This window comes from Rhinolophus hipposideros (assembly GCF_964194185.1).
Source record: "Rhinolophus hipposideros genome assembly, chromosome: 5".
Taxonomy (NCBI): domain Eukaryota; kingdom Metazoa; phylum Chordata; class Mammalia; order Chiroptera; family Rhinolophidae; genus Rhinolophus; species Rhinolophus hipposideros.
The window spans coordinates 17,630,999-17,703,087 of NC_138051.1; the positions used below are offsets into that span (position 1 = coordinate 17,630,999).

Consider the following 72,089-nt stretch of genomic DNA (forward strand, 5'->3'; position numbering starts at 1 on the left):
CAGGACTTTCTAAGACTATTCCCTAAGCTTTGTTCTCAAAAAGCCCAAACGCATTTCTTATGACTGGTTTGGATTTCAGTCTGTGTTCTCCTAATGCTTTGTTTTTAGAGGGGGCAAGGTTTCAATGAACAACTTCAACTTAAATACAAGGTAACCTTTTGAAAGCTATATTGTAGATTCCTCCTCACTTTCCCCCCAAAATAAACCTTGATGGATAATTTATGAGAGACCTGTGCAAGAAAAGAATAGCCATGATTAGGGGAATTACATCCTGGAAAGTCTTAAAATAATGATAAAATGTCTAACTCTGATATTTCCACATAGAAATGTACTGACTGCTGTTCTGGAAGCAATCAGTGGCAGTTCCATTTTTCCATATAGTATATAGGGAGAGGTGACAATCTTGTGTGCCTTTTGGGCAGATGGTAAGCAGGGCCAGGAAACTGTACCTATACAAGGTAGTAAAAATAAACTTTCTAGATCAGAGGCTGGAGGGAGTTTATAGAGATTGCTGGAGGAGAGATGAAGCCCTCCCATTGTGCCTCACTTTTGTGCTGTCCTTGGAAACAATGTAAGCCAGAAGAAGTGGAGCAACATCTTTAAAATATTACAAGAAAAAAATACTGTCAACCTATAATTCTACACCTAATGAAAATATCTTTAAAAAATAAAGATTAAAGACATTTTCAGATGTGCAAAAGCTGAAAGAATTCATCACCATCAGACCTGAACTACAAAAAAATGTTTAAAAGAAATTCTTCAGACAAAAGAAAAATAACAGCAAATGGAAATATGGAACTACTGAAGAGCAGCAGTTGCTTCAGACTGATTTTGTCCCCCCAAATTCATATGTTGAAGCCCTAACCCTCAAAGTGACTATATCTGGAAATAAGGTATTTAGTTGGAAATTATGTAAAATATGTCAAATGAGGTCAAAAGGGTGGGGTCCTACTCCAATGGGACTGTGGCCTTATAAGAAGAGGAAGAGAGAGAGAGCTTTCTCCATTATGTGAGGAAACCATGAGAAGTCACCATACACAGCCAGGAAGAATCTTTGCCTGAAACTGAACCTTGTGGGACCTTGATCTTGGGCTTTCCAGCTTCCAGAACTGTGAGAAAATAAAATTCTGTTGTTTAAGCTAACAGTTTATAGTATTTTATTATGGCAGCCCAAGAAGACGAATAATACAAGAGCTTATGGGGGTACTTAATAGGGGTACCTATACTACTGGGGTAGTGGGGAATTTATGCCATTCACCTAAATCAACAACACAGAATAAGAGGCAAGTTGGGGCAGGCTTATGAGTGTGGATTGGAATATGTTATGTTTGGTGGACAGTCACATGAGGATATAAACAACTAGAAATATAGGTCTGAGGCTCTGGAGAGAGGTTCACGAGAGGTACCTATTGGAACCATCAGCAATAGGAGGCAGTTGAAGCTATAGAGATGGGTTATACAGTGGAGGAGGAAAGTCTTCCAAGAATGGAGAAGAAATGGCCAGAGACAGGGAGGAGAATGTGACTGAGTGGTGGCTCTGAAACCAATGAGGGAATTTTAAGAAGTATCAAATGCTGCACCACACTGCGCACATGTCTAGGGACATGTCTAAGTGTTTGGCATGGCCCTTAAAATCAAGGACCCTACACTGGAGCTGAGAAGAGAGTACAAGTACATATGAAACAATTAGGAAATCATTCAATTAGGGTGACTTGTCTTACTATTGTAACAGAAGGGCAATAAAGATTCATCAATTTATTCCATATATTGAGCTCCTACTGTGTGTCAGACATTTAGTTTTTGGAAAAGGCAACTGGGCTTTTTTAAAAGAAGGGTGTGATTTGGTTATAGGGGTGAGAATAATGATATTCTGTCTAAGTGGAAAAGAACAAAAGCAAAGTAATTTAGGCATGTGGGGAGGGGAGTGGAGAGGATTCAGTCTTGACAAGAATGCAAGGAAGGAGAATAATTGGGGAGAAAGCCTGGCTGAGTGTGTTAGTGCCGGAGATTAGATGGCTGGAGGCCACCAGCCCTAGTGTAGCTAGTCCCAGAAGTATTCTTGATCCAGTATTTCCTAGGCACCATGCACCTATTGCTGCAACAGTAAGCAGAGCCCCCTTGCATCAAGCAAGTAGAGCCATGGCTTTCTGCAGGCTTTGGACATGAAGAAAGTTCAAGCTACTTCACTAGCCACCAAGATATATGTTTAATTGCCATCATATATGGAGAGGAAATTCTCATAATGAGATTCCAAGGCCAAGCATAATTAGAGGAGGGCTTTAGGTATCACAGCAGCTATCATGGCCCTGATCTACACATTGGCTTTTTCAAAAAGCACTCAGCCCTAAGGAAAGAATGAAATCTTGCCATCTGCAACAATATGGATAGAGCTAGAGAGTGTTATGCTAAATGAAATAAGTCTGACTGAGAAAGACAAATACCATATGATCTCACTTATGTGTGGAATCTAAAGAACAGAATAAAGAACAAACAAAACAGAAATAGACTCATAGATACAGAGAACAAACTGATGGTTGCTAGATGGGAGGGGGTTGGGAGGGTGGGTGAGAAAGGTGAAGGGATTAGGAAGCACAAACTGGTAGTCACAAAATAGTCACGGGGATGTGAAATACAGTATGGGTAATATAGTCTATAATATTGTAAAAACTGTATAGTGTCAGATGGGTACTAGACTTGTGGGGGGATTACTTCATAAATTATATAAATTCCTAATCACTAAGCTGTACACCTGAAACTAATATAAAATAATATTGAATGTCGACAATAATTTTTAAAAATATATAGTCATGGAATGTAAAGTACAGCATGGGGAATGTAGTCACTGGTATTGTAATAGCTATGTACAGTGTCAGATGGGTAGTAGACTTGTTGGGGTTATCACATTGTGAGGGGTGTAAATGTCTAATCACTATGTCGTTTTGTACACCTGAAACTAGGTAATAATAAAAAAAAAAGCTAAAAAGAGAAAAAGAAAAGCAGGTGCGGGAGTCGATCATAACCTATATTGCAGTGGCTTTGAGTGGACCAATTGGAAGGCGAAAATATGGTCGGGTGGATAATATGGTGAATAGTTGTTAGGTGGGCACATTCGTGGCGTATTAACCATTACCCATCTTGCCAGGAGGACCTATTAACAAAGCTTCCCAGGACCGTCCTGAGGGTGCAGTTCTCCAGGTGGCCGGAAGAGGGCGTTGCGGATCGCTTTGGTCTGCAACTGTCAGACAGACCCCGAGTCCAGGAAGGCGAAGGGAAAGCCAGCTTTGGTCTCGTCCCGGAAACCCAGAGCCGCGAGATCTCCCAGAATGTGCCCGCGGTTGGCACCGCGGTTGCCTGAAACTTTGCCCCCGCCAGGTGGGAGGTTGGAGAGGAGGAAAGGAACGGAGGAAGAAACCTTAGCGCTGCTGGCGACTCCGCGGTAAATGCGAACACTCAAGTCCATGGGCGCACACATCTGGAGCTGTGGTTTGATGGGAGATGGACGGTAGAAAGAGCTGCAGGTTTCCGCCATCTAAAGCTGAATGTGGTTGTACATGTCCTGGGATGAAACAGCCTTGCCGCCACAAGGATCCTTCCTAAATCTGTCATTTCGATCTCAAGCGGTGGCTGCAAAACTTTCCCCTGAGCTGCAGGCTCCCCAAAGCGTCTCCGCGGATGTCCCGCTCCTTAGAATGGGGGCTTCCCATCTGTCCAGAGTATGGTGGAATCACCAATATCCATTCTCTCACACGCTTGGAGGCTCCCAAGTTAAACAGTAACGAAGAGCTGGGAGGAAGTAGAAGCCGATTCGCTGTGTGGCTCTGGCTCAGCTCGTGCACCTGTCCCCTGCGGTGCCGCTTCGTCCTCTGTGGGTCTCTGAGCAGCTGCAGGCCCGCGTCCCCCACTTCCCAACCCTGTCTTAGTTTATCCGCATTTCAAAGGATGCTGTTAAGCACCGAGTTCCCCGTTTTTTCTGCTTTGTAACCTAGTCTCCAAATTCGCTCCTACCCCAGACCCCTTGCCGCCAGGGGGCGCCCCTGGAGTTCGTGGAGCTGGTAGGACTCTGTACCTTGGGACAAGTTGAATCTAGGCTTGAAGTGTGTGACATGGAAATAGGCCGGTTTCGAGACCACAGGTGTCAACCTCTTGGAGGGCTTGACCTGACACAGGACAAGATTCTTCAACCCTAAAGGCACGAGAGCTGGACTCTCCTCCTGGAGGACTCTGGCCTTCAATGTACCACCTCGCCTCGCATTCCAACCCCGGAGGGCGCCAGTGCAGGGAGAGGGCGGCACAGGAGGCCTCGGATGTCCTCGCGTCGCCCCCTCCTCCAGTCCTCCCCAGAGGCAACGGCTTGAGGAGAGCGTCCCCAAAGGGAAGGTCACCCTCAAAAACCCTAGAGAGTCAATCCGAGACGGGGAACACAAGGAGCGCGCTTTAGCGCGGATCTCCGAATAGCTCTTCCTCCGCTCGCGAAAGCCGCCCTACTGCACAGCCCCAGGCTTCACGCAGAGCCTTGAGAGCTTGATTCTGGTGCCTGGGAAAAGGGCCACCGTGGTTCTGTGAGATCCGGAGGAGGAAGACGCCCTCCAGAGGGGGTTCCAGATCCTCTTTCTGTTCCTTGGATCTCGGATTTGGAGAGCAGCGACCCCAGAGCAGGGCTGCGTTCCTGCTCTCCGCTCGCTGGGCGGGCGGGCACAGATGGCGCCTAGGAGCCCGGCTAAGCCTGGCTCTGGAGCCTGCAACTGGCTGAGGGAGACTCACCCACCGCGGGCCTGGGCGCGGGCCGGAGGAGGGACCCTGAGAGCTTCATGCAGAGTTAGAGGCCTGGATTCACAGTTTCTATAAACCCAATTTGCAGAACCAGAAGTAATAACCCCTTCCGTTTGCTAGTGATTTTTTGATTTACAAACTCACGCACGTGACCTCATCATTAAGTACTTGGATCCTTAGCACAACCTAGGAGGTACACAAGGCAGGCTGTGACCATATTTTGCAGCTCAGTAAACAGGTGCTAAGAGGCTTTATTTCTCAATTCAACATTTCTTAAGGCACTGGAGGATTGAAGGATAAATAAAACGGGGGCTTGTCCTCGAGGAAGGGGCAGAATACAACATCCCATTTCACTCTGGCTGTGATGGGAGTGGCTCCCGGGTGTGGTGGGAGTCCACCAGAGCTATGCCACAGAGTTGAAAAGCGGCGGAGCGAGCTCGAATTCCAGGACTTCTGACTTCTACTCAAGTTCTCTGCCCACCACCACTGAGCGCTTGAAGATCCGAAATGGTGCAGGAACTCATACACAAACCTTCATTACATCAGTCTGTCTCGGTTGGACCCCGGAGTAACGTTTATCACCAAACACCTACACATGATCTGGGTGATTTACTATAAATATGTAAGCTGCTTGTGAGTAGGAGCCGCATCTAGTTTGTTAAAGGCTGAATTTTCAGGCCTACCACAGAACCTGGTACAGAGCCACGGGCACTCAATAATTATTTGTTGAATGAATCACGAATTGCGATAAAACTCGGAACAAAATAACGCCACCAGGAAACGTGGTCGCTCACCTCCCTAGAGGAGGTGTGAAGGACCATGAAGGGCATTAGAAAAATGGAGGCGGGAGAACAGGCGTGCCCTATTCCTCCCCAACTCGGTTTGAGCTACACACCTTGATTTAGCCTTCTGTGTGAGCCCTGTATTCTAAGTTCTCAAGGAAGTGACCCAAGGAGGGAGAGAAGGGCGTGTCCTGTGGACCACGCGGGTGGTGGGCAAAGAGGGATGGCAATTCCAAGCGTCCTTCCCCGGGCCTGGGCCTGGGCCTGCGCCTGCGCCTGCGCCTCCGGGGCCTCTAGATTCTGGGCCGCTCGGCAGCCAGCAAAGCAGAGGGTGGCAGGGATTGAGGCGGGCCTGTGCGGCCGCTCTAGGGAAAGCTCCTTGAGAGGCCAGAGCGGGGACAGGCCCTGCCACTGTCGCACCGCACTCGCCCCGCCTGGGAACGAGTTAGTTGGATACAGGAAGACGTGTAGGCCCTACCAGGTGGACACTGGGTTCCCAAGCATCTCCTGCAGCCAGGGAGATATGACGGGTTTCATTGGGTCCGCCCTATTAAAGAGGAGCCCGGGAAGCGGCTGAAAGAAAGACCACTCTGGTCTGGCCTGAGGTGTTGGGGCCTGGAGAGGGACTCTCAAGGCCTTTGCTTGGACAAGCTCGGAGATAAAGATGTCCGCTTTCCCCCCCCACAAGACGCCTTAGTTTGCGAGCTTATTCTTGGCAGTGCAGCGCCTGTGGGAAAGAGTGCGGAGTCGTGTGTGTGTGTGTGTGTGTGTGTGTGTGTGTGTGTACGCGCGCGCGCGGGCGCGTCCCCGTTTGTGTGAAGGGACAGAGCAAGGAGAGGTGCGGGGGCTGGTGCCGCAAGTCGCCGCAAAGGCCCAGGCGAAGTCCAGACCAGGGCTGGTGCTGGTGCGCGCCGGCCGGAGGAGGTTGCAGCACAAACTTGGTTGTAGGGAGAGGGTGGAGCAGGAGCCGTGGCCTGCCTGGCCCCTCCCTCGAGCTCCGGCTCCAGCTCAGCGCCGGGACCCATCGCTTGCTGCGTGGCCCCCGGTCCCGGTCCGCTCTTCAAGCCTGGGGTGGGGGTGTAGACGGGGAGCTGAAAGCCACGTGCGCCCAGGCCTGAGGCGGAACTGGAACTCCGCGGAGGGACGAAGACCGACGAGGCAAGCTCAGGGACTGTGAAAGATACACCCAACTCTTCCCTTAACTCAGATTCGGTGCTTTAAGGGGTCGGGGGAAGGGGATATTAATGATAACAGTACAGAGATCTCCAGCGCAGGCACTGAACTTAAAAATTCCGAAAGCTTCCGAGGCACGTTTATGTACCTAGTCTTCCTTGAATCTCGCAAGAACCTTCTGAAGAATTGTCTCCTTTTCTAAATGGCATTGAGATTGGGAGAAACGTAGGTCCTACACTTGGTGTTTCTTACACTTACAAACAACAGGATATATCGGGGAGGGAGAGAGAAAAAGAAGACGGGTAACTGGGAAACCCACCCCGCCTTGGCATGAAGACCTCACTTGAGACGCAGGCCTGGGGTTGGGTCCTTCATGCAGACAAGATCTGTATTCAGTTTTGTCCGCTCTCCTCCAACTGTTCACTTGAGCCCGACATCATCGTTCCTCCTTGCTCCCTAAGCTTAGACATGACATTGACCAAAAGCACTGTTGATGGGGTCGTTCCTGAGAGCGCCCCCCAGAGAAGCTCCTTGGAAGGAAAGGCAAGGAGCCGGCTTGGTGCGTGTCTTCGCAGCACAACCCACCCGCGCTTCTCCGCTCCCAGATGCAGGTTTGCCTGCCCCAAAGCCGCCAAGGGGGACGCGCAGAAACGTGGGCCCACGCTTAGGGGTGATACCCCGAGCTTTCTCTCTACTAGTAAGGGACGTAGGTGGTGAGGAAAGCGAATGTTAATATAGGAGTTGGCTTTATTTTGAGGGAATGCAGAGCACTCCCCAAAGAGAGGATTGAAATAAAAAGCCAATAAACAAAACAACTTCCCTACTACAATGGCTATTAATGGAAAAAGGAGCCTAACCTGATGAAATGCATCGTTCAAAGTGTCTGTTCATCACTGGGAATTCCTTCTTTATAAGTAGGGGAAAGAAAATGTAAAAAACAAAGCCAAATTCGAGAAGCCTCCTTAACTGGCCCCCTCAGCGTCTTAGAGGCCCTTGCTTGGCCAGGGAGCGCTCCGCCCTCCCAGTCCCTAGAGCGGAGAGGAGACTAAAACAGCCACAGTATAAACGACAACAAAAGGTTTAAAATCCAAGGGGAGAAGTCGGGGTGGGTCTCAGGATCTGCGCCGCGCAGGGCTCTCTCGGCTCTGTAGTCCACTCCGCTGGAGGCTCAGGCCTGGCTGGAGCAGCAACGCAGATGCCTTGGCCCCGGTGGAGAGCGCAGCCCACAGCTCCCCCTCTCCAGGCGCCCAAGGACCCTCAAGGCGCGGGGCTCACACTTGAAGCCTGGGAACGCGCAGACAGGAAACCCACTTCCTCCTAAGCAGTTTCTTGCTCGCCGGATGAGAGGCGTCCAATTGAAGCAGAATGATCCTCATCTACTAATATCCAGCGTGGCCACAAAGCGACTGGCCATTTACGCCGCCACTTTAAACAAAGATATTTGGTTATTCCCGGGGAAGCAAGTGCACTTTTGCATGGCTGAGCTCCGGGCGGAGGCAAGCCTCAGCCCAGCCTCCCGCCCGCAGGGCTGCTCGCGCCTCGGGCTTCGCCCCCTCCCGGCTAGCTGGGCCCGCCAGGGTTCAGGCTAAGTTCCGCCAGGCAACAGGCAGGCGGACACTCACGACGCTCTCTGCCCGCACCCTTCCTGAAGCATCAGAGGGGAAATCAGCGTGGCCCTGGGCTCGGTGCTGGGGCTGTGATGTCCTTGGAAAGTCAGCTCCAGTTCCAGAACCCCGAGCGTCCAGGCAATGGGCGAGGGTCGGGGACACCAGGTTTGTTAGAGGTGGGGCAATTTAAGTGATGCCCTCTCGCGTTAATTCGCCCCCCCCCCCCAGTCTCCCAGCTCCAACGGCCAGTGGTGTGCTTGCCTTGACCCGGGTGAGGGTGGGGAAAGAGAGCTCCCTGAGGGGTGAGAGGGGCGTGATGCGAGGCGGGGGGCCTGGTCCGCGGAGTAGACCCTGAGCTAGGGGGAGGGGAACGCGGGGCTCTGGGACAGCCTCTCCGCGGCAGCCGATCCGCTGCTCAGCGCCCCCTCCGCCCGCTGGGATTCTCTCTGGGGCAGGGGGAAAAGGGGGCGGGGAACAGAGGTGTCCCTCTGACGGCGGCAGAAGAGGCAGACAGACTGACGGACACGCAGCCAACAGTGCGGCCCCAGGGTTCGTCCCCAGACTCGCGAGCTCATTTGGTGGCGACTGGGCTCGGCGCCGCGAAGTCCGATGTGGTCCGGAGACAGTGGGAAGGCGCGGGGCTGGGAGGCCGCGGCGGGAGGGAGGAGCAGCCCCAGCAGGCTCAGGTGAAACCCCCAGCCCGTCCCTTGGCCCCCTCCCTCTAAACACCTGTCTCTGCCCGGGGAACCCGGACAGAACTGGAAAGCGGTTCACTTTGTAACTCGGCAAGTTGGTTGCAAAGCAGCATTCACCTTCCTTCCTCACCATCATCACTCCTCCTCGGCTACTCTCCACCTCTTGCCCTCCCCTCCCTCGGTTCCCTCCTCCTTCCCCTCCTCCCCCTGAGCGCCGCCCGCACCCCACAATATGGGGGTGAGGGTGTCGGGGGAGGGGGAAAGAAATGCTTTGGGTTCTCTCTCTCTCTCTTTCTCTCTCTCTCTCTCTCTCCCTCTCTCTCTCCCTCCCTCCCTCCCTCCCTCCCTCTCTCTTTGAGACCTAAAAATCCTGACAAGTGAAACTTAAAGGTGTTTACCTTGTCATCAGCATGTAAGCTAATTATCTCGGGCAAGATGTAGGCTTCTATTGTCTTGTTGCTTTAGCGCTTATGCCCCGCCTCTGGTGGCTGCCTAAAACCTGGCGCCGGGCTAAAACAAACGCGAGGCAGCCCCCGAGCCTCCACTCAAGCCAATTAAGGCGGACTCGGTCCACTCGGTTACGTGTACATCCAACAAGATCGGCGTTAAGGTAACACCAGAATATTTGGCAAAGGGAGGAAAAAAAAAAGCAGCGAGACTTCGCCTTCCCCCTCTCCCTTTTTTTTCCTCCTCTTCCTTCCTCCTCCAGCCGCCGCCGAATCATGTCGATGAGTCCAAAGCACACGACTCCGTTCTCAGTGTCTGACATCTTGAGTCCCCTGGAGGAAAGCTACAAGAAAGTGGGCATGGAGGGCGGCGGCCTCGGGGCTCCGCTGGCGGCTTACAGGCAAGGCCAGGCGGCACCACCGGCCGCGGCCATGCAGCAGCACGCCGTGGGGCACCACGGCGCCGTCACCGCCGCCTACCACATGACGGCGGCGGGGGTGCCCCAGCTCTCGCATTCCGCCGTGGGGGGCTACTGCAACGGCAACCTGGGCAACATGAGCGAGCTGCCGCCGTACCAGGACACCATGCGGAACACCGCCTCGGGCCCCGGATGGTACGGCGCCAACCCAGACCCGCGCTTCCCCGCCAGTAAGTGAGGCCGTCCCACCGCGGGGCCGCGGGCTGAGCGCGGGAGGCGCGGGGAGAGCCGCGGGCTGTGCGCTGGGCATCCGGGTGGGCCGCCTGGCAGCGGCGCCGGGGAGTCGGGTGCGGGAGCTGGGGATTCTTCCCGGTGCTGGGCTGAGGGGTCCAAGAAGAGACACTTAGTAGCGCCGGGCTCCTGCGGGCCCGTGCTGGTACTCGGCGTCTCCCAGTTGCGGCCAACTGGCCGGTCTGCTCGGCGCCGGAGATCTCGGAGTGCAGACCGAGGCCCCCCCGTAACTTAGGGAGTTTCGGCAAGCGGGGCGCCAAGAGGCGCGGCCTGGCCGGGCCGGAGGCTGGCGTGCTGGGGCTACTCTCCAGTCCAGGCAGGTGGGAGGGCGCGCGGCTCTGCCGGGGGGTCGAATGGCCTGAGCAAGAGCCCGCGCAGGGCCGACAGGAGAGAGCGGCCAAGAGGCGAACCGTCTGAGGGCTCCAGCTTTTGGAACACTTCCCTGTCCCAAGCTCCCGAAGCTGGGGTGTACCATCGGACCCCAGATCCCGGCCAGGCCCCAGTTTGCCGCCGGTGGCACGTTCACCCCGCGACTCCCGCCGTGGCGGTGCGGGTGCTGGTTAGGCGCGGAGGGAACTGGAGCGGCCTTTCTCCGCGGTGCTGTTTGGGTGGAGCCGTGAGACCGAGGGAGGTAGCTGGGGCTGAGGCGGGCGCGCTCCGGGCAACCCCTCGACGGCGCAGCCGGGGGCAGGCGCTGGCGCTCCCCGCGGTTGGGCCTCGCAGGGCGGAGGCGGCCGAGGTGAGGAGGGCGCCGTCGGGGCCGGGCCTGGCGGGCCATCGTGCCCAAGGCGGAGGTGGCCCGGCCCGGCCCGGCCCCGGCCGACGCTGTGCGTTTGTCGCTTGCAGTCTCCCGCTTCATGGGCCCGGCGAGCGGCATGAACATGAGCGGCATGGGCGGCCTTGGCTCTCTGGGGGACGTGAGCAAGAACATGGCCCCGCTGCCAAGCGCACCGCGCCGGAAGCGCCGGGTGCTCTTCTCGCAGGCGCAGGTGTACGAACTGGAGCGACGCTTCAAACAGCAGAAGTACCTGTCGGCGCCCGAGCGCGAGCACCTGGCCAGCATGATCCACCTGACCCCCACGCAGGTCAAGATCTGGTTCCAGAACCACCGCTACAAGATGAAGCGCCAAGCCAAGGACAAGGCGGCACAGCAGCAACTGCAGCAGGACAGCGGCGGCGGGGGCGGGGGCGCCGGGTGCCCGCAGCAGCAGCCAGCGCAGCAACAGTCGCCGCGCCGCGTGGCGGTGCCGGTCCTGGTGAAAGACGGCAAACCGTGCCAGGCGGGCGCCCCCGCGACGGGAGCCGCCAGCCTGCAAGGCCACGCTCAACAGCAGGCGCAGCAGCAAGCGCAGGCCGCTCAGGCGGCGGCGGCGGCGATTTCAGTGGGCAGCGGCGGCCCCGGCCTCGGGGCACACCCGGGCCACCAACCGGGCAGCGCGGGCCAGTCGCCGGACCTGGCACACCACGCCGCCAGCCCTGCGGCGCTGCAGGGCCAGGTCTCCAGCCTGTCCCACCTGAACTCCTCGGGCTCGGACTACGGCACCATGTCCTGCTCCACCTTGCTATACGGTCGGACCTGGTGAGAGGCCGCTGGGCCGTGCCTAGCCCAGCACGCAGCCTCATCGCTCCCCCTTCTGCCCGCCACCCGCTCCAACCACCTGCCGCTCCATGCGCTTCGACTTTTCTTAAGAACCCGTCCGGTGTAGACCGAGGGGAAAAAAAAACACAAAGGCCAACCTGCTGGACGTCTTTCTTTCTTTTCTAAAATTTGTGGGATTTTTTTAAAAAAGAGAAAATAAAAACAACCACACGAATCCAATTCTTTAAAGGAGCCTTTCTTTAAACAGAGGACACCACAAGAACAACTTTGGGGATGTCGTTTAGGTGATTCAAAGGAGTTTCCCACGCTCGGGAGGGGTACAGTTCCGAGAGAGCTCTATGCTGCCACGGCTCCGGACTCTCAAGATCGCACACTTCACTCTGGGTACACTGTGCCAGTAAAGTGGACTCGCTTGTAAATACTAGGATTTCTTTCGAAGGGGAGCCGCGGTCTGGGGAGAGGAAAGACTCTTCGACGGAACCCACTCGTCACTGACACAAAGAAAAAGCCCCCCTCCCAGCAACCTCCGGCTGCCCAGGCTCAGCCTGACTGCTCTGGCTAAAACTGTTTTATGTTTGATGTGAACTTGTAGCTGTACACGCTGTCAAAGTTGGACTAAACGCCTAGTTTTTAGTAATCTGTACATTTTGTTGTAAAAAAAAAAACAAAAACAAAAAAACAAACAAACAAAAAAAAACCCCAAACCCAGTCCCGGTCCCCAGCCCATCATATTTTTTATGGGCACTGACAAATCTGTGTATATTATTTGGCAGTTTGGTATTTGCAGCGTCAGTCTTTTTCTGTTGTAACTTATGTAGATATCTGGCTTAAATATAGTTCCTAAGAAGCTTCTAATAAATTATACAAATTAAAAAGATTCCTTTTCTGATTAAAAACCTACCTTTTGTTTGGTTTTGATTTGGCTTTCTTTAAATAGCATTTGTTTTTGGTCGGTGTGGGGGGCAGCTCATCATTCTCCTGATGGGATTGGAATTGTTTGGGGGCTCAAAGGATCCTGAACCAGCTAAGGAGGCCTGACCCCAGAGTCCTTGCCCCACGGAAAGAGGGAGTTTTGTTCTGCCTCCAAATTAGGAGAACCAAACGTCGAGCAGTGCTGGGACTCGGCAATAGAGAGGAGAAAAACTAAACAACTTCCACCAGGAGGGAAAGGGAGACAGGAAGAAAATAGACCCACGGACGAATTTTCAGAGCCAGGCTTCTGTTGTTTGAAACCTCAGAAGTATCTACTGTGGTCTTATACGTCTAAGCTACCGTTGTAAAACAGTCCGCCAGGACATCTGTTTTAAATAACCCTGAATGAGCGATCATTTTTACTGAACGTATCTCCCCTGTAGATTTCAACATCAATCTTATATTTTTAATCCGCAGTCGAGGCTTGTTGGAATTAGAATTTGATGGGAGGCTGTTTTCGAAAGTGGGGAAGTCGTTCCCGGGTTTCGTTTCTACTCTAAAACGGCTGTCCCCGCGCAGAGTTGGCCTCGGATCTTGGCTTCTCATGGCTTCTCTGTCCTCGGGAGGTGTCCGACGGGGCTGCTGGCCTGGGAACACCCCGCACCCCACCGCAGGACTTTGGGAGCTGGGCTTTCATTCTTTGTTCCATCGGTTTCCATCTCTGGGCTCCTAAATCTCTGTAGTAAGGAATCTTTCTCCTGTTCCCAACTCCCCACCTCTCCCCGACCTCCTCCCACCGCAAAGGAAAAAAAATCATCTTTGACCTTTCTTCCTACCTCTTATTTTCTGGTCTCTTTGGTGCCCAGCTGTGGCTGTTGGGATCTCTTAGAGTTGCCCTGGGGAGGGGAGGAGGAAGGAATGGTTGTGGACGGAGAGAAATCGTAATCCCTAGGTGGGCTGTTGCCCTTCTGAGTCACACACCCTGATAAGCCCAGGAGGAAACTTGGCCAAGTGGGCTGCGGACAGATGCCCCTCCCAGCACTTTTCTCTAGGCCTGTTTGATTGTGGGGGATTGATTCATATTTATCATGTACTCACTTCTCACCTAGAATTTCCACTTTTTCCATTCTTGCCTCTCCCCATCTTTTCTTCCTCTTCATTTCACTCTGTCCCCACCTCTCTCTTCCTGACCTCCACCCTCATCCCCCAGGAATTCGTAAGGGGAGTCGCCTGGCCCAGGGCCTTGTCGTGGGGCACTAGCAATCCTCTTTGTTGACTTCTGGGGTGCTTCTCTCCGTGGTGCCCTCCGACTAAGGACCAGGGCGGGCTTCCTCCCATGAATTCTGGCTTCTGAGATACAGTTTCCAACATCCAGAAGACACTTTGAGGATGGGTCTAAAGAGTGTGCTAATTGGAGGAACTGTATCAGCAGGCCTCACATTTTGGAAAAAAAGCAAAAATCCAGAAAGTCTGAACACTTGTGTTGGAATGGGCAGCAGTGGTCCTAGGACAGGGTGTGTAGGTAGGTGGTCACGACAGCTCAGGCCGGGGACATGTTTGACTCTAAGGTCCAAATTCCGTGGGGTGAGAGCTTCCGCTCACACACCCTGTGCCCAGCACGCCCTGTACCCAGCACAAGTCTGAGCTGGGTCAAGGCGGGCGGTGCGGGACAAATGGCCCAGAGGGTTGTCACCACTCCCCTCCCCCCATCCTAGCCTTGAGCGGGTTCCTGAGAGTCACAATTTTAGTGGGCTGTATGGTGCTCTTGGCTTTATAATCCTTGCAGTGGATGGAGTTTCTATCAAATTCATTCTTCTCCCCGCCGTCTAGACCCAGCTTAGTTTGAAGTCTATTTACTTGTGCCGGGGGAGCGGTGAGGGGAAAGGTGAATTCAGCCCGTCTACGAATGGGACCAAGACAAACAGGGCCTTGGCCGCTTCTCTCCATCCATCACGCAGAATCCACCAGCTCCTGCTCCTGGCCGGGAGATGGTTGTGGCTGCAGGAGCGGAGCTGGAACGCAAACCTAAGCGTCTTGAGAGGGAAATAGGTGCACTCGTGGCGCAGCGAAAGACCGCAGCCTGGGGATACCCGCCCCCCCACATCCCAGTCAGCCTCTGCAGAGCCTTCTCCTGGAGTGGACCTCCCAGAGGTCTCCAGTGTCTCTGGACTGGGTCAGTTCTGGCCTCCCCTGAGGGAGAAATCAGCCCTCTCTGAGGACGCCCCTGGTGCTGAAGTACAGAAGAGCCGGAAGCTTCCCCACGTGTGGGGGCAGCGCAGTTCTTCCCGAGATCCCAGCGAAGCCCCCGCCTAAGCACCCCACCCATCCCTAGGCCCAGACGGCTGCGGGGAATGGGGGATATTTTGCACACACCATCCCCCCCTTCTTCTTTCCCCCAACCCCCCACCCCGCCATGTAAACACGAGGACTTTCTGGAGAGCCCTGGAGAGCGGCTCTAGTGGCTTCGGGGCCTGAAACCCCAGGCTTGGCTTGTTTGATGTTTAGCATCCCAAAGCGGCTCCCCACCCCCGCCCCAGCCTGGGAACCTGGAGCTGTGGGCCGGAGAGGCTGGAAAGCAGCCCTCACAGCTGGCGGGGCCCGGAACTGGGCCGGGTTCGGGGGAGGCGAGAATAGCAGGGCAGAGATGCTCTGAGCGGGAAGAAGGGAGCCCAGGCGGTGGCCACCCCCAACAGAGGCACGAGCGGGTACAGCTGGAGTCCTCAAGGCCCGAAGGCAGGTGGGGGCAGGGAATGCCTCAGCAGCCGGGGCAGCGGCTCTGGGAGAGGGCCTGGCCTGGGGGGAAGTAGCTTGGGGCCCCCGAATGAAATCAGAGCCAGGCCGCGGGCGACTCCGCGAGAAACGCTCAGGGTCCTTACTACTCCTGGAGGCGGGGGAGGCCCGCGCGCTCCAGTCCAAAGGCCTTGCAGAAAGAAGGCGGCTCCTTTTCCCACTGCCAGGGATTGATTGACCTTTCACAGAGGAAGACTTGTACGGGAACCTTCCAAGAGATTTCAAATTCTCCTGAGGGCTGGGCTAGGCCTAAGTCTGGCAGCGAAGTCTCGGATGTTGAGATCCTAGAGAAGAATCCTCAGACTTTAGAGGCCACACACTCTTCCAGAGCGCTCCCCGGCGTGTGGGAGTTGGTGAGGAGCTCCATCTCCAGGAGCAAGTGCACAAAAGGTAGCGCGAGTCCCTTCTCAGGCGACCCGAGATAAGAGGAAATGAGAGCGGGGTTTTCTGATTTCCAACTCATTAGGGACCAGGTAAGGTCAATGCTTTCTCTATTATGTCTTTATCTTAAAAGCGGGTCAATTTTAGATAAGGAAAAAAAGAAGTCCAGGTTCTGTGTGAACTATGCTGATAAAGACTGACCCCTTCCCAGAACCAAAAGCAAGCCAGGCAGGCATTCATTTTCTATAAACAAGAGAATTGTGAGAAGCTGCCTTGAATTCTGATCGAACGTCTCCAGTCTCTCTAGACATCGCTCCTCTCCCCGCCTCCCCAGTTATTAGAACTGGGAGCAGAGTGAGCAGGAATATTATTTGTAGAGAACTAGAAAGCCTGTTGGGAAATGTGAATCTGAGATGACATGGCTCTTAGACATGGTTTGCTGACTTGTTTGTTTCAAATGCGGCTTTCTTTTATAATGGAAGGAAAGTGACAGATATGAGTATTGGGAAGGCTGAGGCTAAATGTTTTCCTTGTTCAGCCAGGTCCCCATTAAGAGATGCCGGGCACCACCTTCCTCTGGCCCTCCCTGCCTTCTTGGCTGGTGTGTTTGTGGGTTGTGCCGTTGTATTCTTGCAGCTTCAGGCCACCCTCTGTGGGGCCCAATTTGGGCTTCTGCCCAACTTGGACAGAAAGTTTTCTGGTGCCTCTTTGGCCAGTAACTTCTGGAAGGAGTGTCTTATTACCCCAGTCACCCTGTGCGGTGAGCTTGTCCACCCAAGTAGCTGGAAGAATTAGCTATGGGTGGGAGTCAAGGAAAGACTGTGTTTTATTGAAGTAGAGGGCCAAGGTCTGCTTGCCTCTCCCCCCATGTAGTTGTGTTTCTGAACTTTTCCTGATGATTCTCCAAGGAACGGAGGAGTAGCAGGCTCAGCAACTTGACAACACTGCTTCTGCCTCATCTGAAGCCATAGCTGAAGTGGCTGGCTGCATTTCTCTGTCAGAAGCCTAATGCCCTTCTCGGAGGGCATCTAGGAATGACCCCAGGCTCCTCATTTGATGATGTTTCCCATTTGGTCTCTGCGTTGTAAACATGTATTGTCTTTGTTATTATGAATTGTAATAAGTTTTGGAAAAGGTGAGGTTCAGATCTACTTTTCTGCTTTATTTCCTTTTTAGTTATTTGTAGGACACCACAATATACTCGATCACTATTAGTACTCTGCTTGAAATGGAAATAAACATTTAAAAAATTGCAGGCAATAGGCCTTGTTAAAGGAGGGCTCTTTCCTTCAACACAATTGTAACATCTGATTCTGCCCACTCTGTATGTAGGAATAAGTGGTTGCATACACACACCTGTCCGTGTATGTATTAATATTATTGAAGTACATATACACATGTATCTATCTTATATGTCTATTTTATAATATATTTAAAAATTAAAAATTTAATATAGGATTCTCTAGGCAGGGGATCTTAGAGAACCTGCTAGATGCAAGAATATTGAGTGCATTCATGACCTCAATTAAGATGTCACATGAAACTGCGTTTCTCTTAAAAACTCAAGTAAACAAAAACTTTCTTTAGTTTTTCCAACTTTAAATTGGGATATTAATTTATCTTCAACTGAAACTAGAGAACTAATTATGTTTTGGGGAAATATTAAAGTTTATTCTTGAAGAAAATGAATTTGTTGCCTGAGACACGTAGCTGTAGATGAGATTTCTTGAAACGATCCGTAACAAAACTTCTTGTGATTTGCCGCACCTACATTATTCACTAATGAAAATCGTTAGCATGAATCATTTGTCACTGTTGCCAGTTAACGAAATTAGGTGGAAATGTTTCTGCCCCTTATTTGTAGCAAACACTGCCCCCTATTCTGGCCTTCGCAGAGTAGTGGAAATAAGAGGGCTGGTCTGAGTGGAGTCCTACAACAAACAACAAGAAAAAGACAAACTTTTTCTCCTCCCTTCCCCCATTTTATACATCACTGGGACTTCTGCCTTTGCCTGCTAGATAGAATTGTCAGTTAACACCAGGGTGTTGGTGCAGTGTTAAACATTGCATTTCTAGGACATTTGGTGATTGTTGATAGTGTCATTTCTACAGAATCAAAGATCTCAGGCCATGAACAGTGTCCTTGGATAGCTTCCCTCGTCGCCATGCCCTGGAGCCATTCTGTGGAAAATCACAGAGAAAGGCAGGATCTCTACCCTAGCATCTTTCTCTCAACACTTCTGCTTGAAGGTGTCCAAAGCTCTAGGAAAACAAGGATTTATTTGGTGCGCGTGCTACCGATTTATCTGATCTCCCCGGAACACACAGGGCCGAGTGCGCGCGCGCAGATGTAAACCTGGGAATTACCGTAATGACACGAAGAGGACTGAGAACTGCTACCTGAGCGCTAGCTTCTCGCTCTGTTCTAACCTAGGAAACCAGGTCAATGGTTTAACACATCTGGTTCTGCCTGTGTATAGAGCGACCCCGGCACAGTTGGAGTCTCTTCAGTTGCCTCCAGAGCACTAGGTTTCTAAACAGACTTGGAGCAACACGCTGTTTCGGAGGAGACTGAACCCTCAGAGGATTAAAACCCCCTCCCCATCTGGCCACTCGACGGTGCCTGGAGGTCTGCAAGGCACAATTTTCCGGGTGAGGACTAAGGGAGGAGGAGTGAGCTGGGCATGACGGCTTCTTCCTTCCCTTCTGAGTGTGCTTCAGAAAGAATTGCAACCCTTACACCACAGGCATGCAACAGAGCACACATCTACGCCTCTAGCGAAGGCTAGAAGTTGTAACTAGTTCATTACTACTCATCATCCTGCCATATTAACTGAAATGTTGATTACTACTCCCTGGCAGGGCTGCTGAGGCCTTGGGTGTGGTGAACTTTGGAAGGGCTGCAGTGTATCATACTCACAACTCACAAAGGTGAGGCTCGGATATCTTTATGCCTGTCATATTGACTTCATACTGATATCAAACAGGAGAACCTTTGGAAATATTTAACAAAAAGTCAACCCACACACAGACATAATCTAGCACTGGATGGGGTAAAGAGAAAATCTTTGAGACCTGTGCTAGTATACAAGCACTTTCATGCACCCCTAACAGTTGACATTAACTTTCCTGTGTAAACTGTTTTCTAACAACTTCAGTTCCACACCAACCCCAAATTAGTTGTTGTATATTCTTGACATAACTAAATACTTAGATTTTATTGGTTGGGTGTCTGTGTGTATGTGGTTCTGCTGGTAGGTAAGACAGAAGAGAGAGAAGGGGGGGGGGCCTGGAGAGGAGAGGAGGGAGGAGGAGGACCAGCTGTGCCTGCTGAAAGTGTGTAGGATTCTGCTGGTGTTTGTGACTGCTGAGTCGGGCTGGTTATAGCTGGTCTTCGGGTCAAAATGTTGTGGCGGAGTGGACGAAAATGTGTAGTGTGTGTGGTGTTTCAGGAGTGATGCTAGTGGGGGGAGGGTGGGGCAGGGGAGCCTGCTGGGAGGCAGTGTGTGTACCAAGTCTTTGCGCTGGGCCGATAACACAATGGCAGCGTAATTATCTAGCTGAAACATGCTCAAATGGCAAAAAGTTGTAAAATAGATCGACCTCCCTGAGAAGAGAGGGAGCTGGTTACGGAGGTCTGCAGCCATCATCCTTTTTTCAATACATTTTAAACAAGAGGATCTAGGGAGTGATTCCGATTCAATACACATAATCAGTTTGCAAGTCTTATTTCCATTTGAAAACAGGGCCATTTGCAATCATAAGAGCCGGACACGCTGAAAGATACAGAGCGCTTTCCGAGCAGATGATGGGTGACAGAATCTGCAGGCAAGCACTAAATATTTTCTTCAAGCCTCAGACCTTTTGCATCCGTCTCTAGTCCTGATGTATTTTGAATCGAATATTCCTGTTGAATATATAACTTAATTGCTTAGAAAATCGAGACTCTATGGTTGGAGGGAGGTGGCAAACGACAAGAAAGATGAGAGACAAACCGTGTTTGTTCTTCTCCCCGGAGCTGGTTAACTGTCGTTCAGTGAAGAGTACACGGGTACAAGATTGGATGGAAAATTAAAACATTTTTAAAGGAAGGGACTCCAGAAGCGTTGTTCGGGGCTAACATTCGCGGGTTGGAGCCACGAAGCCCTGCCCGGGTGTGGAGGGGGCCAGCAGGGCTTCTGCGCACAGGGGCGCAGAGCTGCGACCCAAGGCCAGGCGCCGGCTCAGAGGCCTCGCAGCAGCACTGCCACAGACAGGAGGGCCCCTCGCCGCCCCGCGGCTTCAAGTTGGTTGTCGGGGGTCTCAGCGAGGAGTATGGGCATTGAAAATCTTGAGCTATTTTCTGGTCTCCGCAGAAACTTTTGGTTTCCAAGACCAAGAGAAGCAGCTGTCCGCTACTCACTTTTCCCGCGGCCTCGGCACTCCCCACCGCCCTCGGTCTCCCCTCCTAACCCGGTGCAAGGCTTCACTACCTGCTCCTACCTAGCCTCCCCCCACACCCGCCACACACCCAGGCCAGCGGGTTCTTCATCCGGTTCTTCTCTCGGAACCACCTCGGCCACGTACCGCCTGCCGACCGGACCCCAGCACCTTTTGGAGACCACACCAAAAAGTTTGGTGTGCAGATGAGTAGAAATTTCCCGCGAATTTCGACCCCAGATATATAGATATTAGTTCACTGGGTCACGACGGTGATCCAAACCTTAACCTGAAGGAATTTTAAAAAACGATCTTAAAACAAAAATCTTTTTTTTGGAAAAGATAAACAAAATCAAACAAACGAACTGCTGCTGTGTCCCTGATGAGTTTTCCTAAGGAGAAGAGAGACTTTTGTTTCTGTCCAGATACCAAAACCTAACGAACTTTTTAGTAGGCTGAAAGTCAATCTAATAATAGTGTATGCTTAATGCCCATTCCACTTTTATTTCTAAAGGGGATAATTTATTAACCTCAAGTTGGCGCCTCTTAGGAAGCCATTGTGTTTTTAGACGTTCTTGCAAAACGTTTTCGCCTCTGGGAAGATCTCAAGAGAACCGAAAGATGGAGGAGTCGGGTGTAAGGGGACAGCAGGCGTTCCTCTGCACAGGTCCTGCCTGCATGCTCAGTTTTCTGCAAAAAGTCATCCTAAAAGCCCTGGTATGCTCTTTAAATAGATGTCAAATTATACAGACCACAAAGATCTAAAAACACTTCTCTCTCTCTCTCTCTCTCTCTCTCTCTCTCTCTCTCTCTCTCTCACACACACACACACACACCAGCTGTAAACTGTCTAGATTTTTTTCCTCTCTAGAACCCATGCTTCGGATAAGCAAGAGTGGTCCTGAGGCACTAATCCACCCAGAGCAGAGGGCGTTTGTGTGGGGGTGGAGGAAGGTCAGGCCTCCCACAACAGGGAGCTTCCAGGTCCCCTGTTTCTGCAAACTGGGAGGACAGACTCCTACAACTGATAGGAGTGAGGGTGAGGCTGGGATCAATAGCACCCAATCTGCTAGGGTGAGGGGAGCTAGCTCGCCACCTGAGGACAGGGTGCCGGCCTGGGTTTGTCTGGGTAGACCGAGGGGGTGCACAGAGCAGCAGAAAGCCAGAGCAGGCTTTTAGGGCAGGAAGTTTCAACACCCTGACTGCCCTATAGAGACATGGTGATTACAGGACCATTTCCAGGAGTGGTGGTTGATTTGTGTTGATTCCTTCCCACCCTCCTGTGCCTCCCTGGGAACCCAGGATACACAGGTTCAGGATCACTGCCCCCAGGTTTCAGGAGCAGTTCCAGTCAGGAAGAAGAAACCACCTCAGCCCGTCTTCCTCAGGAAACTCCTCCCTGTCTCCCTAGGCAGATGTGGGAGACCCTCATTAGGACCCAAAGATTACCTGCAGGAGCATGATATTCCTGTATTTATAGCTTGATATGACTTCATTATCTATTTTTCATTAGTTTCCTAGTTCTCCTCATGTTCTATTTCTTCATTGCAATGCCTGTGTTTTACTTGCTTCCTGTCCAGTCTCATAGCTTCAGTCTTCGCAGGCAATCCGGTATCATTTTCCTAACGTCAATACTAAAAGGAAAAGCAGATAAAGTGGATGCGCTAAGCCATAAAGAATGAAAGCCAGCCAGTAAGGCCCATATGGGAGGCCAGCTGGAGGGTAAGAAGACCAGAGAATTGCCAAGGTCAGCCCTATCAGAGGGCTAGCGAGAAAAATGACAGAAGCAAAGAGAAGCAGCAGCACAGAGAAATTCAATTAATATCAGTAGATAGGAAGGAGTACAGCCCCGACCTGCATATGCCTGGCCAGGCACAGAACGGGGCGAGGAGGAAGCAGATGTGTGCATGGTGGTCTGTCTCTGAGCTGAGAGGCAAATCTAGCAACCCCTTCCTTCCCTCCTGCCAGTCCTTCAGAATAGGGACTGTCTGTCAGAGCAAATTAAAGGGCCCTGGAGCTGAGGGGCCAGGGACGGGAGGTAGCCTGCCAAACTCTAGCCTGCTCCTCCAGCCTGGCCAGCTCAGGGCTCTGCACCCTGGGAAGAAACAAATTCGGGGGAACTGGGGTGGGGGCAGGCGCACGGTGAAGCCACCTAGAGAAGAAATGGTGGCTTCTGGAAACTTCCGTGGAAATAGACAAAAAAATCCTTTCTTTCACACCAGTGCCCCACCCCTCCTCCCTGCAATTGAAGAAGAGACTTTAAAAAAAAGGAGAGCCTCTAGGTCTTTTCCGACCCTGGCGGTTGGACAGCGCCCCCTTTCGTCCCTGCCAGGGCGGCCTCGAAGGAGGTGCCACGTGGAGGGAGCCCCAGCTGCTTGGGAAAATGGCCGCGCGATTCCGCTGGGACTCGGAGCGGGGCCCGCCCCGCAGCCCTCAGCTGCGGGTTCTGAGCCGCTTCCCAGGACCGAAGGCGGGTCCCGAAAGGGGGACCGGTAACCCGCGCCCCAGTCGGCCGCGTCCTCTGACGGGCGGGCAGCGCGCGTCTCCCCTCGCGGTCCCTCCCCGAGTCGGGCGCGCGCCCCACGCCTCCTCGGGCCGGCCAGGCTCCCGGGGCGCTCGCAGCCTCTGAGCCCCGCGACTGCGGCGGGGGAGGAGGCCCGGCCTGTCTGGCCGCCGGGGGAGGGGGTCCTTCGCCGCGGGGAGGAGAAGGGAATCCCTTCCCCACCTTCCATACCCGTCACCCCCCCATCCGCCCGCTCAGCCCGCTCGGGGGCTTCTCCGTGGGGCCTGGATCCCCGGGGCCCTTCCTTTTTTAAGGGCCGCACACACTGAGATATATTTTAGCTGCAAGACGGTAACCCTATTGCTACCCGGTGAGGACGTCGTCTGGTTGGTGAGGCACGGGGCCCCTCCCCAGGGCCTCGCGGCCGGAGGGTGAGGTCCGGGAGAGCCGCCCGGGCCCAGCGCCGGCTCGTCCCGCAGGGAGCGTGGCTGCCGAGACTTCCCACCGTGGCGCCCGCCTCTCGGCCCCAGGGGCCAGGCGCCGCCCGCACCCGAGACCCCGCCCGGCCGGCCGCGGCTGCACCGTCGGGGCTTCTCCCGGGAAGGACCGGGCATCTCAGCGCGAAGTCAGCCGGCAGGTGCCAGACGCCGGTGTCCTCCTGCTTCCACTAGCGCGCTCGCCCTCCCTCCCCCTGTAATAGTCTTCGATAATTTCGGAGGCAAAGATTTTCAACTTTGGGGGGAATTTTTTTCATCTTCCTGAATTCAGACAGGGAGTCTTCAAAAGTCTTAATGTGTGTTTATTATTATTATTATTATTTTCTAGCATTCAAATGAATGCGAAGCCACGGATCGAATCCCGGCCCTCCTTTCAGGTTAGCGTCTCCCGATATTTCACACGGACAACAAAACTGGGTCCCTCTTATTTGTACTTGTCCTTAACCTTTGCAGCCACGGCTGTAGATGAGGCTCTGTCCATTCTCTAATAGATTTTACCAGGGGCTGGTGACAGAGAACTGATTTCTTTTCTATTAGGGTTTAGCACATCTTTGTTGAAGGCCTGTAGAATGACCAGGGATTAGATTTGCATCTCTTAGACGCCCTGTGTGGTCTTTGTGCGAAGCTTGTAACTGTTAAAAATGACTTGTTAGGAAGCGTGTGGGCTCTCATCGCTCTCCTTTTGACAGAATGATTGTGAAATTCAGATTGGCCCTGTAGGATTTAGCCCGCAGATTCCACCTGAACCCTAAGCAATTAGACCCTAATCTCACTGCAATCATATTTGAGTTAGGATTTGTTGCACTTTGTTTACTTCAATTAAAAGCAGTGGAATAATTCCCCCCCCCCTCCCCCCAGCTTTTAAAGTGAAATCTCCAGGCGTAAAACCTCAGGACTTCTTCGAAACGGTTTGGGTGGTGATGGGATTTCTTTTTCGGTCGTTTCCTCCCAGTTCTCCCGCCCGCCCCTCCCCCATTGAAATAACTCTTCTTTCTTCCCCTGTTGCACGCTAATGCCCGGAGCATCTTCTCAGGGGCTGAATCCACGTCGCCTGGGAAGAAGCGCGTGGAGATACCTCCCAGCTGCGAGGGGCGCTCAAGCTCCGGCCGTCCCCAAATCCCCGACTAGGCGCGTAGGTCCCGCTCCGACGCCGAGCTCTCCCACTCTCGCCGGTGGGCTGGTCTCTCGTGGGCCCCGGGCAGGGGGCGCCGGCCAGGCGGCTGGCTTCCCGCCGCGCAGCAGGCGATGCTAAGGCGCTTGACGCCCGCGCCGCCGCTCGGCGACTGCGGAGGCGGCGTGGTCCGCGGCGCGGGGCCGGGAGCGGCCCTCGGGGGCCCACGGCGTCCTGGACGTGGCTTAGCTTTGGCCCTGGGGCCTGCGGCGCGCTCGGGCGGCCCCGGGCAGGGGGAGGAGGGCCTCTGCGCGGGGACCAGGCCGGCGGGCATCGGGGCCCGGGCGGCCTGGGCGGCCTCTAGCCTCCCCGCCAGGCCCCAGGGGCCCGGACTGCGGGTCTGGGGCGCCGCCGCCTGCCGGGCTGCGGATGGCCGGTCTCCCAGGTCGTCAAGATCTCAGCATTTGGCGGGACATTTAACCCCGAAGCAGTTCCCAAAGGTCGCCTGCGATTACTGACTGCCAAGTCAGGTCACCTTAGTTGTATTTTTTTTGACCTGTGGTGAGTTTGTCGCCTTCATTTATTTATCTGGTGCGACTTTGTCACTTACTTCCTCAGAACATCTCATTTGGGAGACACATGGCCATGACTCTGGGTTATTTATTTTTTCCATTTTGATTCAGGACCACTTGTCTGCTCCTACTGAGTCTGGTTTGGTTCCCTAAATTACGAATTTATCTTTCTCAGTTAATACTAACTTACGATGTAACCAAGAATAATTTTCTGGCATGGAGGACCTCGATGCCATTTATTTGAGGGGGGAAGAGGGAGACGCCACTTTTTAAACTTCCCAGTAAACTTCTTAATAGCAAGTGCTCTCATTGTCACTTGTCTCAGAGGAAAAAAACAAAACAAAACACGTTCTTTCTGTTTGATTCCATAAGAATGAAGGAAAGCCAGACTACAACCTAACTCTGCCTTTGTAACTAAAACATTTTAAATGAGAAGAAAGTACTTTGCTGACACTAAATACTATATAAATAGGAGCCATGCTAACTAATTTAAACAAGTGATGCTCTCCAGATATTTTTTGAGGTGAAGTCTATTTTAAACACTCATCTCTGGATAATTCTTATAGCTAATTATTCTTAACTTTATTAAGAATTCTCAAGCCTTCCAGGGAATAAAGGAGGCTCTGTCTTGCCATGGATGGTTGGGAGGTGTTTTGGGGGTAAGGAAGAAGGGGGGGGGCAAGACTGTGATAATCTCTTTGAGATCTACCAGCAGAAGTCTTGATCTGTTGAGTGAGGATCCCGGCTTTAAATCAATCCTGTGTGCAGTTTAGTGCAGTTTTTCATTTGTGAATAGGAACTGTATCAAAACCCTAGTGTGACCATGACAATTGGGTAATCACACACGAGGCATCTTTGCTAATGGAGAGATTCTGTAAATATGTTTCTAGTGAATACACAGATAACAGTCGCAGTGGAAGGGTCAGGTGCCACAAATCATAGATTACTCTGCCAAGGGTTGCCAGCCATCTGAGGCTTGGAAGGACATTAACTGCCTTTGCATTCTCAGAATACTCTCCTCAGTTCATGATTTCACTTACTTGACCCTACTTCTGTCATTAAAAGGCTGGCAGGCACAATCAAGGGCAAGCAGGTTGGCTACCTACCCTTCTGGCAGCTCTCCAGTATTCCCATTTAGCTGCCAGGAGACAAGGAGAGGAGTGAATTAATCATGTAATCCTGCAGTAGCGTCTAGAAGGTACCAGGAAAACTTTAATGGCAGCAGGCAAGTCCACCAATCAGCCCCATTTCTAAATTCTCTACCTCATATATGTAACAGATCACTCTGGGGGAATTCACTCATGGGAAGTGCAGGGAGGGGAATGATAAGAGGTGACTTCTATACAGAAGCTCTCAAGCACTTTGCTTGGAAAGTAAGTTGTAAGTGCATTACTTGATAGTCTCAGTTTTGAAAACTGCCACAAATAGAAATAGGATTCTCATTACTAACAGGGAACAAACATCAAGACATGTGTCCCTCGTCAGTAGTAGGAGGAAAAAAATCAAGAGCACTTAATGAAATTTGGAGGATTATTATTTCTTGTCACTAGAACAAACTTCTAGCTTTTCACATTTGTGTTAATACAGATACTATTGCTAACTTGATAAGATTTAGGCACTCAACTTTCAGAGAAATGTGAAGTTGAAATGATATAAAACCAGTTTTTTTCCTACCTCAAATGGAAACAAGCTGGTATTTGGCTTTCAGGGACATTGTAAAAGCAAAATACACCTCTCTCTAATATTAGCATTCTTTCCTTGCGGATGTAAAATCTAGGAGTGTAAAATAAAAGGATCATAAAGGTAAAACAAGATGTCCTGGGTTCTCCTTGCTGACAGGATAGGCCCTTTTCTCATGCTCTTATGTTGGGACAGGCTTTGGGGTGTAGAATGAACTATGGTGATTGATGATAAAGCCCTAACTTTTACTAGTAACTACCAGGAAAAGTAGACTGACTTCATCAATGGAGTTTTCTCCAGGGGGTTTGCTTGTGTGAGAGGTCTTGTAGTACTTTTTGAACAGAAAAGTACAATTCACTGAAGTATGAGTGTTCAGAAAGGTAAGCAAAGTGTATTTTTAGAAGAATATTATATTTTCTAATATGCCAGTAGGTTTCTAGATGTGTGTGAGAGAGATAAAAAAACTAATTTAATTTTTGGAAAATTATACGATTATATTAGAGCATTCTTAAGGAATGGAGATACACAGTATTCATCTGCATTACCAAAAGAGGAAAATGTTTAAAACCAGGTGACAGATTTGTGCCTTATAATTTAAACAATACTGAATAGTGAACAGTCTTCCAAGTTCATTTAAGCAGGAATGGGAAAGAATAAAAAATATCTTGTACAAATATGCCTAACCCCCCTTTTTATTCGCTTATAATGCAAATCATTTCTTGCTCTTAATACTAAGAGCCATTTTAGTGTAATGGATTCATTTCAAATACTCAAGAAAACTGAAGCTTATGTCTTTTCATAAGTTTATAAAGAACTTTCAAATTGTCCGACCCAATTTGGAGATACAGCTATATATTTTCTTGCTTATTAAGTTATAAAGTTAGAATTTATGTAGATGAACATTTTCCATCTTGACTAACATTTCCTGCCAGAGAAGATTTTGTTTGTTTGTTTGTTTTTTTTCCAAGAGAACAGATAACAAGTGACAGAAGGAAATTCCAAGCCTGTGAATTGATAGTAATCACATGTCACATTCTTAAATTTAGAGCTGGAAACAACCATATTCCTTTTGCTCCCTTTGTACAGCTGCTGTACCTTGTATGGTGCATGTCACATTATAACTGTTCAATTAGTTTGCTGAATGAATGAATTTATGAAACATTGTCACTATATCCCTTGTTGTAATCTTTTCTGATACACAAAAACGTAAAGATAAAGTGGTATTATTAACATTTTTCTTATTTTTAATGTGGACAAAAAATTGTTAAAATTCTAGATAAGTTGACTCAAAACGACAGAAAAGAGGCCCCATTCCATGCAGTTAGCAAGAGATGATTTTTTCCCCTCACATTTCCTTGCCTATTCAAATGAAAACTGTTTGAGGAAATGCTGTAATGTTTAAAACAAACAACCCCCCCCAAAGCTTAAATGGAACATGAAATGAACCCTAAAAATTAATGACTTGGAAAATCCTCAGAGTTAATCTCTTTTTACATTCCAGATTTAAACTTTCTGGGGTACACCCACCATTCAAGACCTTTAAAATTCTAAAGGATAACCATCTTCTGAAGTGGTGAGGGGTCCAGAAGGTCACAAATCCTATCATTCTTTTGGGGGTGGGGATGGGAATTGGCCAGTGTGGTATCATTTACTTTAAAAGCATTTAAAAACCAGTGCTGATTGTTAATGATAATACCACATAGGGCTGCACTTTGGAAGGTGGTCTGATGGACAAAAGGAATCCATCCGTAATGCAGAAGCAATGGCTACTATTACAGGGCTCCCAACTTCTATCCCTTGGTGAGCACCCTTCACATTTGAGTAGAAGCTACAGCTTTGGGGCACAATGGAACCAGTGGAGTGGAGTCAAGGGGGAATCAAAGATTGAAAGTAGCTTCGCAGTTAGGATGCCCGGTGCCTTATATTGGCCTAAACAGCTACTAGAGCTTCTCTTCACTGATCCGGGGAACTGGTTCAAGATTATGTACATGTTAAGAGAAGACTACGGTGGTGAACTCATTCTTTTCTATTTTCATGTGAAGCCTTTCATCAATGAGTATGAGGGTATCATTTCAGTGTACAGTGTGTGCTTCTGTACCAAGGATGTCTCTGGCTTCAGGTGAGCAGGCTCCCTAGAAGACATTTGCATGTAGGCAGAGCCTTTGGTCCGAAAGGTGGGGAAGACTAGGAGTCAAACAGCAATAGAACCCCAAATAAGCTAAATGCCATTTATTTAAGCTTAAAATTCCTCTTTTGAAGCACTCACTTGACATGACGATACTGATATCACTTTCTGTTTATGTCCACATATGCATTTACACTCATAGTGAGTTCCAGATAATCCTTCAACTTGTGTTGCTAATTAAACATGGAGCTCTAAAAGAGAATATTCTTCACCAATGCCTGAACCAATGGTGACTCACTGCTCAAGAATTCTTCTCTTCATTCACATGTAGATAGGAGTTGATATTTTGTCACCAACTTCATGCCAAAATGAACTCACTATAGTGAGAGAGTGATTATAAAATTGTTGATAGGAACCCAAAACAGAGACCTGTTGTCGATATACATCCAGTTTAGAGATTATACAGAAGAATTAGGGGACATCACGCTAAGGCATAAAGATTTTGTAATAAGAAAAAAATATCATGGTCGATTTATTGATTTATTTACTCAGTAAACATTCACGGAGTGCTTACACCTGGCGAAGTACTAGGCATGGAGACAAAGATATGTCTTCAACCTCAAAGACAATGTGTTTGAGGAGACAGGCCTGTAAATAGGCAGTACGGTTTAATGCAACGAGTAATGTGAGGTCTGTGCAAAATGCAGTGAGATCCCAGGGAAAGAAGCATCTATATTTGGCAGGAGGAGAAAAGGTAATTAATGCTTGAGTTCACTCTTGAAGGAGGAGTAGAGTGTTATCAGGCATTCCACGCAGAGGACACAGCATGTGCAAAGGCCCAGAGGCAATGTAAAGCATTATCATGTTCAGTGAATTATACCTAGTTTATAGTGCTGGAGCAGGAAGTGTGAGGACAGTGTTGGGAGTAAACTAAAGGGGTGATACAGGTGAAACATTTTGAAGACCCTGAATACCAGACTGAGAAGATTTATCTAGTAGCAGATGGAAAGCCATTGAAAAAATTCAGACGTAATCAGATATGCATTTTAGACAGACCATGCAATCAACAGACTGGAGAATGGATTGGAAGTGGGGCCAAATTAGTGACCGTAAGACTATATATGGTGGTTGTTTTTACCTGCCTGCTTGGAGTAACAGCGTTATTTCATTAAATAGATACAAATCCTCAAACCCTGGCAAGAATGAAGGCATAAGGATATTTTCCACAGAGGCATCTTTTCAAGGAAAATAACTGTTCACACTGGATAACAATCACTGATTAATTTTGTATGCCCTGTACATACCTTTTAGGGTCAAGAGCTGACATTTCTGTTACTGCATTGAAAAACTATAGTGTTGTAGAAGGAGTGCTACCAGGAGTCAAGAGACTTGCCTTTAGTTCAGCTTTACACCTTAGTCTTTGTAAGACCTTGGGGAAGTACTTTACCTCCTTGGGCCTCAGTTTCCTAAGTTGTAAAGTGAGGGGTACAGTGTAAATTATTTATAATGCCATTTTATTTATATCGTGCTTTGATTTGTGATTTTGTTTTCACTTATTAATCTCCCCTAAATGTTTACTTCTTACCTCATCTTCATGTTTTTTCACAATTTTAAGAGGAAGAGAAATATATGGAAGATAATCCCAGGATGTGTTATTTAGAGCAAAATTCTGTTCCTATTGCACTATACTTAATAGACCTCGCCTTCCTCCTGGAAATAGTAGGATATTGGTATCTGCTTTGAAACTGTGGGCTCTCTGCACACATGAGTCACACTTTATCCTCAAATGAACAAAAAAAGAACTATTTAATCACTTTCAACATCTCCTAGGCTAAATTAAGAATTTAGCTTTAATTTTAGGTTATGGATTCTCCTTTCCAAAAAGATTGTTTCTCAGGTCAGATAATTGTACATTCTCAGAAAGCTGGTATATGGATAAAACTGTGGTCCTTAAAATTATAGAAAGTGTACTGCTTCTAATAATACTCTCCTTATTTTAAATTCCTCATTTCCTGGGAAACTTCCTGCTTTTTAATGCTCCCCCCACCCCACTTAAGGGCCTGTTTACATGAGTAATATATATTCTAGAGCTCTGGGAGTTCATAGGGTTTGTACCTACAAAACAGCACAGCATTTGTTAACTGTGCTTCAGAGACATACAGGGGTCCCAGGGCAAATCAAAATGTTTTTAAATGTATGACATGTGTGAAGTTGATGAAAATTCATGACTTCTCTCTGTCAGGGCTGCTTGAGCTTAAATCATTAGAGAAAGGTGAGTGCAAAGAATTTTATTTAATACTTTTAATTCTGAAATGTTTCCCATCCTTGCTCGTGGTCCCATGTTTTAGCTCTGTTCTAGTTAGTAGTCTGCTTAAAAAAAAAAAAATTAGCTGCATGCTCTAAATTGCTTTTCAGAATTTCCTGCTTAAACCATGGCTCAGATGTATAACTTTTAAAGAGGAATTGAAATGTGGTTTGAGAATGTAATCACGTACTATAGAACATGCAAAATACATGTGAAAGACCACAGAGTGCTGTTAATTTAACTGATTATACTTTATGCTTTAGAAATATTTTCAAATTTATCTTTTAAAATTGTAAAGAAAATATTGCAGGACAAATGTAAGAGACAAAAAAAGCAAAATGCTGTGGATATTGAGATCAGCTGTTTTTAAGTAAAAATCCATTCAAAGCAAAATAAAAGGCATTGTGTAGTGTGTGCCGGCTAAAACTGAGAACACAAGAGCATTGCAGTTAATTAGAACCAATCAACAGGATGCTTTGCAACATTTCTCACATCAGTGCACCATCTGATCTTCATAATACAGATTTCCCACAGTCTTGATGCCAAAAGGAGTAGAAATAAATATCTGAGTTGTTAAAATATATGATGTATTTCAATTGATTTTTCCAATAATTATTTTTAGGTCATTGTTATGAAAATAAGATTATGGAAATCTCTAAATGAGATTCCATTTGTGTTTTAGGGGGATAATCTTCATTACATTTTTTTGTTTTAATTTTATATGTATTTGAACATGAGGAAAAAAATCAAATTTTGAAAATAAAATTTATAGCATGTATTTGAGTTATTATATGATTTACGTATGGTTATTGTACTTTGAAAGGTAAGTGGGCTTTTCCTGGACCGTTGAGCCATATATTGTGAATGATTAATTAATATATTACAAATTATGAAGTACTACATTTTAGCTATTTTCCTATAAACAGAATACTGAACTAAGTTATCTACATTAACATCTATATCATACATGCCTTAAAAGAATATACAATACTTAAAGCTACTATATTTCTACAAATTATTCAATGCTTGGTTCTACTCGGAAGTTTTACTTTAGTTTGATTTATTCTTCATCAGGAATTGTTCTACAAGATCAAAAACATTGCTTTTGTCATCTTTTCATGAAGTTCATAGTCTGTTCATTGTAAATAACATTTGTTTTCCTTTTCTCCCCCCCCATTCCTTTTTTTGGTGTGTGTGTGTGTGTGTGTGTGTGTGTGTGTGTGTGTGTGTGTGTATCAGATTCTTTGTTACATTGTCTCCTCACATTAAAGGTAGAGCTCCCTTTGGGCCACTGAGGTGCTTCAAAACAGATTCGGAGGATGGTTTGTTAAAAACATTTAACTCGAATTAGAAACATACATCTTGACAGTAGTTTCTAAGTTTTTCCCCCCTCATAAAAGCCAATTTGTGAATGTCTTGCAGGTGCCCATTTTGGAGGCAAAAATAGCTCTGAAACTGGTGCTATTAATAAGCGAATTCTCTTCCAAATGAGTCGATGGACTGTTCTGTATTTATAAAGTACAACTCCTTGATGGGAGTAATTTACTCTTCAGAGTGCAGTCATCTCTTGCCGCAAAGAAACATGCTTTAGAAGAAAACAAACACAGTCCCCTTTTGACTGTTTTTGTTTGTTTCTTTCATTTTAGTTTGTATGTTTTCTCCTTTTACATCATACAGTTTTTTCTCTCCCTGCTTCCAAAAAAGCTTTTTGCTAAATATTTTCTTTCTTGAGTGCTCATTATATATTTCTGCAAAAAGAAAACTAATAGTTTCAAAGAACTACCTTCTCTCCAGCACTAAACTTTATTCTTTGTACTCTTCTTTGATCTGCTTCATTGCAGGGGGGTATCTGTTAGCTGGGTTCTCTTTAGGAAATGTACTCTTTCTACTGTTATGGAGATGAATAGCTTCGATGACAAATACTTTACAATGCTCAATTTACAAATACAGAAAAAGGCTATGGTAGGATGGAAAAATTTTTTTTTTCTGACTAGGGAGCCTATTAAATACATAGTAATATTTGTGTTCAAAAATTTAAAAATTGATATATTTTCCTGTGAGGATTGGAGCACTAGCTACAAATATTCACTGCTCCAATAAAAAGCAGTTTCAATTAATAACAGCCTGAAACTGGCTCTGTTGCACTTAGTTAAATTGATAGGAATTGGAATAGTAATGCTTTAAAAATGCGTATTTAAATAACTCTGCTTATCTCTAACGTCATTATTTCTTAAAGTAAACAATTTAGATAGAAAAGTCATTTGATAAAAATAATTGGTCTGGGTGAAATGGGACTCACTTTTTCTCCCAGGTAGTGATTCAGCAGCTACTCTAACTTCAGTGGTACTTCAATAGACGAAATTTTCATTCATCTTAAAAGTCGTCAGAAAAAAGGCACATGCTTTATTTTTAAAAATTACATGATTTTAAGAAAAGTAAACAAATACAGGAGAATGGAATAAAATCGCTAACAGAATTTACTTGCTGTCATTCAATTCTTTAAAATTTTTCTTAGGGGACAGGAATGTCATACATTTAGTTTCAGGACAAAGGCACCTTTTAAAATGAAGAGCTTGAAGAAAATCTGTAAAGAAGTCTGTTTAACAGAAAGTAGGTGCACTAAACTTTTGGTTGTAAAAATTATCTAGATTAAAAGATTAGAAAATGACTAATATTTAACGAACTTTTGAACTAATATAAGAATATTCTTTAATAAAGAGCATCTTTAAAAAAATAAATGCAATTATGAACAATTTCTGGAATTCACTTTAGGTAACACGTGTGGGTCATATTGTTTTACTGTTTTTTGATGATTTTCTATGGTAGAGCTGGTTTAACATGGGAGTTAAGAAAATTTATGTAACTTTAGAATGCTTCCAGGTAGTGGTGTTATGCAGTTAAAAATAAGAACAGAGAAAAAACCTTAGAGTCATACAACAGTAATTTAGCAATTATGGATTATCATTACTATTATTATTTTGCTTGGAAAATGACCAAGCTATATACATCAGGAATTAAAACAATTCAGGTTCTTATCAATTTATAAAGTATTCTTTTAATAGTTTAGCAAGTAATTAAAAATCCCTTTGCATGTGACTCATTAATATCCATTTTTATATTCTTAGTTATATGTATTTAAAATTCCAGATCATTAAATGCTTTTAGCTGTATATTGTTTGAAGGTTAAAAATATCTATTGTAAACTGGTTAAGTTCATTTAAGAATCTTCACATTTATATTGCTTTTTTTATAGAAACAAAGTTACTAAATTTAATACAAGTCATTTTTATTTTGCTAAACTTGTAAACATTTCGTTAAAATATTTTATTGGGTAATGAAAAAAATTTCATAGATATTAATAAATCTTCGCTTTCTTGACTCCTTTCTATCATACTTAAAATATATATTATTTATTTTTAAAAGAATGAATAAATCTGTTTAGAATGCAAAGTCACTAATGAAAGAGAATTTAAAATATTCAATAGGATAGTGAACTATTTACTTGGCTTTAATTTGTCTGTCTTGTACATGATTTGACAGAACTAACTACTGAAAACTAACCAAAACCAGAAATCAACTGAGGAATAGTCAAGAAGGAAAAAAGAAGAGTTGCAGGAAATGATATTTTCCCATCAGTGGATAGGCATGCATACATTAAAGGCATAAAAGGCAGCAGGGGGGAGAAACAAAAGCTGTGTACTGAGGATTCTACAAGTCTGAATTAACTAAATGAAAAAAAAAATGAAATCGTTCTGCTTAAACTTGTTCACTAATAAAAAGAGAATCGCTTTTGTTAAATATGCTTGGTGTGATTATCAAGCAAAATTTTTTTCTCCCAGACATCTATGAATAAAACATGCATTTGAGCATTAGGTAAACAAACAATAAATGGATGAGTTCAGTTGCAACATAATAACATTTTATTTAGAAAACATATATAATCATATTTGTATTGGCAATCCAAATTTAATGACTTCTTTCAGTAAAATTAAAGTGCCTCACAAATAACATCTTATGCATAAGGATTGCTTATTCTTTGCCCAATTTCTTCTATGGTTTCAAAGAAACAGATTTTTAAGGTCTCTGTTGAACCATACATAAACTAGACAAAGCACACTTTATCAGAGAGAAAAAAATTTTCATTTGAATCGTCTTAATTTTAGGCTATAGATGTTATAAAAACAAATTTTAAAATACATTCCCGTGACTGAGGGAGAACATGTTCTGAAATCTGGTCTTGCTTGGGCTGATTTGCACAAGGCTCTGCGTAGAGTTGAGCCACAGTCTTTGGCTTATTAGGCATTTCATTAACACAACATCTTCTTCTGTAAACTATGAATGAGAAGAAACCATTTACAATAAGGAAGGCAAACAACAGAATGAATTTCCTCTGTTGGTGTTTTATAAGACTGTTAAACAGAAAATGGAGGGAAGAACTCTCTTTAGACGATATCACTTAATTAAGTAAAGCATCCTAATCAGAGTCCCCTCCAATTGTAATGACTGTAGGGAGTCAAGTACATTTCTGTCTATGTTAGAGTATCTAACTGCAATGATTTATTGATATTTATTTTAGAAGTACAACACAGAAGCAATAAAACAGAAGAAGCAGGGAGAAAAGGCATACGCCATGGCTTACTGCAGGTACAACCAGAGCTCTTCGGCCAAATTCCTGATTTTCTGGTGGGAGGTTTTCCTTTCCTAAAATCAGAGCACACCTTTAGATGAAAATGTTCCTTTCCTGTCTTTGACTTTCTCAAATAATCGCTGTGATGTTTCTCTGTCCATTGGGTGAACCATTGATTCACTTTCTTCACTGCAAGAATCACCGCAAATGAGTGGGTGAACACCTGCTGTTTTCTGCAGAGACATTCTGGATTGCAGTCTACACGGATTTTAGTCTTAAAATACAGCTTCTCGGTATGGGAGAGGGATTTGAGGAAGGAGGGTAAATATACCGTATAGGCAGACAGACATTGGCTGCCCTCCAAGTTTCACACAGCATAAACCTGTTTGTCTGCCACATTTCAAAAATCTCAAAAACATGTGAATAATCAGGCAAGCAACTGGATAAGTGATTCACACTAGGGAATCCAACCAATATTCTGATGAGAGGGTAGTATGATGCTAAGACATTGGGGCAAATAGACTTGTATTGTAGAAACTGCAGATAATAAAGTTGATTTATTGTTCAAAGGAGAAAATGTTCTATGAATTTGAAGAGGTATCCCAACCCTGTGGACTTTGGTTGGGTATTTACATGCAAGCTATCTGGAGAATTGAGTTCAAAAATATACTTTCAACCACATCACTCCAATAATTGAGGCCCATATGCATTTGGACTTAATTAATTGTCAAGATAATTTATTTCTAGATTCCTGGATCTCAATATTGGAGGCTTGTGCTTTAAAACCCCAAGTTACACCAACACATATATTTGAAATTACCAAACATGCTTAGAAGCTATTCACTTTCTGGAAACAAACTTTTCTTAGAAGGGCACATTCGTTTTTATAATTGAAGATTAATTGCTTGGTAATAAGTGCATTAGGCAAGCAAAGGTATAATTATAGCTATATTACTGCTTTCTTTATTTTTCTCTTAATTTCTGTTATTTCTTCCTCACTTGCTGATCTTTTAGCCCCTCTTTTCCTTATTTCAGTGGTTATTGTGCTTTAGGATTTAGTTGTAAATGGACATTCTTAAAGGTTTTGGGACTAACCTCAAAAGTGTGCTTTGGTTCTGAAGATCTCTTAAGATTGTTTATGAATTTCAGGCATGGATTACTTCCATAAGCTGAACCTGGTTGTACTCACAGCATTATCTATTTGCTTGTTATGTCTGTCTATAGCTTCTAATATAAAGCTACCATCTTATTACCAAGGAAATGTATTGCATTACTATTACAGAAAGACAAGCAATCATACGAGACATTTAAATTAACGTTGTACACCCCTCAACTTTTTTTTCTGCATTGCAGACAGGAAGGCAAATTGCTAAAACTTTTTGACACTGGAAAACTTTGTTAGATTAGTAACCAAAGACATCAGCATCTTAGCAACTGGAAGTCTTAGAAAAGGTAGGTGACCTGGAAATTGATGTCCCAAATGAAATTTTGCTATGTTTGAGCTTCCTGATTAAAGCCTTGCCTCAAAAGGACCTATGTTTGAGTCTATTGCCAATTGTATGTACTGTTTTTTTCTTGCCTTGTCATTTTCTCATCTTCTCACTTCTTGTCTCAGGTTTTCTTTCTCCAGGATCAGGCACAGAGTCTGATTGCATGGCTCCAGTTATCAGGACCTGAAAACCTAATATCAGAATCTACTACTTTGTGTAAGTCTGCCCTGAGCAGTCTCTTCTTTAGCATCAGGACACATACATGGGAACATCTTTTCTGCTTCACTTTTCCCTGGGCTTGTAAAATATGATACAAACTTCTTCGCGATTTTTAAGTCTATTGCATAGGAAATCTTGCCCAAAGCATACAATACAAATAAAAATGGATTCCTTAAAAGGATATGTGCAGGTAAGCATCAAGGGGAAATTTGTGGGTAGTCAAAAGTGCTATTAAAATTGCTGACAACCTCATCAACAGTCTGAAGGCTCAACACATTGATTTTTGTAATCACAGGAAATTTTACTCAGCTTTCTGTATGAGATGGATTTTGAGTTTATGTCCACAAAGCTGAAGTTGCTTCTGTGAACCTCAATTAAGGTCGACCATAGTTCTTTACTCAGCCATAAAGAACTCTCTTGGAAGATTTTTAAAATGATGGTTATTCTGAGTAAAAAATGATCACTATACCCTATATAATCTATACACCATAGGAACCTAAGAAATAACAGACTGGCTGCAAGTGAATGTTTTAATTATAAAAGCAATACAAACGGGATATAAAGTTAACAAAAAAGTTCCTTTCTTTCCCCTGGCCCCTTCAAGCCTATTCCCCAATGGGACCCATTAATAATACTTTTTCATATATTTTAACAGACATTTTAAAATTCGTATGAAGCATATTTTCTTTTAAATTACAAATAAAATCATATAATATATTTACTATTCTAAACTTGCTTTTTTTTCTTTTTTCACTTGGCAATGTATTTTAGCTATCATTCCATGCCTTACACATGGGTCTATCTCATTTTTTAGGAGTTGCACAAGATATCAAATGAGATAACCATTCTCATATTGATGGATACTTAGGGTTCTTTTTAAGTCTTTGCTTTTTCAAATAATACTTTGGCAAACATGCATATTTTTGTGTGCTTTTAAACGTGTATTTGTAGAATTAATTGCCTGAAGTAAAACTGACATACAAAAATAAATTTACAATTTTGGAATGATATTGCCACGTTATTGATACTATGAAAGAGGTTGTACCAACTTACATTTCATTGATAGTTTTTGAAAGGCAGGGATTTTGTAAAGGGCTGACATGACTTCTGAGTGTGACATATTTGTCTGCCATTCCATCTCTTTAAACTTGGTTAAACATAGTTTGGTGACAGCTGGGATGGATAGGGATGACCTAGTTGAGAGAAAGAATACTCTGTTGGCTTATGTGCTAGTATAGCAGTGATGGCTGGGGAGGAGGCAGCCCTGGGACGGCGAGAGAAAGAGCTGGGAAGTATGTCTACCATGAGTTCAAGACCGGGGCTGAGTTTTCCTCAGGCTCCTTGCTAGCAGCTTTCCTGACAAGTGTGGGGCTGCAGAGCAGAGTCCGGAGCCATTCACACAATCATAAGAATGGAGGTGAACGTGAACTAGACCCATGTTACACACATACACTTGCAAACACACTCTCACAATCTTCCTGTCTGCTCAGATTCTAATCCAGGTGTGCATTTAACTTTACTCCCTGTCTTGGGCTGGGCTTCCGAGCAAGTGCTGTTCTCAGTCTCTTGTGGCCAATCTTCATCCAGCAGAAGTGTCCCAGGCTTCCTCTCTATTTCACCATTCAGCTTCTCTGTGTGTGAATAACCCAGAAAATTTACATGACATTATCCCAGTCTCTGGATTTGAAGAGACATCTTCATCCTTCAAACTTCCACTCATTATTCAATATTTTCATTTGGCCTGGCATTTTATGAGTCCCATTTTCATCCTTAAATAGAAACTCAGAAGTGCCTCTTAATCTACACCCTAGATCTCAGCCTTTTAAGTTGAGGGGTTACTTTAACGTTCTCAAGGTTACGGTTACACTGAGAAGTTTATTTTGTATTCAGCGTTAACGTGCTGGGTACCATGGTAGGGCTGTGGGTGCAATGATGAATGAAACACAGTTCATGCCTTTTAGAAGCTCATAAAATAGTAAGGCGACAGTCAGACAGCACTAGCTAAAATGCCGGCCACTCTTTGATAGGTGTTAAAACAGGGATATTTGATCAAAATTCTATGATGTCCCACTTCTGGACATGTATCCCACAGATATACTCGTGCATGTACAAAAGGACAGAGACCAGTGTTCGCTGCAGCACTGTTTGTGATGGCAAGAGTTAAGGAATATCCCGAGCATCTACGACAAGGACAGTACATGTTTTCATAAATGCTCTCTATGTTCTGATATGGAGTGATCTTCAGGCTATATTTTTATATGAAAAAAAAAACAAGCCACAGGACATGTATAGTATATGTTGCCTTTTGTAAAACGAATGTAAGAAATTAAGAATATGAATTGACGTTTGCTTGTATGTGGATACAAACATTGGAAGCCCTCATAAGAAACCAATGCAAGTGCTAACCTGTGGGGGGCATCAGGGACTAGTGAGGTAAATGGGAAAAGGGGGTGAAACACAGCTTCTCAATGTAGACCTTTTTTATGTCATTTTAACTTTTGAACCATGTGAATTGACGTTTGCTTGTATGTGGATACAAACATTGGAAGCCCTCATAAGAAACCAATGCAAGTGCTAACCTGTGGGGGGCATCAGGGACTAGTGAGGTAAATGGGAAAAGGGGGTGAAACACAGCTTCTCAATGTAGACCTTTTTTATGTCATTTTAACTTTTGAACCATGTGAATGTATTTATCAACTATGTAAAAAATTGCATTAATTGACTTAAAGTATAAAATAAAATCCCCCCTCAAAGCTTTGCAATCTCTGAGGTATTTGCAAGTGCTTAGCTACATTTCCTGGGGATAAAGAAGCCAATGTTGGAGTGGGTGAGGAGTCTTTAGATAGGAGAAAGAAGCCTTCTTAGAGACTGGATTTTTCTCAGCACATTCTTAGACCCACTATCTCATGAAAATGAGTTTGAGCAGAGCCAGGAGGGAAAATACTGTCCTCTGCAAAGTTCTTAGAGACGGAATTTCTCATAAACAGGACATGCTCGTATGTAAGACATGGGAGTTATTTTAGGAGTGGATGTCATTCTTCAAACATCATACAGCCAAGTCTGTTCAAAGCTCCCACCTCGGGCTTCTCACGATGGCTTTTTAGGAAAGGCATGATTTGCCTGTATCTTGAGTTGCCTGCTTAAGTCATGCAATGGAGTGATGTGAAAATTTTCTTCTTTAAACTTTAAATAAAGGTCTTAGGCTGAGTTACAAATAAGAGAGATTACCTGCCTTGTCACAGAAATGCTACTATTCTTCGTCAAGGATTTGGCCCCATACATTTCCCAGAATACCACATTAAGGTGATTTCGGGAAAGAGAGTGGGATAGAATCAGATCTTGAGAATTCTCTGGTGACTTCCATGACCTGAGATTATGAGATTATGAAACAGAGGTAGAGAATAAACAACTTGTGAGAAAAAATATTGATAATGATTTCATGATTACAAAAGGCAATGTCAGAAGATTGTTGAAGACCACAGAAAACTCTCCTGGTGGATGAGGGGCAATTTACTTCCCTGTACCTTTCTGCCCTGAATCTCCTACTACTACTAGTGCTGTTACTACTGCCCCTGTCTTTTCAGCTCATTTTAGCCATTTTTGTCCATAAGACTCACCCAAGTGATAAGCCCTGGTTTCCCAGGAAGCTAGGGGCAAGTGGGTGAACATAGAGGTGGGTGAGCATGAAGGCAGGTGGCTCACCACCTTCCATTCAGCACAGTCCTTAATTGCTTGGGCCCACCCCCCCAAATATGAGTTAACCTCTTCGCTGGTCTCAAATTAGTTCTGTGGAAAAGGTTTTGAAAAATCCTGGTGATTTAGGAATAAGACTTCCAGATATGATGAAGTGACCACATAACTTATCTAGCCTAAACCTAGTATCAGTTTCTTTTTTGAAGTCATTATTTTTATGCAATTACCACACAAACGTGAACATGTTACGCGAGCTATTGCCAGCAATCAGGGCCACTTGTTACATAACATCAATAAGAGGGATTCAGGTGAGAAACAACTCTGATTATAGGTTTTTAGCCCAAATGTACATCAGTTGAACTCCTTAAAGGTATTTCTTTGAGCAGCTAATTGAAATACTTTATCAGTGAAAGTCTTGACAGAACAGTTATACAAACACACATAAGAGAACATGGGGAAATTAAATAAGACTTGTAGTATACACCTTAAAAAAATGATGGCTTAATTTGTACTCCCTTTGTAATTTTAACTAAATATTGTGGTTAGTTGTTCTTACTTTAAATCCCAAGTATATGGGCATTTATTTCACACAATATGAAAATACTTCAGGAGCCTTGTGATTAACGCTGTGGTATTCAGGCACAATTTATAGAGACTTTCAATCAAAGACAAAAGGTCCAAGTGGATGAAGAAGCACATGAAAAAGATATGAACGTGTACAATCAAGGAGTTAATTCAGACTTGCTCATATCAGCTCATTTCTAGTTTTTGGCTTATCGGGAATGTCCCCAAACCAGCGCTCTCCACACTTGGCGCACAGCTGCCCGATGGATGAGCCTCTAGAGTTGCCAGATAAAATACAGAATGCCCTGTTAAATTTAATCTCGGATAAACAATGAATAATTTTTACTATAAATATATCAGAAATATTGCACGTGACATACTTTGGAACATAGGCCCTAGCTCTTACGTGCTTACTCTCTGAGGCAACATGCCTCACAGGTTTGAAACTACCACGTCCAGAATTTCAATCTGGCCCCACAGTCTGCACTGGACAGTACTTCACCCTCTGTTGCTTACTGGATACCTCCTCCCACTCTGCTGCTTAGGCCTGCTTCCTCCTAATAGAGCATTTTGTTCCTACTGCATATTTTCCAAGAATTTTTTAAACACTAGTGATGGAAGAGAGACATTAGCTGCCTTGCCACCAATTGTACTACAGAGAAAATCCTAAGACCTACTTGCCTCTCTCTCTCACTCTTTCTCAGTGTCAATTCCGATTTTTCAAAGACATGCCCTTAAGATTTGGTGCCAGATTTAAATGGATGCACAGTTGTGGAATGAGATAAGAGGGCTCCTTTCAGACTAACTTTGTTCCCCTGGGTTGGTCTCTTGGGGTTGTGATCAAGGTAGCCACTCAAGGCTTTATTTAAAATTTTCTAAGTCAAGCCAAATGCCACCACTACTAAAATCCAGCAACTAAGGAAATGGAACAGCAGTATGATATTAGGTGGGTGCAAAAGTAATTGCAGTTTAAAAGGTTAAAAATAATTGTAAAAACTGCAATTACTTTTGCACCAACCTAATACAATAAAGAATAAAAAATGTAGAGCTGGCAGATTTGAGATAGAGGCCCGGTTCTGTACCTGAACTAGTGGTGAGATCCTATGCAAGTCCTTTAGCCTCCGTGAACCTCAATTTCCTCCTTAATAAAATGGGGTCCATAGGGCAACTATGAAGAGAGATACTGTATATAGAAATGATTTGTAGATTTCAGATATGACTTAGATGTTTGTAGTGGTAATGATGAGGATGATGATAAAGATGATGGCCAAGACAGTAAGAGATATTACAGGAAGTCAGTTAGTAAAGAAATATTTTAATTCAGACTCCAAAATTTTTACTACCTACTTGGTTCACAAGAATTATATACATAAGAATACTGTATTTATATGGATTGAGAAAAGAAAAAAAAACTAACCTATTTCCACATACTTTTAGAATAAAACTCACTAAAAGATTTTATCGAAAAATGGGATGTTTAGAGTAGGATATTTTATTTATTTAGGATCACATTGAAAACTGGATAAGCACACTGAGAAACATTTTGTTTAAGGCCTTTTACTCATATTTTAGGTCAGCATTCATTCAACAACAAGCCTACTTATTTTGTAAAAGCCTCAGATACATTATTATTATTATTATTATTATTATTATTATTATTACTTCGAATACTACTATTATTAGTATTATTTAACATAGCTTGGAGTTTTTGATGCACAGAGAAGGCTTTCACGAGCCGTTGGGTGTATCCATTTGCTCAGTTATAATGCAGAGGGAACAAAAGAAGAAATGGGACCAGAGATCCTCTGATTCCCTTTCAGCTCTTCCTTCCTCTACTCAAGGAGCGTGAAGGCTGAGGGAGGACAGACCCATCGGGGCACCAGGTGGCAACTCTAATTGAAGCGTTTTTATTATTGTTTAATTTTACTTCATTTTTTACTACACAACCAATATACCAGGGGTGCCAAAAAAATGTGTACACGTGACTTGTATTCATCTTTTGTTATATATATATTCTGAGTATTACAATTTTAATAATTTTTCCCTTTCTTAAATGTGTATACATTTTTTTTTGGCCTATGTCTTACAGAAAACTAGAGAATATGGGTAAGCAAAAAGGAGAACATAACCATCACCCTTAACTCTACCCTCCAGAAATTTGAAAAGCTCACAGGGTATCAATTTGTGGTGTTCTGCATCCCCACAAGTGCTGTGAGGGATCAGAATTCATCCCACCCTGTTTGAATCCCCTGCAAAGGGGCCCATTATGGTGTTTTGCATGGAGGCGTTCCTCCATAAATGTGTTTCAACCAAGGCTTTAATGTGTTATAGTGAATACAATCCCGCTCACATAATTCCTGTAATGATAGGATAGAAATTTAGCCACTAGGTTTTAAAGTTGCACTTCTCATACCATCTTTATTTCCCTTCACAGAACTCCTTAAAGTTCTGAACAAAATATAAAACTTTCCCCAGAGAAACTCAGAATATGTTAGTGCTAAAAGTCTATCATCATGGTTCAACAAATCTTGAACTCCATCTCTTACAGGGTCTCTCCAATTGCTTTTCTTTCACTTCTAATTTTCACACTTGGTCAGAAAGGTAAGTGAAATGGAATCCCGGCTCTAAGTGTCCCTTCCTTTAGAATTCAGAATCACCTGACCTCACCTGAGGGACCGAGAGGAGAGGAGTCAAGTGGGACTAGCCTGGCCCAGTTACATACCTTAATTGTTGGAGCGGAGTACTTACTACAAGTACCTCAGGGTCAGTTGCATGTGCCCCAGGAAGATTTCCATGGACTCAGTTCTGGGTTGTGGAAGAGAGGACTGTGGATAAAAACAAAACAACCCATCTTCACCAAGCCTCTTAAGACATTGTAGAGCCAGCCATATTGCTTTGGTAACATCTGATGTGGAGAGTAAATGGAGGCAGTCTCCTCCACTGGGCGACAGATCACTGAGCGGCGTCGGCCTGTCTGGGCTCTGGGGTTTTGGTGGTAGCCCCCAGCATAACCTGCAATGATGGTGAGCAGGAGAGAGATGAATGGCCTGGTGTCTGTGCAGAAGGCAGTGGTTCCCCCAGAAGCACAGGTCTGGTAGAATCCTGACGTGCAGTGGATCTAACAGGAAGACTGCAGTACTCTAGTTTTACATACAGTAGCTATGGTTTTACTTGTAAGACGCCCAGTACCCAACAGAGCAAAAAACCCATAAAAATGTCACCTCCCAAAGGAATTATAACCAAGCACTCTGAGACACAACCCAAGACCTCTCTGTCTCTGTCTCTGTCTCTGTCTCTGTCTCTGTCTCTGTCTCTCTCTCTGTAGGAGGGCAAACTCCTACAGCCATCTTACCGCACTTCCTCTTCCCTTAAACTAGTTCTAAAAGTTGTTACTAAAGTGATAAAATGAATGATGGCCCTTTCCTGGCATTTTACTAAGCTACTGCTGGATTTGAAGACTTCCTCTGGTTTCCTCTACTACTTGGATTGGATTCTGGCATCTCTGCCTCCCACTCCGGAATTTCTGGGCTAATAGTACTCTTTATGTTGCAGGTCTGTTAAAGGGATTAAATGATGTAATACTTGAAAAGGTCCTAAAACAGCACCCGGTACATAGTAACCTCCCCTTAGTATCAACTCTAGTTTGATTATTGTCTAAATTCACCTCCCAAACAGGTCCAATTTTCTGTTTAGTGTCTGTGAGAGACGTAGGCTTAAATTGTGACTCACCATTTACTAACTATATGTCCTTGGACAAATTAACTTAATGGTAATGTGAATTAGTCCCACAAACATGGAACACATGGTGTGCCAGACATTGTGCCACGTGCTGCAGACCCACAGATGAACAGCCTGAACATATCACCTGCCTGCAAAGCACTCAACACCTAGAAGGTGGAGTGGAGGCAACTAAATAAGCAAAAATAATACAGAACTGTAAGGATAGCACACTTACCCAACTTGAGTTTGGTCAATAGATTAATTAAACAAATCAGTAAAGTAGAGAATCATAAAAAAAAATGTTATCTACATGCTTTAAATGTTGTTTCAACTTAAGCAGATTGGGGGCTGCAGAGGAGGAGGGAATGAGAAGGGATTACTTAAAAGGTACAGAGTGTTCTTCTGGGGTGATGTGAAAGTTTGAAACTAGAGAGAGGTGGTGGTTGTAAACATTGTGAATGCGCTAAATGTCACTGAATTGTACGCTTTAAAATGATTAATTGTATGTTATGTGAATTTCACTTCAAAAAATACATACAAATGTACGTTATTTTGCCTTTTATTTTTGGTGGGCAATCTTTTGATGGAGGACTAAGGGCTTTTCTTTAGGTGTGTGACCAATAATTGAAGTCCCAGGTCATCTTTCTGACATAAACCACACCTAGAATATATATGTTTTGATTTCTAGTTTTCATTTTTTTTTAAAATTGGGACAAGAATTTAGGCACCTGCAAATCTGTCTCAGAGTAGAATCTGTTTAGTTTATGATTCCCCCCTCCCATTTACAGCTTTTACATTCATACACAATGTGACAACAGTTTTTTAGTAGCTCGTATTTGTGTCTTTCTACATTGTTTCATAGAAATAACAACTTTCCTTCTCTACTCACAGTTGATGAATTTCATTGAATAGCACAGTTATAATAAGTAAAGCTGGTATAAAGTAAAGTAAGTTAGGAACCAACATGTCTGACTTGTTGGGCTTACAATACAGTTCAACGAGTGGGAGCAGAAGTAAGGTGGATGCACTTAAGAGCAGTTTACACCTCTGAGTACCAGACAGACCAGGGCTGGAGTCACTACATTTCACGAAGGAAATGATGTCCGTTAAGTGAGCCAGTTCTGCTGAAGCTAGTGTTGAGATCATTTACAATACAACGGATGTCTACTTGTATATGAAAGTTATTTAACCCGGACTAGGGGAAATGATGATAAGCTGAGACCTAAAGATTTGGAAGGACCTAACCAGAATAAAAGCCAGGCGACAGTGTTTCAAGCTCTGGAAACAGCCCGGGGTAGAAGAGAGCACGCACAATGGAGGAGCAGCAAGCAGTACGGCTGGGCTGTGGTGTGCACCAGGCATGTGTGGAAGGTGAAGTTTGAAGAGGATTTTGAAAACCACATTAAGAAGTTCAGACTTTTAGGGACAGTAGACGCCCGTGGAGAAATTTTAAGGAGGGCACAGACATAATGAGACTTGCATTTCAGAAAAATCTGGACTGCATTTCTGGGGATAGTTTAGAGATGGTGGTGGGCAGTGGGAGGATGGGGATACTGGGTGAGTAATGGTGATCTGAACTGACTGAAGTACTATGGGATGGGTGCTTTGGGGTGACAGAGAAAGGAAAAACCTGGTTCAAGTCCAAATGTTTCTGGCTGTAGTGGTGGTGACATTTACTGACACAAAGAACATGGAAAAAGGGTAGGTTTGCGGGGAAGATGAGTGCAGCTTGGAACAGATTGAATTTGAGGCTTCAAGAAGTTGTGGGATATCCATTAAGTAGCTAGACATGTGACTCTACAGCTGAATCTCAGGGGTTAAATGGCCCATAAGTCAGGTAAAGTAAGGAAAGTGTGCAGTTACTTTTAGCACAGAGGAGTCTCCTGGTGAGATTGGTAAAGCAGTTTTAGGGAGAAGTTGGGCACAGATGCCAGACAGTAATGGGTTGCCAAGTGTATGGGAATGAGGAAATGACTGTGTGTGGTTAATCATTTAGAGAACTTGGGCTTTGAAGATGAGAACAGGGCAAGGGAGTGCAGTAGCTAAGATGACTATGGGAGGAAGAACACATTTAAATGTTGCTGGGATAAATCAGCAGAAAGGTAAATGTTACAAGTGCAAGCAGGAGAGGAAATAGGAGGGGTTAAATGGAGAAACCCATACTTATTGTGGAATGCTGTTGTGAGGGCTTCAGTAAGTCCATTTAAAGCACCAAGCATAAAGCATGCATATGGCTTATTAATTCTTCCCTTTCTCTTGACACTGCCCGGCCCCTATTTTATCTCATTTTGTTCTTTCCTACAACCTGATATGATTAATTTGACCTGTGCCTTCTTGGCAGCACATTTTTAGTTTTAGAAAGCTCCCCATGTAATTCTGGATAAGGTTTAGGAACTGGTCTAGACTGGCGTAATGTTTTCCCACACGTCACCCCCCAACACATTTTTTTTTTCTTAGCACTTTGGTATATTTCTTTCCAATGTTTCTATGCTTTGAAAAACATAGTTGTAAATAGACTATTTGTAATTTTTAACTTGTTCTTTTAATATGACCATTATTCTGTTGATATTAACTATGATTTTTGAAGCCTGCTAGATATTCCATCTTACAGATGTACCAAGCTTCGCTTGGCCATTTTCCTATAGTTAGGCATCTAGGTGCTCATGTGTTTACAAATCAATCTTTTTTCATATTGCTGATTATTTCCCTACACTACGCTGCTAGAAATAGGATTACAATGGTAAACATGTTAATGATGGGAAGTGATATGGCTATTGTTTCACCAGCACAGTACTTACTTTTCAGGTCCCATTTTTATTATGACAAAAAAGAATGGCTTTGTGAATTTCATTCATCTTTTACGTTTTGTAAGTAGCCATCTACTTCATCTTAAAAATATTAACCATCTAATTGTGTATAGTGTTACATACTGTTCAGGGTGAACTACATAGATTTGATCCCTGCATTCTAAAAGTTTACAGTCCAGGAAACATACGATGCAGGCAGTCTAGGACAATCACAGTTAAAGGAGCAGGACCAAAGTACCTTTATTATCGACTGAGGAGTGAAGAGACAGACCAGTAGAGACCAGCTGGAACACTCAGCCTTCCCTGGGCCAAACGTAATGAACAAATGTGTAGTCTGCTCATTCCCTGTGAAGGTCTCTGTTGAACCCATTTCCTCCTTCCTTTGAGCGCATAATAAGTGGCTACTCTCAGGAAGGTATTGTCACCTCCACATGCTTGGTTCTTTAACTTTTTCCCCCTTTCCCTCTTAACCCACCTTTCCCATATCACCTTCTTGTCCCCTAGTCCTGCCTCAGGTCCCACACCAATCCTGCCCTTACTTAAGATGGGGTGGGTGGCACTGGTTTGAAGAAGTTGTCCTGTGGCTATCAGTCTGGAGTTGTATTTGGGAACCACAGGCCCTGAGCATGGCTGTCGGACCTCTCAGCCACCATGTGCTGCTCCTCTGTCATTATCACCTTCAGGTACTGTGCTTGCTCATCTGGCTGGGCTTCCTCCTACCACCCCTGCTGCAGCTCAAGTGCCCCACCTCGCTGACACCAAAAGAGAGATTCCAGAACAAATCCATCCTTGAGTGTCTCATTCCTACCGATGATAAAAATAACATTAATAGCAACAACAAATATTTAGTGAGTGCTTACCATTATTCATTTAATTATTGGCCCTTCCATTCCCAGCCATGACAAGAGACATGCTCTAACTTACACCTGCGGAGATATGATGACACATGTGGACAAACATATTGACACGTTCTTGCTGCCATGGCTGGTATCACCTGTTTACCCAGAGCAGGCCTAAGGGAGAGGGGAAAGCACAAAACCTACTTGTCTCACTGCTCTGTGTCAAGCCCCGCAAAGGTGCTTGTCCTGCTGCATCCAGCGAGCCTGGCCACAAAGACGGAGGTTGTCAGAAGTCAAGACGTCTTCAATAACAACATTCACTAAAATGAAGGCCGGCTTCATTCTTGGCTGGATCCTTTTCCTGTGGAGCAGCTAGTCCCTTTCTCTACTTTTCTTGTTCTTCCTGAGTCTGAGCTGTATCTGTTTTACTGTGTCAGCTACGAGGGTAGGAGAAGTAAATTAGAAAGAACTTTAAATAACTTTTGTTTTTCTATATTGGATTCATGCTAAGATGAACCTATGGTCTGAAAAAAAGTTTTTTGATTATGTGGGCATGCAGTCATCCTTTTTAGCGCTCCTGCCACTGACTAACTGAGAGTCAATTACCATCAAATATTCATCCACCGAGGATGAGTTGCACGTTATGACAGGTGTTGGGTGAATAATACTAATGCAATTTATTAGACTGTTTACTCTCTCATCTTGGAGATTTAGGCTAGTAAAACAAAAATTATAGATTGTACTCTAAAAAACATTGTAAGGCTTCTGTCCCATCCATATTAGATTTAAACTTCTTTTCAAATTTATTTTATTAATTCTCTTTTCTGTGCATGAATCACATATTCATGTCCTTAGCCCATTTATCCATTGGGATATTGGTAGTATTCATATATATGTTTAAATAAATTTTCATATGCTTGGAGATAATTTTTTTTCATTTGTAGTGAATATTCTTTTGTTTTTATTATTAATTATTTCTATTGTTTAGAAGTTAAAAATGTTTTGTAACTATATTTGACCATTTAATTTCTAATTTCTCCATTTGCTCCAATTATACAAAACTTACCCCTTTAAAGTGGGATTAAAACCTCTATTCTTCCCTCAGGGTCGCATTCCCCACTATTCTTGAGACCTTATACTGACATTCTCTGGGCCTTAGAGCCCGGCCCCATAATTCTTAAATACATTATTTTCACAAAGGTTGAATACTTGTATTATGACTTCTACTGAGCTGTTACCTGTGGAGTCCATTGGCCACCTGATTGTCCTGAATTTAGAACTATGTTTTCTGATGTCTAAGAGGTCTATAGCTTACTCCCTTCATATCTAAGTTGGTACTCAGATTCACTCATCCACTCATTCATTTATTAATTCATTCACACATTCATTTATTTTATGTGAGACACAGACTCTATGGTCGCCCCCAACAAGCCCTGCTTCCTGATGTTTACTCGACTGTGGGGAGGGCCCGTGACTTGCTTCTAACCAATAGAACATGGTAAAAGTAATGAGATGTTCCTCCTATGATTGTGTTAACAATAAAGGGCTCTGTCTTGGTAGAAGACTCATCCTAGAGACGGATCTTGCTGGTTTGATGAAGTAAGCAGCCCACGTGGTGAGGAACTGTAGGCAGCCTCTGGCCAATAGCCAGGAAGAAGCTGGGATCCTTGGTCTTAAAACCTCAAGGGAATGAATTCTGCCAAGAATGTGAGTGAGCTTGGAAGGGGTTTCTTTCCCAGTTGAGCCTCCTGATGAGAACACAGTCCCACCGACAACTTGATCGCAGTTTTGTGAGACTCTGAGTAGAGAAACCATCTAAGTAAGCCATGCCCTGACGTGCAGAAATCCTGAGATAATAAATGGGTGTCATTTTAAGCCACTAAGTATGTGGTAATTTTCTATGCAGCAATAGAAAACGAATATACTGTGTTATGCTAAATACCATATATTCATGTTCTCAGTGCTTGAATTAACCCCATGAGCCTTATACTAATATTATTCCTATTTTACAGATGAAGAAACTGAGGTTCAGGAATTGAACTCCAGAACATTCTGCTCTCAACCACTGTACTATCATGGACTGTTTTACTTAAATGTATTTCATTATTTCATGGATTCAAGTTGATCATGGTTTAAATCTGATTTTCTGAACATACTGAATATATTTAGGGAGCGTCCTACTAGGCATACCTACTACACAAAGTAGATGTTTTTATAAATTCTACATTATAATGAATATTTCTATAACTTTTTTGTGCTGTATTTTTGCCATATGTCTCACAGAAATAATATTAGATTCATAAATAGGAAAAATTCTCTTTTGAGTAAAAGTAGTTACAGACTGTGAACTATTTACAAAGGAGAACAATTATGACTGGTGCAAGCTCCAAACTCCTGGAAATTGATCTGAATTAGAACATTCAAGTAAGCATCAGTTAGAATGGATCTTGGATTCTGTCTTTAACTTTGCTGCAAGACTAAAACATTTCATTTTGTGTCCTAACTTTCCCATTTCTGATTAGGTACAGGGGAAAAGTACGAAGTGGAGAGACTTAGAAATGCTTCTATATTTTTGAACTACTAAAGTCCTACTTGGTTCAGTGTTCTGAGGAACTGAGGTGGGATTATGACCCCACTGCTATGTCTTCTAATGAGAGTCCTTTCTATTCTGCACTTGGCAGGTGTTAATTATTCATATGGCATGATTGAGGATGTTAGAGTCAGAGATTCACCTGCAATGTTTGGAACACCAGTGGGGGTCTACGTCAGCACAGATTTTACACAGCAGCTGGTGTTAGTCATAGCTAATGATGGAATTTCAGCTTAATAAAAAGACCCCCAACTTCACACACTATCTTGGAAAAAAGTATACTTGTCAAATAGCTTTCAATCAGTTCACGAGAGACACCTTAATTGGGAAGAGGAAGATTTGCAGAACAGTTTACCATCGTGCCAGTTCCAGATCAATAACTGCACGTCTGCTTTTTGGTAAATAGAGCTTTTTCTTTATATTGAGTAACCACACCAACATCCTCTCTATTTAGATAAGGAAGTCTTTGTTTCATGTGACAATGTTAAGCTATATCTTCTTTTAATTTACCTCTGTGTCTTCATAATAACATGAGAAAATTTAGACTTGCTATTACAGAGGTCACGATTGTTTTTTAAATTTTAAAATAAATTTTATATTTTTTTGTAACAGGAAAGGAGTGCTTATGAAATTTTTATATTTTAAAAGTTGTTTTGTTGGAAGACACTTATATGAGTACAATTAAATTATGGTAGTTTAACTAGAACAAGAATATGCTGAACAATGGTGATCTGGATTCATATAAAATTATTTTGGAGAAGACTGTACAGAGTCATCTACTAACAAGACACTAAAAGAAAATGGGTTTACTTTTGGAAGGAAGAATTTAGAATACTAAAGAAGAATGCGATTCAGTCATCAAATCTTACTTTCCTTGTTTGTTAGAAAAAGATATTCATTCAAACTTGTGGCTTTTTAACTATTTGTAGACGACTGGTCTCAGTGGTACAACAGAGGGCATTATGGACCAGCAGGGAAGGTGAAGGGGCCAGAGTGGGTGGTACAGCAGATCTTTTCCTTTTCTTTTTCTTCCCGACTCCTTCTTTCTTTCCTTCCTTAACTCCTTCCTTCGTTCCTTCCTTCCTTCTCCCTCCTTCTCTCTCTCTCTCTCTCTCTCTCTCTCTCTCTCTCTCCCACTCTCTCCATCTCTCTTCATTCCTTCCTTTTTTCCCTGCTGCCCTCCCTCCCTTCCGAAAATCTATGTCCATTTATATAGATATAAATCAACATATAAAAAGATTTCGTTTCTTATAAATGATGAACGTCTAAGTATTACCTTATCTTGTATACCTGAAACTAATAAAAAAAGATACATCAAAAAAAAAGAATAAACAGCATCATTTAACTGTTGAAAAAAAAATATTTCGTTTCTGTATAAGATTTCTTTATGAAAAACAGAGTTCTACTGCTAAAATATAGTTTGAAAATCACTGAACTAGACAATTATAACTTCTCTTACTCCAATGAATTCCTTCCTTCTAGTAATTCTTTGATTACTGTTAAGATATCAAGACCCAGGAACAAAATGGCAGGAGAGATTAAAAATCTTTTAGAATACATGACAAATACCAATCTGCATGAATTGTAATTCTGCTAGGAGGCAAAGCTATGGATGAAACGGCACCTTGCAGACCCCTACAGAGATATGGGACTATGTTTAATAGGCCTCTATTTATTCAGAGGAACCGTACAGAACAGAGCCATGCTCCCTGAGGCACTTAATCGACTAGATGATGTTTGGGCAGACTGACAGAATTATGGCCTAATTTTAAAACTCAAAGCCTTGCATTTAGAGAACCACATACTGTAAGAGTTGGTGGGATAATTTGAGATCATTTTCTGTATTTACTCATCCATTAAATCAATAAATTGTTATTGAATTGGAGTCTGTGTCAGCCACTATAATAGATGTTGGAGTAATAGTATATTGTCCCTAGAGATTATGTTTTAGTGGAGGAGACAGCAATTAAACAAATAATCATACCCATATGCATATAATTACAAATTTGTATAAGTACTATTAAGCGAAAAACAGGGTTCCCTGAGATCATAGGTTAGAGAATACATGAGAACACTGAGCTATGGAGAGTGAAAGAGACTTTCCTGAAGTCACTGAGCCATGCACTGCAGAGCTGGCCCTAGACTCAGGCACTTCTTTGTCTCACTAACTTAGCTGCCGAAGTTGAGGCCAATAGTACAGGCTAAGTGATGGAAATCAGAAATCTATGATCTCCTTTCCTGGCTTCTCCACTACTTTGAAATTGTGGGTAGCTTTGAGAGACACCTAAATATCTGCACTAAGAATGGAAGCTTCACATTTTTTAAAACTCTTCTTCTTCGGTTAAAGTCTCTCTCTCTCTCCGCTTGCAATGTGGTTGATGAAAGCTGAAAATGTATTACAGAGGTAACGAAGTTCACAATTAAAGAAAAGCAATTAAAAGCTACAGCAAGACTACTAATTATTAAAACTTTCAGGCTGCAACCGGATTCAACAGCTTTCTTGAGTCGACTTTGCTGTGAAACATGTGATTTTGTTTTTATAGACGTTCCAGTCTAAAATGTATGTCATGCGGGACGTCATGCGGGGTCTCTGGTTCCGCTCCCCACGTAAGAACGTAGGACATGGTGAGGCCAAAACGGAACACCGACAGAGCCATAGATGGGGGAGTTATACCACTATATTCTCGCTGGCTGGGTTGGAGACACAGGAAGCAGGAGCCACATGATCTGCAATCCACACTCCGCCATCTGCTTCTCTCTACCAACCAACCTCACTTGCTAACTGCAATCCGCTCTTGCAGGCTCAGCCACCATCTTCTTGCTAGCCCCCCTTTGCTGCTAGCGTAGCCACAACAGTTATATTAGTGGCCAATGGCTCACTGGTTACAGCTGACGGCCAACTAGCCACAGCTGATGGCCATCCAATCACAGTTGATGGCCATTTACTCCCTGAGCCAGCACCTTTCCACGTGAGGCCGAGAGCCTGGAAACTGCACTCCTGGCTCTGTCCCAACAATGTACATCAATTTCCACTGCAAACCTTTGCCCAGACAGGCTTGCCAGATCCATTAATTAGAAAAAAACCCAAGTTAAACCATCAGAATTAAAACTTTTAACTAACAGCAATCATAATTAACCCATTTTTCTGTTTGGAAACTGAGCCAGTTGGGCTAGCCTTCAGCTGATACGAATAGCAAGGAGTTTGAGGTTATTTTCTCTGAGAAAAACCTGAAGAGTAGGATTTGGGTGGGTGTGGTTGGTGGCAGATTCATATACTTTGGAGATCCAAAAAATGCACAGCCAAATGGCATCATTTCATGAACACTGAGAAGCTTTGCATGTCTACACGGACGCCATCTACCTCCGGAAGCACCTGTCATCAGGGGGTAACAGTGTAAGTCCTTTCTGGTGTTTGACGGGATAACTGATTCACTTGCCTCAATCTAAAGCCTAAGTCACAGTCAAGTGCCATTAGTTTGAAATATTTCATTTGTTTTTATATGATCAGATTTGCATTTTAGTATACTTAGAAATTATTTGCACATATACACTATATAGATCTTTGCATTAATGAATAAATACCATTATAGTATATATGTTGGGGTTTTTAGGCTATTTTTCTTTCCTTTTGCAAACCTCCTACCTCCACATTTCTTTTCCTGCTACCCCCTCTCCCACAACAACCCATGTTATCACACTGGCTTAAATCTTTGCGTGTTTTTAATTTATGCTCATATAATCCTACTTTATATACAGAGAGTGACAAAAAATGTATACTCATTTTAAGAAAGGAAAAAACTATTAAAATTGTAATAATATGTATTGATAACAAAAGATGAATATAAGTCACGTTTGACTTCTGCAATTACAAAAGGTGTTCATCATAGTGGTTACTATCAGCGTCCAGACATTTTTGATTATGGCGAACTACTGCTTGAGCAACGTTGACCAATGTCCACTTGTGTACATTTTTTGGCACCCCCCCATTATATTTGTGTGTGTGTGTGTGTGTGTGTGTGTGTATCGTGGTACCTCGGTTTTCAAATGTAATCTGTTCTGGAAAACCGTTGGAGTTCTGAAACGTTCGAAAACAGCCGACAGCTAGGCCTCAGGATTTAGCACTCAGCGGAAGCCGTGTGACATGTTCGACTTCAGAGGCATGTTCGAAAACCGAAGCATTTACTTCCGGGTTTACAGCATTCGTAAACCAAAATGTTCATCAACAGAGACATTAGAAAACCGAGGTACTACTGTGTGTATATATATGTGTGTGTGTGTGTGTGTGTGTGTGTGTGTGTGTACATATATATATGAATATATATATATGTACATATATATGTACATATATCACACAGACAAGTATATATCCATTCCCATGCATGGTTTTTTGGGGGGGCCTTGTTGTTGTTTTTTTTAGAAAAATAGGATCATATTATATACTCTTTTCCTGTATTTGTCTTTTTCACTAGGAAATACCTGAGGAAAATGTCTCTGAGTCAACTGGTATAGTCTACTTCATTTTCTACCACTACTACTGTGGTGTAGCTGCACCATGATTTACTTTGTTTTTAATTTTCTGCTATATTGAACAAGGCTGTGATGAACTCCCTGTACATGTGTCCTTGTGTACTGCATCTCTTATTTGTATATCGTAGCTTTCCAAAAGTAAGAATTCTGCATCAAAGGATGTGACTAATTTTTCAAAACGTTGCCAGATTATTTTCCAAAAAATATTGTGACAATCTCATTTCCACCAGCAATAATGAGAGTGCCATTTCTCCCTGCATCCATACCAAAATCGATGTTATTGCCTTTTTAATTTTTGTCACACTGATGGGTTTATATCTCACTGCTACTTTATTTCCATTTCCCTAACTACTAGTGAGTTTAATGTCTTTTCAGAAATTCATAGGCCATGTGTTTTGCTCCTCTGCAAGTTGACTCTTCTTTTTATTTTACATTTATGTTGGAAGAGCTAGGTGTATAATAATCTTGTTATTTTTCATCTATGTTAAAATTTTCTTCTAAATTTCTCACTTGTTTATTTTTGTTATTTGAAATATACTAATGTATTTTGTTATTTTTAATATAGCTAAAACTTTACATTTTTTTCTTTTAAAGTTTCTAGTTTACTGCTTTAGTTATGGAAATGTCCCCATAATGTACATTCTTGAAGAACTTTTATTCTTTTATATTTATGTTTAAGTTTTTAACCCATCTGAAATTATTTTTGTATATGATGGGTTTATATCTCACTGCTACTTTATTTCCATTTCCCTAACTACTAGTGAGTTTAATGTCTTTTCAGAAATTCATAGGCCATGTGTTTTGCTCCTCTGCAAGTTGACTCTTCTTTTTATTTTACATTTATGTTGGAAGAGCTAGGTGTATAATAATCTTGTTATTTTTCATCTATGTTAAAATTTTCTTCTAAATTTCTCACTTGTTTATTTTTGTTATTTGAAATATACTAATGTATTTTGTTATTTTTAATATAGCTAAAACTTTACATTTTTTTCTTTTAAAGTTTCTAGTTTACTGCTTTAGTTATGGAAATGTCCCCATAATGTACATTCTTGAAGAACTTTTATTCTTTTATATTTATGTTTAAGTTTTTAACCCATCTGAAATTATTTTTGTATATGAGTTCAACTTAAATTTTCTACATCATTTAAAATAATTGATATGGAATCATAAAAGATCCTGAATAGCCCAGCAATCTTGAGAAAGAAGAATAAAGTTGGAGGTATCATACTATCTGATATCAAACTATACTGCAAGGCTATAATAATCAAAACAGCGTGGAATTGGCACAAAGACAGACACATAGATCAATGGAACAGAATAGAGAGCCCAGAAGTAAACTCACAACTCTATGGTCATTTAATCTATGACAAAAGAGGAAAGAATATACAATGGGGTAAAGACAATCTATTTAATAAGTGATGTTGAGAAAACTGGATAGACACATGCAAAAATATGAAACTCTTATTCTTACCACCTCTTGCTCTCTACATAAGAATAAACTCAAAATGGATTAAGGACTTAAATATAAGACCTGAAACCATAAAACTCCTAGTAAAAAATATATGCAACTCTCTGAAATTGCTCCTACTAATATTTTTTCTGCTATATCTCCACGGGCAAGGGGAACAAAAGAAAAAATAAACAGATGGGACTACATCAAACTAAAAAGATTTTTACAGGAAAGGAAACCATCAACAAAATAAAAAGACAACCTAATGAATGGTAGAAGATATTAGCCAATGATACATCTGATAAGAAGTTAATATCCAAAATTTATACAGAACTCATACAACTCAACACCCAAAAAACAAACAATCCAATTAAAAAATGGGCAGAGGACCTGAATAGACATTTCTCCAAATACAACATACAGATGGCCAAAGACATATGAAAAGATGGTCAATGTCAGTAATTATCAGAGAAATACGAATTAAAACCACAATGAGATATCACCTCACACCTTTCAGAATGGCTATCATTGACAAATCAACGAACAAGTGTTGGCGAGAATGTGAGAAAAGGGAAGTTCATGTACTGTTGATGGGATTGCAAATTGGTGCAGCCACTCTGGAAAATAATTTGGATGTTCCTCAAAAAATTAAAGATAGAACTTCCTTATGACCCAGCAATTCCACTTCTGGGTACTTATCTGAAGAAATTTAAAACTCTAATTTGAAAAGATATAGACAGCCCTATGTTCACTGCAGTGCTATTTACAATAGCCAAGATATGGAAGATACCTAAGTGCCCATCAATAGATGATTGGATAAAGAAATTGTCACACACACACACACACATACATACAGATTCTTGTGGATTCTCTTGAAAAAACTAGGAGACCTTGCAACTGTGAGATTACATTTCTGCACAATCCAAATCTCTGGTGCTGGGTAACTGCACTAAGCAATTCACCAATGTCTCCACCCACCCTTTATTTTCTTGTACCCCATCCACTTTGCCCATTTGTCCAGGGTTGTGTATGACTATATGAACCTTGGACATTTACAGTGAAATAAAATTTGATTATTTCTTGAGCAGTAGGGTGAGTTCTTGAGAGTGAGTTCTAGGTACAAAGAAGATGAAACACTACAATGGAAGGAAAAGTGAGGTACTGGTGCATAAGCCATTTGGTGTCTTTTGGATAAAACCAGTTAGTGGAGGAAGAGATGGTTCTCTTTCTGCAGAAAAGAATAAAAATAGATATTTGGTACCTCAGCAGCAGTTATCATCAAATCAGTTCCAGACCATATGGGATAATTAATTCTCTCACCCCCCCCCATAGGGTGAGAATTTCAGATATAACATTAGTCAGAAAACTAGAGTAACTAATTCTAACTAATTAGAATTAGAATTAGTCTAGTTACTTAGGAAAACATTTGCAAAATCTTTTGTCACCTCTGAAGTACCTTAATACAAGCTACTGAATTGTCATTAAAACCTGCAAACTGAACCTCTTCCGTCTTGTTCATTTAAGAAGGGGGATCTAACACAGAAAAGGGATTGGATAGAAAGGTCTAGAATCCAGATTGTTCAGTGCATAATTCTTGTACGATTGCTTAAATATTGTCTAAACCCCTTCACATTCATATCCCTTAAAATCCCTTTTATGTTAATCACATTCATCCTTTTGGCTGCATTTTCAGTAGAAGAAAAACACACCTTCACACCGCTACCACCTTAGAGTCTCCTAACTGACCCAGTTTTGAAAGGCAGAATCTCCTAATAAAAATATGTCTCCTGTTACATGTACAACCAATAAACAAAACCAGTTTGCACGACTTAATGTAACCTTACTGCAGACTTCCTTGATACGTTACTATTTTATCAATGTCCTAATTTAATTCAAAGTATTAGAAACCAAGGTGGGTATCAGATATTGCTCCAAAGCAGTACCTGTGTCTTTGGAATTACCTGGAACAGAAAGTGAGTGTGAGAGTGGGGCATCCGTGGGTCTTTAATGAGACACCTCTTTCTGTTTGTTGATTTTTAAAAGGTCGTGAAGAGTTGGTCGAGAAAGAAAGAAACACGGAATATCTGACTTCAGATAATCTAAAACTCCAATTTATCTCATCACTAAAATGTCACTGGTTCTGCTTATTTGTTGGACAAAAAAGAAGTGGAAATTTAAAAAGGCCTGAAATAATTTTGTGGATTAAAGAGAGACCTTCTCAAATCGGAGATGAGGGCTTTCCAGCTGCATTTTTCAAACACAGACTTTTAAAAAATTAAATTAACTTTTAATTTCAATACCTTGAATACCTTAGAAAATTGCACTATCACTTATAAATTAAAATAACTTTTTCTTCTTCAAACATAATAAAGATCATTTTCATAGACCTATTACATAGCTTCAAGTGGAATAAATACAATAGGCAAATGAGCTGCTTTCTATTTTCATCCTAGTTACAGTGAAGGAATTTTTTTGGATTCTGGATGTTAGCAGTTTCCTTTAAAAAAAAAATACTCTGAAAACTCTCTACAAATGAAAGGAATGTGTATAGTATGTAAATTCAAAGTGTGCTGTCCTCATTTACCCAGAGGAATTCAAAATAAGCCCCAACTTGTGAACATATTAAAGCAGATTGAAATGGATATTAGTGGGATTTGTAAGGAGAAGCACTCCAGTCAGTCAAACATGCTATGCACGAGAACTTTGATAATGTTGTTTTACTGATAATTACCTGCCGGCTGTCACCTCAAAGTGGGATTTCATGCAGGTTCCAGTATTTAAATATTATATGCAGAGCCAAGCCTGCAAAGACACTTATACCAATCTGGCCGTGTCCATTTTATTTCACAATTATCTGTGTCTTTCTTCATGAAAAGCAATGCAGTTAACTCCCTTTTAATTGTGTTTGATCTGTGTGGGCACGAGAACATTAGTTCCAAGCTCCCACGCCCCTGGTCCAGAGCAGGCTCTGCCTTCTCTGCCTCCCAGACATCATCAGACATTAGAGTTACTGGAAAGCAGTGCTTCCTGCCGAGCATGAATATTCGTCTAATCTCGAAACTATTAGGTTGGTGCAAAAGTCATTGCGGTTTAAAAGGTTAAAAATAATTGCAAAAACCGCAATGACTTTTGCACCAACCTAATAGTTGCTGGAGCAAAACAAGCACCCTACAGTATGTACGTTAAATAAAGGTGCTTTAAATAGAAAGGACCAACTTTTGTGGTCCTCGTGGGTGGCTAGTGCCTGCGGGCCTTCCAGTTCTGTAGAACTTCCTTCTCTGCCACCACCACGCCTCACACCTTCCCCTCCCTCATCCTGAACTCCTAATTAAATCTAACAGTTTCAAGAGTTTAAACTGTATACCTTTTTAATTGTGTCCTAGTTTGTATTGGCTGATGCACAAGTCTGAAAATGGATATTGCAGCTTTTTATGATATAATATCACCCTAATTGGTGCTTCATAGGCCGTGGCTGAATTCTTTTCAATTAAGCTCTAACATACAGTAACTGTTTCTCTCTGCAAATGCTGGAAAGCCATTCACAAGAGAGGACTGGTACTGCACAATTCCGAAGCACCTTAATGTGTCAAAAATGTTTTGTGAAGAAAGCTACACTGTAAATGCAATCACCTACATTGGTGTTCCCATTGTTAAGTGGGAGTGAAAGTATTGCTAATTGTCCTGCGTTTTAGCTGGGTTTTTAAAGCATTATGTAGTAAGTACACCGGAGGGTCAATTTGTGAAGTGAAATACTTAGCATGCAAAGCGTAATACAAGATGCTGTGTAATACTTGACCTCTCAGAATAATAAATGTAGCAGTGAAACGCTGTGCATTCAGCATTCACTGAATAGAGCCTTCGCAGTGGAACAAAACCAGAAAATGTTCTCTTCATTCCTTTTTTTTTTCACTAAGCGAAAATTATTCTTTATAATGGCCATTGCAGCAATTAGCTGGCATTTGGTAGAATAAATGTGCAGAAATAGCAATTTCTTATTTTAAATGAGATTTTGTATGGCGCCTGCAAATTACTTGAGGTATATGAATAATTGTGCCTTAGCTTTATGCTACAGAATGGGGTGTGGGTGGGTATAAAGATTTCCTATTTGCAGTTAAATGTTTAGACATTTTATTATTTTAATTTCACTCACAGTCTGCCTGGATTGACCCTGCTTTCCCATTGATCATTTCATGTGTGCCTGGGAGCAAGTGTGCAGATGGCGGGAGACTCCCAATTAGTGCACTATGTTTTTTTATGTAATTGCAATCAGGTCTCCTCTGGAGGCAATGGCGGTGTTTAGACTCTGGAATCCTAAATCAATACAATTTAATAATCTTCATGGAATGGACGTTTATCAATATTCTCTGTGGTCAAAGGCAATTGGAAACTTCATTAAATTTTTATCCAAAGTTTTTCACCTTATTGAAATGCATGCTTCCAGGCATCATGATTCATCTAATTAGGCTTAAGTAGGGTATTTTTTTTCTCTCTCAAAGTGATTCAGTTAATTATGTCCATATATTCATAATTATAAGGTAGATGAGTTGGGTAAAACTGAAATTATGCAATCTGCAGGAAGATTCTATGAGGTTCAGAATGCAGAATATAAAAAAGGGGTGAGTAGAAGTCAGAGCAACGATATACTTTGTTTTAATCCTCCTCAGGCTGCCCCACCTCAACTGCTTTCTCACAGGGTTTTATGTATTTATTTACTGATCATTCATAATCCAACAACTTCCAAAAATTGATTTGAGGCAAGCATACAGTGAATAATAATAATAAAGCAAACATTACAAATACTAAGAACAACTGACAATGTGTTGAAAGTTATTTTCAATTAAAAATTAAAAATAGTATGTAGTTAATTAAAGGTTAACTATTCAAACAGTGAAAAAAAAGTTATTTTCACCCACTAACCACCATCCCAAGATCTCCCACAATATGTAACTACTTTAGTCAGTCTCTTTCCACATTTTCAATTCCTTTTTTCTTATTCCATTCCTTCACACATTTTACTTGCATATTCAAATATACATATTCTCTATAATATTTTAAGTTTCAAGAATTTTTCCCTAGGCAACTTTTCTGGCTCAAGAATTTTTGCTTTGTCTTTAAAATTATGTTTTTGGTTTATTTTTCAGTTGAATGAAAAGACAGTCTAACCTAACTTTCATTTTACCTAAAACTTAAGCACAATTTTTCAAAGTAATATTCTTTTCTATCATTGAATGATGCCCCAAATTCCTCTGCCAGATGTTATAATGAAGGCAGCCCATTAACAAATGACCCAGCTCATTTTTAAAATCCATCTGTGATACTGCAAATTGGAAATAGCCCCTATTAGTTATTGTTCATCTAATCTGGGTAAAATAATGTTCTCACATAGAAGGCAGATATCAATCCTTCATCACTCTATAAACAAGGCTTGTCAGCTATACTCCTTCACCTCAAGCCCCAAGGAGGGTGCTGGGACATTACCTTACTGTCTTTGCCCAATGGTCTTGCCCAAGTTCAAACTGCCAAACCACTGGCCAGAAAGAATTGTACATGATTTCTGTTCTCTTCTCATGATTTTTCCCCGCCAAGGGGACAAATAACAAATTCCAATCACAGTTTTAACATCTAAAATGATTTATAGTAAACCCAGGTAGCTGATTGCAAAAGTAAAATGTAATTTTTAAAATTACATATAGATGATGTTCCTCAGCATACGATGGGGTTCTGTCCTGACAAACCCCTGGTAAGCTGAAGCCATCCTAAGCTGAAAATGCATTTAATACACCTAACCTACCTGGCATTATAGCTTAACTTACCCTACCTTAAATGTGCTCAGAACACAATATCCAAAAAACGCTTGCTACTCCGTAACACTGTCAAGTATCAGTTGTTTACTCTGGTGATTGTGTGCCCGCCTGGGAGCTATGGCTTGCTGCCGCTGCCCAGGACCATGAGAATATCATAGCACAAATCACTAACCTGGGAAAAGATCTATGTTCAAAATTCAAAGTATAGTTTCTATTGAATGCAGATTGCTTTCCCACCATCATAAAGTTGAAAAATCGTTAAGTTCGACCATCGTAAGTCGGGAACCAGGTATACATGAAATGAAAGAATGTGAGTTATAACACTTTTCTTTCTAATTATTCCGTTCTGAAATGTCCCTCTTGACAACTGTCCAAAGGAGAAGAACGTGGTGGACTAAGGGTAAGATTTCATCCACATCGTTGTGGGGTATATGCAAGTGCTCTGTAAATAACTGTATGAGTAAAGGTATTGGCGTGTTAAAACAGAGAGAAATGATAAGTGTGTTCTCATATTGCTGTTATTAAAGGTTAGTGCCTGGATCATGGTGATCACCTGATAATTCTTTTCGTAAGATATTTCATCTCATTGTGATAATTCTTTTCGTAAGATATTTCATCTCATTGTAATCATATTACAAATTTTCACCATACCCTGAGAAGTAAACAGGCGGTTTTATAGTTCACTACAAAAAGAAAAAGAAGAAGAAAAGGATGGCACAAACAGTGAAAATCTCTTGTGTATTGAACTATTTGTCACAGCATCATTGGAAGTTTTATGATATCATTGCCATAAAACCTAACGACGATATTTTCACCTGGAACAGGTGAAATGCTTAACCTTTCTCTTTCAACAATTGAGCAGTACGTATGTAGAGAATGCTACCTATGTAGGGCATGTTTTGAGTGTCTACGAATACATCAAGAAATAACCTTTCTTTTCCTGTTTCCCAGTTTCCCAAGGAAACTCCCAAGGAAACACCTAGAGTTTCCTTGGGAAATTTCCACGAAGGGGAATGACTTCATGTAGTTCACTCAAACCCAATGAGTCTCCATTTTCCGGATGTGTTCTTGCTCACCTACATGCTGCCTTCACTTGGGATGGGCCTCCCTCCTCTTTGGGAATCTTCTCCTCACTCCCACTTCTGATTGTTCAATTCCTTCTCCTCTGATCAAAGTCTAGGTCAAATGTTCTCTCCTCCAGGAAGCCTTTTGTTCTGTCCTACTTTGAAGGAATCCCTCCCTCTTCTGAACCAGGAGATCAATTTGTCTCTCTACCTCTTGGTTATTTATGTAGATTTCATCACCATCATCCTGGCAGTGGGATCCACGTCTGAACGAATTCCAGTGCCTTGTACACTGAAAGTATACAATAAATACTTCTTGAGTGAATAAATTTAACCAGCAAGGTCCTGGTTACCAGTAGGTCGTGGACCTACTGTTACATACGGCAAAGAGTTCCAAACAACCAAGGTAAACATTCCAGGAATTCCTTAATCTACACTCTAGAACACAGCATTGAACTTTTCAGATAGTCTCATTAGTTTCCAGATAGCAAGCAATTTCTAGTGCTTTGGATTTTTCTGGATCAAAGACAAACTAGTTCATGACTCAGCTGGGATCATTTACTACCTCAAAGCTGTTTTGCAAAGCAATTCAGAATATGAATTTGTAGTTCTTTTGAACCAGCCCTTAATCATGAACATCATATGTATGGACTTTTGTGACCTTGAACATGCTGTGTAATCTTTCTAAGCCTCAGTTTCCCCATCCGTAAATTGGGGCCAAGAATGCCTGCCAAGAATGAAGCACTGTGCTCTGAGCTGATTAAGTGTCTGATAGAAAAATGGTAGCATTGTGGCCGGACTGTCAAGAGTGACGTTATGCCCTTTGTCTTTATTAGAAAGGTGCTCCTCTCTCATCTATCAGAAAATTATCCTAATAAATATATAAATCAAAGATGTTTGGGGCGGCCAAATGGCTCAGTTGGTTAAAGCATGAGCTCTGAACAATTGGGTTGCCTGTTCGATTCTCACATGGGCCAGTGTGCTGCGCCCTCCGCAACTAGATTGAAGACAATGAGCTGCCTCTGAGCTTCCAGAAGTGGGGCCAGATGGCTGAGTTAGTTGGAGAGTGAGCTCTCAACAACAAGGTTGCTGTTTCAATTCCTGCATGGGATGGTGGGCTGCGCCCCCTGCAACTAAAGATTGAAAACGGCGACTGGACTTGGAGCTGAGTTGCGCCCTCCACAACTAGATTGAAGGACAACAACTTGGAGCTGATGGGCCCTGGAGAAACACACTGTTCCCCAATATTCCCCAATAAAATTTATTAAAAAAAAGAATGTCTTAAAATAAAAAGATGTCTATGAAGTGACTGGTACTCTCTTAGAATGTGGTACCCCTTTGTACTCCACAACTGTGCACGACGGCCCATTATCTTGATGATAATGTCTGAGAAAATTCTGGCCCTATTCCTATAATCTGAGAAAATTCTGAGGAGTCAGGCTATTTTTATTATTACATATCTCATTGTATAATATTTATCTGAAAACAGTTCTGCCTCCATTACTATACTGTTACAACATGGGGGTGGGGCCAAAATCCTATCTATCTCGGTATCCCCAGTGTTTAACGGGGCCTGGGACATAGTAAGTGTTCAATAAAAGCTGGTAAAATGAATGAATAGTTAACTATGTATGTATCTCCACCACACTTCGGCTACTTGTTTGTTTTCAACACACCCAAGAGGTGACAGGCTGAAATGTGGTATCAGAAAAAACAACACATCCATGTGTATACATCAAAGTGAGAGCTCATCTACATACACTTAGGAAATACAACGTACTGTATTTTAATCTTGGATTATTGAGAGTTGGTGTCATTGATGAAAATCAATCTTTTCTTGTATTGGGTATATATTAGGGTGACTAAAGCATTTAAAAAAATGTTTATCAAACACCCAGCAGCTGCTACTAGGGCTATGAATCTTGGAGACTCAAAAAGAAAGTCTGCACAGTGACCTGAGTGGTCAAGACTTGCTGCTCCTGGTCCAAGGGGACAGTGATGATTCTCTTATTTGTGGCTTTCTGGCCACTTCCCTGGGGTAGGGTTCCTGGAAAGATATCAGAACAAGCTTTGGTTACTTATTAAGAATGAAGGCTGCGGACGTACGCAGAGATTTATCAAATGGTCTCCCCACATGATCTGTGTCCTAGGCTTTGAACTTGTTTCAGAACAATTTCCTATGCTAGGTTTTTCCTTCCCTCAATAGTTCAAACATTTTTTAGAACAGTTCTTTTATATTAAATAACCACACTATACATGTGAACTTTCCCCTCTCCAAGCCTTTTCTAAAGCTCATGTTCTATTGAGCTTGATTTTTCACGTCGTTTAGAGTCTGAAAACTTCAGGGTACGCATTACGTCCATCATGCTTTTGTTGTGCCTCATCTTTTGAGAAGTAGCCAGGTTCTAACCGTGCCCTCTCCTATGGCAAAAGAGTTGGTATGTAATGTGGGGTGGCATCATGGGACTTCTCACTTTGTCCCCACGCCTGGTTAAAGGTAGAGATACTCTAACCAACCTTAGTCTCTTGTGGATGTTTGTTTGCCATTCTGCTTATCTGATAGAAAAAGCCAGTTTATTAAAAAAAACACAAAAACCCAAAAACCAAACAGTAAAAGCTAACATTTTTTAAGGGTTGTGTGCCAGGAGCTGGACTGAAAATTTTGCAAACATCATCTTGTTTGCTCCTCACAACATCACAGAAGGGAGAGACTACTAATTATCCCCGTATCACTGGGAAGGAACTGAGTTGGGTGTCTGGATGGCGGGATGGCTGGATGGCCTTTTGAAGTTACATTACGATTCCGGAAAAGAGCAGAATGAAGACCTATGTCTGTTTAGATTCATAATCTGAGCTCTTAATCCTTCTTTTTCCTTCTTTTCAGCTTCAGTTTCCTTCACCCCTTCTCTTCAGTGAACTTCCCATGCAACAGTGTAACTGAGGGGGTGTTTGTACACCTTTATGGGAACGACTTACCTAGAGCAATCCAAACTCCAGGGACTATGGGTAATCATGTGCGGGATGTCCAGCAAAAATGCCATTTTCAACCAAAAACAATTGACCAAAGATCCCATTTGTACCGAATTCTACGCAGTATGGGTTGTGTGTGTGTGTGTGTGGGGGGGGGGGCGGGCAGTTAGGGCATGAAAGGAGGCCGAGTGAAGGCACAAACATTTCTCTTCACTTCTGAGGGAGGGTGCTGTCACACAGCAAAGAAAAGAAATGGCCTTACAGCGGGGGTGAAAGAGAGGATCCCTCAGCTGACCTGGGAGCTGGGGCTGTGGACTTGAGGCCCAGGATAACCCCAACCCCAGTGTATGCGAGGAGAATCCATCTGATACAAGGAGCCCAGAACCCAGCTTCTGGAGAAGCCTTCTGCTTGGTGTCAGGAGAGATAGGGAGTGACGTGTCTCACCCTGACAGATTTTCAACCTGAGGGAGAGAGTAAAACCAAACAATTTATTCAAAGAAACAGGTAAAACCCCATCTGATAAACCCTGCCACGATATTCCAGTTTTACTTATTCAGCATTGTACCGGTGGTTCTCAAATTTTAGGGTGTAAAATAACAGGGAGCGGGGGGCGGGGAGGTAGAGTTGTTAAAATGCATATACCCAGATCCTCTCTCCTATAATTCTCCTTCTGTGGGTCTGGGGTGAGTTCCTGGACTCAGCATTTTAGCTCACACCCAAAGCGATGCTCATGTGACTCATCAGAGAAGTCAATTCTGAGAAAAGCAGCCTGGAGTTAGGCAAGTGCTGAGAGAGCTGGCATTCTGTGGGGTTATTTAGGACGATGCTTACTGATAACATCCTCTAGGAATTCTCATCTTTGGAGAGCTGGCGGCTGCTGACGATGTCTGAAGCGACTGCCATAAGTTTCCTTCAAACTGCTTCTAGGGAAACTTTGAGACAGGGCTGAGGATGAGGTGAGGGGCAGAGCTTTCCCTGTGTGTGGGTAACAGGGTGCTGCGTACTGGTCGCAGCTGGGCAGACCTTCCAGGCACTCTCTGCATGAGGCGGATAGAAGGGCTCCTTAGCTTCAAGGAGGGCCAACTTCTGAGGGAGGAGTCAGAGCATCTGAAAAGCCTCTTACAACAGGACGGTCACATGTTTTCTGTCTCCCTGGAAGGCCACTAACCCCAACTGCACCCAGCTGACGTTGCTTTTCCAGACCTGTCCTCCCTAAGGAACTCAGTTCTCCAGATACACCCTCAAGGCATCACGAACCTGTGAAATGGGATTCCTGGGTTTGTGCCTGTCTCCCTCACTCGTGAGCTCCATGAGAGCAGAGACTGTGTTTTTTCTTTGGTTTTTAGCTCTGAGTTGCTTATCAAAATAATTTTCTGAAATCCAGTTTTCTGAATATCGCTTTGTCACATTTAGCAATATATCAGTCTAAGACGGTGGATCGTTTTTCCATTTATAAATTACACAGCTAATTATACTGGATGGAAAATTTTAATAGTTTTGATGATTTCTATGAAGGTTTGGTGGATTGGTTTTAATTTTGTCTTTATAATAGCGTTTTAAGGTATGTACTATTGTTAACAGGTAAGGGTCATAGACTGGTTTAGCCCTTTAGAGTATATATTTAAGATTCAGGAAACAGTATTTAACCATCAGTAACCAAAACTTTACTTAAGATTAGCACCCCAATTCTGACATTCATTCCCTTAAGTGTGAAATTGCTAAAGAGGGATTTAGAGTAACTAAATCAATGTGAACTGCAGAGATTTTAGACACTAATTGCTAGTCACATAAAATCAAGGCCGACATGCCATTTGAGACACTGGTGAAAGAATGTAAAAAGGAAAATTCTAAATGACATTCGGAAAGCTGGAAAAAAACTCTAAGTCAATTTAAACAATCTCATCCCTATGTGGAATGATAAAATTTAAAAATTTAACGGCTAGAAACAAAAATTAAGTCTACCATGTCACCAAGAAATTATAAAACAAATATTATGTTTGTAATTTGAAAAAAAAATAGAAAATTACAGAAATTAGAAATAGCCAAAGATGACATGCTCAATTTTCAATTTTTATTTTCTAGCAAGGGTAAGTTGAGATATTTTTACCTGGTTGTGTGAAATGAAAGGGCAAATGTGTTCAAAATGCATAAAGGAAGTTAGGAGGCTCAGAAGGGATTGGCATAATTAAATGAATGATAAAATGTCAAATTTGATTTATACTTTATTATATAATTAAATTTTGCAAAAAAACATTTAAAAGATTGGTTAAAATTCTGAAAGGTAACTAAAATAAGAAATGAACTAGGAAATAATAAAGTAACAAGACCATATACTAAAGCCAATAATCATCTTAGAAAATTAGCAAAAACAATTCTGTAAGTGTTAAATAGCTGACAAACTGTAAATGACTTAAAAAAATCTGTATTAGACCAAATATTTCTAAGAAAAATAACTAAAATTTTGGGTAAAATATGGAATATCTTATGGATATATAAGATATATTCATAAGAAGACTATACTACCTTTAGCTTTTGACAAATTAAAACTCTTCAAAATGTTGCTATAGAAAGCAAATGAAAGTTGATTAACTAAAACCATTCTATATAAATTGTTGTATGTTGTATAAGTAGTTAAAAGAAACATGTTTTTGGTAAATAATTACATTTAGTGAATTTAACAAATTAGTGATTCAGTAATTTGATCATTTGATGAATTAATTTAGCAGAGTTGATTTTTGGCCAATTGGCTAATTTCTTTTATTTGGGGTTTCTTTTATTTACCATTGTATCTCCAAAACCTGTTGCAGTGTGTGGCATGCCATGGATACTCAATAGGTAGTTAATGAATAAATGAATAACCTGTGCTAGGTGAGGAAAATAGGAATGAAAATACGACAGTCAGGGCTCCTGGCTTCATGGAGCTTACATTTTCTGTTGCCGGTTATAAAACCACAGTGCTACTTCACAACGTGTTGAATTTGTGCTTGGATTCTCAGGTACTGGTTTATTTTACTATTACATTATATTTGGGGCTCATTTAAATGGAAATTTAACATCATTCCATAGAGAGGTGAGAAAACTTTTCAAAAAAACTTTTCAGAGGAAGGCACTATTACACAGGGTTGTTTGACAGTAAAATTTCTAATAAACGAGTAAAACTCTAAAAGTAGGTTCTTGCATATGTGACCTTCACACAGCACTTCATCCTGAAGTGACTGTCAAACAGAGGAGTGAAAGCAGCAAGCAGAGGGGAAGGAAGAGCCAGGCCCACTCTACCTCTGGGAATCCCGGAGGAAGTGTTCATGCAAATATCATCCCAGAAGTCACAGCTGGGCTGAAGTCTTGTTTTCTTTTCTTTTCTTCTTTTCCCCTAATCTCCTTGTCCATGATCAGAATGAAAGGAAATGAGTAAACCTGACAGGAGACAGGTAGGGTGTGTAGTGAGCCCGGCACCTTGTTATGGTAAGCTCCTGTGGAACTGGTACAGTAAGAGCAAGAGGCTTTTCCTGTGCAGTGAGTTGGAATTAAACATGCTAATTTGAGGTCTCTTTCAAGTATTTTGTTTAACTCCACTGGCCTTTAATTCCTTTATATTGCATCATTTAATGTAATGTTATTTATATATGAAGCATGTTATGCTTATTAACCAATGTGCAAAACTCCAAAGTACAGATTTTCTGTAATGGGCTAATTACAGGACTTTAAAGCCACCTACTGAGTTTTGCTGAGCTTCACAACAGGTTCACTGAACTGGATAAATTTATTCAAACGTGTGGAAATGAACCCCTTTCTATGTGCAACGGTACTGGGAAAACACACAAATTATACCTCAATACCAGTTTAATGGGTCAAACAGTGAACCTGAATACTGAAGTTATCTACATCTTAAAATAGTGGGGAAGCCTGTGGTAAGAAAGGGAAGTGCCCATTCAAGGGAGTTTCTCCCTGTTTGTAAACAGTGTAATAAAACAATAAGCCTGGTGATTAGGAGCCAGTTCTCCACACTCAGAAAACAGAGGTGGGTTGCCTCCCGATGACCTTTGAAAATACACAACTTTCATAACCGAACCTGAGTGGAATGGAGTGAGGAAAGCTCAGCAAACACACATCTCTGGCGCAGCCCTTTAATCTTTCCTGTCAAGAACAAGAGGCACATTTTCTTGTGTCCTGGCTTAGGAAGAATTCAGCACAGAGTGTTCAGAGTTAGAAACACAAATAAGGTATAAATATGCGGTGGAATTAAATGTTCTCTTCAAACCAGATACCCCATCCCCCAGCTTCATCAAACAACAGAAATGTGTTGATCATATTAGTATTAATTCTTCATTAATACATTCTCAATTTTTTTTTTTCATTTGAGAATTCCAGAAGATGTTAGACTCAAGCTCCATAGCACCATATTTAGAACAATTATCCCATTATAAAAATACAACGATTGGTGGCAGGGGCGGAGGTGGGGGTACAGTGTGGAGGCAGGGAGAGGTTTGAGAACCTTGTCCAGGACAAAGTTGAAAGAAAAGACGCTATTTCCTATGTTGCATCATCATTGCTACTGGAAGTATACTGTTTTCCAACAGAAAAATACACACACACACACACACACACACACACACATACTCATATGTGGTCATTTATATGCCTTAGAC

General features: G+C 43.0%; 1 protein-coding gene and 1 long non-coding RNA gene across 4 annotated transcripts; both read left to right on the plus strand.

Annotated features, from left to right (window-relative positions):
• Nucleotides 1–7,748: 7,748 nt before the first annotated feature.
• Nucleotides 7,749–12,700, plus strand: NKX2-1 (NK2 homeobox 1). Of its 3 annotated transcripts, none has more exons than XM_081049436.1 (3): nucleotides 7,749–8,497; nucleotides 9,737–10,122; nucleotides 11,030–12,700. In XM_081049436.1, exons 2-3 carry the CDS (start codon nucleotides 9,750–9,752, stop codon nucleotides 11,764–11,766), a joined length of 1,110 nt encoding a protein of 369 aa, XP_080905562.1. In that variant the 5' UTR covers nucleotides 7,749–8,497; nucleotides 9,737–9,749; the 3' UTR covers nucleotides 11,767–12,700. The 3 variants fall into 3 exon arrangements, with proteins under 3 accessions (XP_080905562.1, XP_080905563.1, XP_080905561.1); XM_081049437.1 differs by lacking the exon at nucleotides 7,749–8,497 and adding an exon at nucleotides 8,904–9,018 and having other exon boundaries at nucleotides 11,030–12,694; XM_081049435.1 differs by lacking the exon at nucleotides 7,749–8,497 and adding an exon at nucleotides 9,464–9,637 and having other exon boundaries at nucleotides 11,030–12,694.
• Nucleotides 12,701–15,243: 2,543 nt separating this feature from the next.
• On the plus strand, nucleotides 15,244–52,978 carry LOC308498102. Its single transcript, XR_013993427.1, has 4 exons — nucleotides 15,244–15,958; nucleotides 35,655–35,722; nucleotides 37,321–37,411; nucleotides 51,050–52,978. It is a non-coding gene; the product is annotated as an uncharacterized lncRNA (long non-coding RNA).
• Nucleotides 52,979–72,089: the final 19,111 nt, after the last annotated feature.

What these genes read in the sequence shown, in the direction of transcription:
- NKX2-1 (XM_081049435.1), top strand. Translation starts at nt 9,498, where the DNA reads ATGCCCCGCCTCTGGTGGCTGCCTAAAACCTGGCGCCGGGCTAAAACA. An exon ending in CCAACAAGATCGGCGTTAAG is followed by an intron (nt 9,638 to 9,736) that starts GTAACACCAGAA and finishes TTCCTCCTCCAG; the next exon opens with CCGCCGCCGAATCATGTCGA. An exon ending in AGACCCGCGCTTCCCCGCCA is followed by an intron (nt 10,123 to 11,029) that starts GTAAGTGAGGCC and finishes TGTCGCTTGCAG; the next exon opens with TCTCCCGCTTCATGGGCCCG.